General features: G+C 41.3%; 1 long non-coding RNA gene and 1 pseudogene across 1 annotated transcript; both read left to right on the plus strand.

The window, feature by feature from the left end:
• Positions 1-21,679: 21,679 nt before the first annotated feature.
• LOC117073447 lies at positions 21,680-38,487 on the plus strand. Its single transcript, XR_004433238.1, has 3 exons — positions 21,680-21,732; positions 23,902-24,090; positions 37,894-38,487. It is a non-coding gene; the product is annotated as an uncharacterized LOC117073447 (long non-coding RNA).
• Positions 38,488-47,826: 9,339 nt separating this feature from the next.
• LOC117072123 lies at positions 47,827-51,294 on the plus strand (annotated as a pseudogene).
• The last annotated feature ends 20,795 nt before the right edge of the window (positions 51,295-72,089 follow it).

A 72,089-nucleotide genomic window follows, 5' to 3' on the forward strand; every position in this document is an offset into this window, starting at 1 on the left:
TAGAAACAAATGCACATTTCCTACACGGGAGTGAAACGGAGAATCATTGTGGTGATAGTTTAACTGAAATCTACCTTGGATTTTTTTCTCTTCCCTGTTTTATTTGTTTAAAAAATCATAATCCAGCAAATGCATCAAATTAAGGCTGTGGGTACAGTTCTCCTAACAGAAAAGCACACAGTAAGCTGGGACAATGGAACAGAAAGCAGTGGGTATTGTTTTCTTCTTAAGATTTTTATATTCACATTGGATGAGAATGTCTCCTAACCCTCCCCTTGCTGCTGTTTTTGGAATGGGTACCTTACTCATAGCCTCCATACACAGAGGGAGCAGATTCAGGACAGAGACTTTGCATGCTCCCGAGTCCCTGCTAAGCAAGTACTCCCTTCCCTGCTCCTCCAGTTGGGCATGCTAGATTTTCTGTGCACTTGCAGTCATATGGAAACTGTCTTCCTTCTTAGCTGTGCATGTGAAAGTCACCCCAGTGTTTCACCTGCAGTGAGTGTAATTTGGGGTCCCATGACATGATCCTCTTCCTTTTGACTTCTGAAGTTGGGGTCGGGGAAAGGGACTCATTTTGAGCCAAAGGGCATTTTAAGGGTATCATTTCATATATTCACTGTCTCCAGCCAACACTGCACTCTAGACACATGGGTACTTTTATGTCCCATTTATTAAGACATCCTGCAAAAGGGGCTCCTGGCCCCTGTGGGAAGCTTGAAAGGAACAGACCATATCCTGTTTCTTTTCGCTCCTACCTCTGTGGGGAATCCTTATTCTGACCCCAAAGTCTGGTGCCATACCTGTGGGTCCCTGCATCTCCTAGAATTCCCCCTATGCTAGTGTTTAGCCCGTGTAATAACAGTTACCTGTCCACAGGGCTATATCCCCCTCCGGCTTGTAAACTCCATGAAGACTGGCCCCAGGTGTCACTCACTCCTGTCCACAGCAGTGCTTTCCACATGGTAGGTCTTAACAAACATCTGTTTCTTCTACTCTTCATAAAATTCACGTTTCTTCTCACCCCCTGCCATCCCTGATCCCAGCTCACTTTCACCCTGTGTGCGGGGGTGGGGGATCTACATTTGGGCTCCACCCCCACACGCCTGCTGGCCTGTCATCTCAGATCCCTGGTGGTGGGACATCTACCGTGGCTCTGCCCCATCCCCCACTGTCTTCACCCCTGCCACCTTTGGCATGGTTTCACTGTCCCCTCCCTGGAGTTCTCCTTTTCTCCCCTGCCCAGGCTGCCCCCGCTGGAAAGCCCAGCTCAGGCCCCTGGCCCTATGAAACCTCTCCTGAATGAACAATCCATCAGCCTGCCCTGAGCTCATCTGGTCCCCAGTGGCGACTGTGCTCTCCACCACCAGGACACACTGGAGCACTTTCTCTGTCCCTGCGAGTTGGACTCCATTCCACAGTTAGGTCCTGGGTCACAGACAGACATTTCACATCCCCTCCTCAGTATTCTCCAGCAGTGTGTGGCACAGTGCAGGCCCCTAGGAGGCAGCTGGTGGACATCTACCCATGATTTTAAGAGGTCTGTCTTGACCAGGAGTGTCGAGAAGTGACCTGTGTCTCTGAAGTGTTGCTGCTGGTTAGTCCCTCGCAGAAGAAGTGACATGTCCCTCCTGTGTCTGGCTCACGGGGACCGGCGCCTCCCATGTTTGCCCCTGCCGTGCCCTGTGGTTTCCTTTGACACCCTCTGTCACTGTCTATTTTTATGTTGTAAACTTCAGTGGGATTCACCTCTCCAATTTGCTCCCATGTCCTCCTGGTAAAATGTAAACGCGGTGAATCAATGATGAGTAATCAGTAGGCAGAAATGGAGTTTCCTGGTCCCAGTTTCAGATCGTATCTGTCTTTCCCCAGACTCCTAACTTCTTGTTGGGACATCCCTTGGTCTGGCCTTTCCCTCCAGAGAAGCCCCCAGACCCACCCACAGCCTTGATTTACTGATGCCTAATCTTATTTTAGTTTTTCACACCAGTTTTAACAATTCGATTGTATAGATCCGGAAATTTTACCCCAAAATGTTAGATGTTCCATCCCCTCACAGGGGAATGTGGTGGTGGGGGGGGTAAACGTGTTGAAAATCTAGGTATTATGTGTTTTATTTGAGTTAGCTGTGTTTTCACAACAACTCTGAGAGTTAACATTATCATTTCTACTTAATAAAAAAAACACACACACAAAACTAAAGCCCCTAGCTTGCCAAGGCTGTGTAACAAGTGAAATCCGAATCCAGGTCTGTATGATCCCAAAGCTTAAGCTGCTGCCCGTCTTTCTATTCCCAGTTCAAACGTGCCTTGAAATGGGAGCTCACTTGATAGCACTTGGCTTTTAAACGGCTATGTACGTATAAGTTCCTTCACTCAAATATGCTGGGGCTCAGGAGGAGAGGCAGAGAGAAGGAAAAGGTATTGATTGATCGATTTGATTCTAAGCAGAGATTGACAGAGATAAGCTTCTAAGACCTTTCAGGCCCCAGAGTGTGACTGTTGAGCACCTAAGAAGTCCTCACTTGACCCTTGACTTCCTGCCAGAGCCTCGGGAATCCCATTAGTGCAGTGTGCTTGCTGGCTGGGCTGGAACTTGCTGCTCTCCTCTGCAGTGGCAGGCTGACTTCTGCCCCTAGATTGGAACTGCCAAGGGCTGCTATAGAAGGGACAGACTTCCAGTGCTCACCGGGGAGCCAGAGGTATCCTGGGAAGCTGAAAATGCATTTGTCAAGCTCAGGTCTTCATAGCTGAGAAACCCCGTCACTAACCCGCACAGTTTTCTTGACCAAAACTTTAAGTGCTCTGTTTTTCCCATCTGTAAATAATGGTCATACATCTAAATCCTAGGAGGTTGCAGGGACAGTGGCTAGAAAGCCCCCACATTCTCTAGAGGAGTGACAGAGAGGATGAAAGAAGCATGCTCTATAATTAGGCTTTATTACACGCTTTTTAAGGTTAACTGAAAGACTTCCCAGCAGCTTCCCTAGCCACTTCTTCAAATACTGAAAGCTTCCAGAAAGCAGCAGACCGCGGTTCCTCACAATCTGACACAGACCTCAGTTACTATTGAAAAGTGAAAGAGGGCCGGGCACGGTGATTCACACCTATAATCCCAGCACTTTGGGAGGCCGAGGTGGGCAGATCACCTGAGGTCAGGAGGTCAAGACCGGCCTGGCCAACATGGCAAAACCCCATCTCTATTAAAAATACAGAAATTAGCTGGGTGTAGTGGCGCACGCCTAAAACTCCAGCAACTTAGAAGGCTGAGACACGAGAATCGCTTGAACCCAGGAGGCAGAGGTTACAATGAGCCGAGATCATGCCACTGCACTCCAGCCTGGGTGACAGAGTGAGACTCTCTATCTCAAAAAAAAAAAAAAAGAAAAAAAAAAATGAAAGCGCTCTTGTCCGACATTGGTTTCTATCCTCATTTTTATAATCAGACAATTCTGGAAACATGCTATTATGATAGTGTTTAAATACTCCAGAATTCTGTGTGTTCAGTAGCTTCAGGTTGGTTTGATTGTTGTTTTACCCCAGTGCCTCTTCCTTCCCATCTGTGCTTCTCAGCTTGGTTTTTTAGACGTATTTTTCTGTTGTAGGACAGTATTGAAGGGCTTTTTCTGACCATTTCTTTTACTGGCCAACCTCCTCTGGGATTTTAATCTCAATTCTCAAGAATCTTCCCAACATACTCTGTTCCTGTGCTGCTATCATCTTGAGAGCTTCCCAGTCACTGAAGAGCATGTTCAGTAGCCCCTGGCTTAAAGAGCCCACCTGCCAATCACAGATCATTGTCTTGACCATTCAGCTCTAACACGCACATCCAGCCACATCATCCCACTGGCCAGTAAGCGTGGGGAATGCTCTGTGGCCTTAGCTGTGTTCAGGTTCCTCAGTGGAGCCGTAATCATTAACTTAGAAATTGCAATTGGTGGTAACGTGACAGAGCTTTCTTCTTCAGACTGCTGAGTCATGCAGCCTCTTGCTGGGTAAAATGTGTTTTGAGACGTAATCCCCTATAAGGACACCCCCTTGGAGCTACTGTGAAGGTACTCCCAGCTTCCCTAGCAGGTGGCATCAGGGGGACGACTGAAGGATTGACTTGAACAATCCGTTTTCAGAAATGAAGAAGACCTTACGACCCTGGCTTCCTCTCTTCTGATGCAGCTGAAAGATGCATTTCATCTGTAAAGTTAGACCAGGTAGGAGAGAATGTGAGGCGGCTTCCGTTCTTCTCAGTTGCCCTCCACCTGATTCTGAAGCCATCACAGACTGTCCGTGCAGACCGGCGCTCCCCTCTGCAGGCCTTCTGCAGCCTGTACTGCTGCAGAATCAGCTGTGAAAACAGAAGCCTTCTTCCGTCTCCTGTGCGGGATCCTTGCCTGCCTTTCTTCTGTGATTGGATCTATAGGCTTAGACTGTGTTTTATTTCCTAAAACATCTTGCTGAGCAAACCTTGCTGCTCTGCCTCATGTTAGCGGTTTCCCTAGCAACGGCCACACCTCACGTTTTCTCCCGCACAGAGAGCACCAGCATGAGGGGGCATGTGTTGCTCGCTGTACAGGAACTTTCCCAACCTGTGTGCAGGAAGGAGAAGGTGCTTTCTATTTCTCGTTTTTAAAAATGCCTCTGTTGGTGACACTGGTGGAGAAACATGCTTACGAGAAAACAACGGACTTTCTCTTCTGCTGTTACTCTAGGAGATTTCCTAGGAGCTCACACTGTCATTTAAATTCCAGGTGCACATCTTCCGAACAAATGCCTCCTGAGGATTTCTGTGCCTGGAAAATATCTGTTAACAGATTGCTTTTACACCTACGTAAGTAGAGGCTTCTGCTTGTAAGTCACTCCAGGGAGTTTTGTTTTATTTTGTACCTGGCTGATTCCTCAGTACATTTTTTTCTTTTTCTTTTTTGAGGTAGGGTTTTGCTGTGTTGCCCAGGCTGGAGTACAGTGGTGTGATCACGACTCACTGCGGCCTCAACCTCCCAGGCGCAAGTGATCCTCCCACCTCAGCCTCCAAAGTAGCTGGGACCACAGGCGTGCACCACCACGCCTGGCTAATTTTTTAAAATTTTTTTTGTAGAGGCAGAGTCTCCCTGTGTTGCCCTGGTTTCAAACACTTGGGCCAAGTGATTCTCTGCCTCAACCTCTTAAAGTGCTGGGATTACAGGTGTGAGCCACCATGCCTGACAAGCCCGATACATTTTTTTAAATGGTCATTTTGACCATTTGATCTCTACTCTTTTTCTCTCCACCACCCAACTCTACTGTCAGGAAGAGTCCATAACATGAACTCCTGCTTAAAAACAAGGATACAGATCCCATATTCAGGTATTAGAATGGGAAGAGGAGAAGGCAGTTGAAAATATTAAATATATGTATTTCAGTAAATCCAGTTGGAGATGCCATTTCAGCTTTGTAGTCACTCTAGAATGTGTCCATGTACGGCAGAGCATGTGACAGCAGGATCTCTGCACCCTCTCCATTTACCAGCTGTGGTGGATCTCTTAGCCACAGCTCTGTTTATAATGTGCTCATGGAAAACTAATGTGTTACTTTTATTATCATAGCTAACATTTACTGAATATTTACATTGTGCAAACATTGGTTCAGATGGCTTCATCATATTTACCTGATTTAATCCTCACAACCACCTTATGTGCTAGGTCCAGTTATTACCATCTTTTTTTTTTTTTCTTTTTTTTTGAGATGGAGCCTCACTCTGTCACCAGGCATGCAGTGGCACGATTTAGGCTCACTGCTGCAACCTCCGCCTCCCAGGTTCAAGCGATTCTCCTGCCTCAGCCTCCCAAGTAGCTGGGACTACAGGCACATGCCACCATGCCCAGTTGATTTTTGTATTTTCATAGAGATGGGATTTCACCATGTTGGCCAGGATGGTCTCAACCTCTTGACCTCGTGATCCACCCATTTCAGCCTCCCAAAGTGCTGAGATTACAGGCGTGAGCCACCGCACCCGGCCTATTAACCTCATTTTACAGATGAGGAGACTGAGGCACAGAGAGTTAAAGTGATTTGTGCAGGGTTGTGTGAGGAACTGGTGGCAGAGCTTGGCATTCTGGCTCTGGAGTCTGCATTTGGTCATCTCACCATACAGTGTCATAGAAACAGGACACTTGAGAAGATAAACTGCCAGGCTGTATTTTGGAGTCAGTATTTTAACACTGTCATAATCTGAAGCATGATCTATGGGACTCATCACTGTGCTCTTTGACTTGAACTTCGTTAAGGTTAGTGGGAAAACGGGCTTTAGAGAAGGACAGGACTGGCTGAAGGTCACACTGCATGTCAGAAGTGTGGTGGAGGGTCCAGGTCTTCTGACCATTCAGTACAAGCCAAATTGTGCTAATTTCTAATTTTTCTCCCTTTCTCTTGGTGAGTTATTTGGTGCTACTTCTACTCCTCAGGACCAAAGCTGGCTTTCACGGTTTACTCATGTACTTACTGATGAAACTCTGAAACTTGGGAGCCAGTGACTGTTCAGAGGTCCATATGAAGATGCGCTGAAGATGTAAAGGACCGAGCAGTAAAGAGTGCTGGCTGAATCCCTGGGCTGGGAATCAGGCATGTTGGAGTTTGAGTCCTGGTCTGCCACTCCAGCTCTGTGACCAAGAGGAAGTCATGTACCCTTTCTAAGTCTCTAGCCCATCTTCTGAAAGACAAAGATGCTACCACCAACCATGTTAGTGGTTGTGAATGCCAACAAAGTCCAGTGTCTGCCGTGGACTAAGTGTTCCAAAAATGGAAGCTATGACCATTTCACAGAGTACTCTTCCCATCATTTTTCAGTTCATTTTGGCCTTTTCCCTCGAAATCATTCCAGTGTTCTGATCCAGCTGATAAAACACCAAACATTCATATAGTGCTTTAAAAGTGACCCACTGTGTTTATAGACGCATTACATAGACCCTAACAACCACTGCAATATAGAAATTAGCATCTCCATTCTCCAGATCAGGAAACTGAAGCTCGGAGAAGTTAAATGATTTGCCCAGGATCACATAGCTAGTAAGCAGCCCAGCCGGATCCTGTGTTAACTTGTTCATCCACTTGCTATAAGAAAACATCCATTCAAGGCATGTGGGGCAACAAAGAAAGACGTAGAGCTGTGTGGCCGCTCGTCAGGACAGTGCCAGCTGCACCTATAGTCCGGCTGGAATACTCGACTTAGGACTATTGTGTCCCATGTCCCAAACATTTTGAAGCCACATCTTAAAGAAGTGTCCTGCTTAGATGCAGTTCTCCTTGTGAAATCCGCAGGCCCCAAGGGAAGTGACTTTAATCCAGTTTGCTCATGCAAGAACAGACTGGCATTTCACATTCAGGAAAACAATGGGATTTATACTGTTCAGCTTTTACCATGTAAGGAGTTCCTGGTGTCATTTATCAATTTACATCTCAGGCTCCAGCTTCACTATCAGATTTGGAAGAAAAAAGTAGGCCGGGCGCGGTGGCTCAAGCCTGTAATCCCAGCACTTTGGGAGGCCAAGACGGGTGGATCACGAGGTCAGGAGATCGAGACCATCCTGGCTAACACCGTGAAACCTCGTCTCTACTAAAAAATACAAAAAACTAGCCGGGCGAGGTGGCGGGCACCTGTAGTCCCAGCTACTCGGGAGGCTGAGGCAGGAGAATGGCGTAAACCCGGGAGGCGGAGCTTGCAGTGAGCTGAGATCCGGCCACTGCACTCCAGCCTGGGCGATAGAGCGAGACTCCGTCTCAAAAAAAAAAGAAAAAAGTTACAAAGAAAGACAGCTTGCTGAGAAACAGCAGAAGCACGACAGTACAGACTGGGTTTTGAAATGGAGACATAGTCTCATGGCTTGTGGGCTGAGAGACACCGAGAAAGGATTTTGTTCTTGAAAGATGATTGTTTTAATGCTGGAGATGGAGAGTTTTGACAATTTTAAGTGCATGTTCTGTGTGTAAGAGTCATTACGTTTTTTTTTTTTTTTCTTTCAGATGTTGCCATGCCTTAAAATTGCTGATGATTAAAATAGAACATCCTGAGTTACAGAAATTCAGCCCTACCGTATCCTGGCCTAAAAATACAGAACAATCAAATTGATTGTTGGAAATGAGAGGCTAGGGAGGGTTGGAAACATGCTAATGTTTACTGAGTGAAATCTTTCCTTCTCCGTAGAGTTGCCCTTGCAGCTGAAAGTCACTGAAAGACTCAACAAAATAAGCGGATCCCACTTGCTCTCACTCTGTTCTCGTTTGCATGACCTGGAAAGAGAATGAATGAGCCCTTTTAAATTTGTCAACTGGTTTTCTTCCATCTCCTTCCTAGTGAGCCACGGGGTTTTTTGCTATTAACTGGGTAGCCAGTCTCTTCATGCAGACTTGTTTTCAGGAAACTAGCCTCTTGCTTCATGTGAAAACAGGGACCCAACTCAAGATGTCTATCACAGTGTGTTCTGTTGCATCACAGTTGCATCTCCAGCTTCAATACTCAAGTTGGGACTGTTGTGTTCTGATGTCTCGAACATTTCAAAGCTACATCCTTAAAGAAATGTCAGGCTTAGGTAGAATTCTTCTTGTGAAATCCTCAAAGCCCAGGGGAAGTGACCTTAAGCCAGTTTGCTGGCTTTTCATGTCACAGAAAACAATCAACTGCCACTACTCAGCTCTGCCACACCTGGTGTGGTCACTACTTGCCAACTCAGGACCCCACTTTCTCCCCAAGGACATAAAAGCAGTGTGGGAAGATATACCAAATGACCTTGTCACACTGGGCTAATATGAAGAGCCCATAGATGCAAAATAATATACCTCTATTCTTCTGATTTTTTCTTTTTCTTTTTTTTTTTTTTGGAGACAGAGTCTCACTCTGTCGCCCAGGCTGGAAACCAGTGGTGCAATCTTGGCACACTGCAACCTCTGCCACCTGGGTTCAGGTGATTCTCCTGCCTCAGCCTCCCGAGTAGCTGGGATTACAAGCACCTGCCACCACACCCAGCTAATTTTTGTATATTCAGTAGAGACAGGGTTTTACCTTCTTGGCCAGGCTGGTTTTGAACTCCTGACCTCGTGATCCACCTGCCTCAGCCTCCCAAAGTGCTGAGATTACAGGCGTGAGCCACTGCACCCAGCCTTTTATTTTGAGATGGAGTCTGGTTGTATCGCCCAGGCTAGAGTGCAGTGGCATGATCTTGGCTTACTGCAACCTCTGCCTCCCAGGTTCAGGTGATTCTCCTGCCTTGGCCTCCTGAGTAGCTGGGATTGCAGGCATGCGCCACCATGCCCGGCTAATTTTTTTTTGAAACACAGTCTTGCTCTGTCGCCCAGGCTGGAGTGCAATGGCACAATCTCAGCTCACTGCAACCTCTGCCTATTGGGTTCAAGCAACTCTCCTGCCTCAGCCTCAGCCTCACTACAGGCATGTGCCACCAAGCCCGGCTAATTTTTTTGTTGTTGTTTTTTGTATTTTTTGGTAGAGATGGGGTTTCGCCATGTTGGCCAGGCTGGTCTCAAACTTCTGACCTCAAGTGATCTGCCTGCCTTGGCCTCCCAAAATGCTGGGATTACAGGTAGAAGCCACCACGCTCAGCCTTCTGCTGAATTTCTGAGAAGCATACATAAAGACAATGTAAAAAACTTAGCATATTTGTTTGGCCCTGCTAAGGGCATGGTTGAATATATACTGTGTGTGATGTATTTGGTGTATGAGATGTATATGATCTTATCAGACATAAGTAAAAGAAAGAAATTCATCTTCAGGAAAAATTTTCCCCATAACTGAAGTGTCAATCATTTGAAAAACTTCTAGGCAGTAGGCAAACACTGCAACTAGTTATTTATCAAAAATAAGCAGACTTTGGAGTTTTGTGACTGATGAGAATAATCTGGCTGCTGCTTTTGTACTTCAGTCACTGATACTGCGAATTACACTAGCATGTACAGAAGGAGGCCGAGGGTCCCTAAAGGAATCACAGAATTAGTGAAACCATTATTTGAAAGTTGCAGTGATTCTTCTGTCCTGGCACTTTTCCCAGTTTTGGTGCTTAAGTTTACTATCCACTTGAAATGTGTCACTGCCTGTCACTTCACAAAGTATGTGCCTTTCATTGCAGTCAACAAGCCGTTTACATCTTTGATGAAATGATTGCCACACATCTCCATAGCCCTGGTGTTCTATTCCCTTATTCACAGAGATTTTTTTTTAAAACTAGCCTAGCAGCAATAGGTATGTGCTGTGGATGCTTCTCCGTGATAAAGGATGAGTTTGTGCTGGGATCTCCTTTTGAAGAGATAACTGGCCAAGCCCATGAGGAACAAGAATGTTATGTTAATCAGAAGGTAAGCAGCCTGCAGTGCACCTCCTGACTGACTAGCACTGAACCCACTTGGAATCATCAACCACAGGCACATGGTAATTGGATGTTCTTCTAATACACATAGCGAGATTGTAAAATGAGGATGATATATGAGGAAAGTCAGAAGGAGAAACTAAAGTTCAGTTCTTAAATATAAACCAAGGGAACAGACTAAGTGAATGGTACAGCCAGAATTAGAGCCTGTTTTTTACAAGGTGGTATGTCATGATAAGCCAAAGAAAAGGTTGGGTCGTGTTTTGAGGCTAAAAGAGACCAGTCTTAGTGAATCAACCTTGATGCAATCTGGGTTTGAAAAAACTATAAAAAACCTTTTGTTTGGAGAAAGTGGGAGAAGTTGGATGTGGAATGGATATTTGGGGGTACTAAGGAAGTGTTTATTTTCTGAGGTATGGTAAGATTTTGTGGTCATGTAGAAGAGTGTCTTCATTTTATAGAATGACCTCATTATTTAAAGACATTCTGAAGTAGTTAGGAGCAGTGTATGTATGGGTGGTTGTCAATTTACTTTCAAACAATACAGCAAAAAATACACATCTGTATTACATATAGATAACTAAAGCAAAACATGGCAAAAGGAATAGTTATTGAATTTGGATAGTATGAATTTAGGAATTCATTGTATTATTTCAAATTTAATGTATAATTTTTTTTATAACAGTTTATAAAAACCAGTGCACACCCCTTTAGTTAGGTGGCCTGGGTACATGAAGTATCTTCTTGGATGCCTAGAACACAAAAAGGGACGACAACAGGCCACCTAATAAGATGATATCAAGAACTATACTGTGAGGGGGAAAAAGAACTGTTGCAAAAAATAATTTGCCAAGGAGAACTCAGAGTACAAAGCCTTACCTTTGGAGTAAAGGGAAGGAGAGTCTTAAATAAAGCTCACAAAAACCTCTAACAACTCATAGATGCAGTCTAAGGAATTCATTCCAGAAGTGACATTAGCATCTCATTAGTGCCATTATGTGACTTGGCCTCTGAGTTAGTCTATTTTCTTCCCTAGACCCCAAACTCTCAGTAATCCTTTGGATCAAACAAAGTTATCTCCAGGTGAAAATAATAGGTTTAGGAAAGCATTTTTCTTCCACTCCTACCGAGCACTTACTTGCTTTGTCCTATTTGCATGTCCGATGCACGGTTCTCCGGCACCACTGCTGCTCATCCTCCGCCTGCCGGGGTACTTGATCACAGGATGCCTCTGACTTCTCCTGCCTTTACCCAAGCAAAGGATTTTCCTTGTCCTCCCACCCAAGAGTGACGGGGTTGACGTGTGCCCTTGCCTCTAAATGATAAAGCTGAACCTTTGGGCAACTGGCAACTTAAGAATAAGGGGAGTCCCAGGCATGCTCCCCCTTCAGTAACAAATTCAGTGACATCACTGTATGAATAGATGAAATTTGCCAAAGCTCTGTTTAGACCACTAACTCACTCACTCACAACTAGGTTTCAACTTTTCCTTTCTAGGTTGTCTTGGGTTTATGGTAAGAGAACATTATGAAGAAAAAAATAGATCATAAAGCTTCTTCAGGAAGCTGGTTTCATATGGTGGTTTAGATTTAAATAGTGATTGTCTAGCACCATTTGAAATCAGTGTTCTTGGGGGAGACCAGCTGCGCCGCACTGCCAACAGCAAAAGAAATGAATGGGACAGCTCGGAAGTATTTGAAAGCAACAGCAGGACGGCTGTGAGAACCTGCCTCACATGTAGCTGACCCGTTCCTCACCCCTTCCAACAGTGGTGGCATATATCACAAATGGCAGTCAGGTCTTTGCCGTGGCGGATCCAACCAACTGTGATCGAAAGTTTTCCAAAAATAAGTTGTGTCTGTATTGAACGTGAACAGACTGTCTTCTTGTCATTATTCTCTAACAATACAGTATAACAATTATTTGCATAGCATTTGCATTGCATTAAATATAAGTAATCTAGAGACGATTTAAAGTATACGGGAGGATGTGTGTAGGCTGTATGCAAATACTACACCATTTTCTATCAGAGACTTGAGCATCTGTGGATTTTGGTATCCAAGGGACTTTCTGGAACCAATCCCTCAAGGATACCAAGGGATGAATGTAATTGTACAGGATATCGCATTGTTGGAATTTTATACTTCTTTGTGGAATAAACCTATAGCACTTAATGGATAGTGCAGACTCATTCCATCGTGCCTGGGTTAAAGGGCCCAATGTATGCTGGATTTAGTAAGGTGTGGGCCCCCCCAAACATCACGTCCTCCTGTGACCCCTTAGAGGATGACTGATTTCTTTTGGTGTTCAGAGTCAATATCATTTTCTAGCACCATCTGAAATCGGTTATAATGATTGGGGAAGAGCACCATGACGCTGATTGATGACAGGAAATGTATTGGTGACCCTTGGGTCCATGGACAAGAACTAAGAAAACAAATGCAAAGCAATAATGCAAAGGTGATTTTTTTCTTCTTCCAGTTTCTAAGTTGAGTTTCATTGACCTGAATTGCATGTGGTATCATACTAACAAATGGTTCACTATTAGCATATCATGAATGGTTTAATACTTTATAAAAATTCCACAGAATTGGTGGGGGTTTTGTTTCAGTGATGGATACCTAGAAACACTCCTGGGGAAAATGGATGACTGGCTTAGATGATGGGAAAGGAGCAGCGAGGGAGTCAATTCTGTTGTCTACGAGATGCTGCACGAGCTATCTCTCAACTCTCCTCTCTTACCGGGCTGAGGAGTTCCCTCCGTGGTTAAACAGGTCATTTTCTTACATAAGGAAAAATGGTCCAGAGAAACTGGGTTTCTGTGGCTGAGAGAGAACTGTGCTAATATGTGTTGGTTCAGTTTAGAAGGCAAAGCAACGAAAGCAGGTTCTACTTGAACGAGGATCCTAGAGCATACCTTTGATATGGTTTGGATGTTTGTCCCCTCCAATCTCATGTTGAAGTGTGATCCCCAGTATAGGGGGTGGGGCCTGGTGGGGTGTTTGAGTCATGGGGCGGATCCCTCGTGAATGGCTTGGTGCTGTCCTCACTTAACGAGTTCCTGCTCAGTTAGAGGGAGCTGGTTGTTTAAAAAAGCTGGCACCTCCTTCCTCTCACTCTTTCTTCCTCCCTGTCTCGCCATCTGACACGTCTGCTCCCTCTCTGCCTTCCACCATGAATAAAACATCCTGAGGCCTCACCAGGAACCGAGCAGGTGCCAGTGCCATGCTTGTACAGCTGCAGAACTGTGAGCCAAATAAACCTCTTTCCTATATAAATTACCCAGTCTTAGGTATCTCTTTATAGCAGCGTAAAATGGACTAACACAATCTCACTAGAAGTGAAGTCCTAAGACCGAAGACAATACTGAGTTTTTAGGTCCACTCAGAGGCAAAAATGAAAGGTTCTTTAGAGCAGCATGATTTATAGTCCTTTGGGTATAAGCACATGTACCCTAGAACTTAATGTATAATTAAAAAAATAAATAAAAAAATACAATAAAAGGCTCAAGAATGAGCCATCTCAGCCACTCTCCTCCTGGGTCCCCTGAGTGCGGCTCCCAACACTGGTACTGTGCCGACCGCCCACCTGTGGTCCCCGTGTGGCGTCCTGGAGAACTGCAGGGGCACCTGGTGGAATTCAGACCTTGCCCTTCTGTTTTCCTTCTGGCCTGGAAAAGCCACTGGCCTCACAAGAGTTAATATTGTATCTACCCTGCTTAAGCTTTCCCGCCCTCTCACACCACCTCCCTCCTTTTCCCGCCTGCCTGTCACTTGTCTGGAAGAGGCCTTTTCTCCTTGGGGCTAACACATGCAATTTGTAGTCAAAACATTCTGTCTACCACACAAATCCAACGAGAATCAGGATCATTCCACCACATCTTTTTCTATCCTATGGTTATTATTTTCTCAAAACTCTTTGTCTTTTGCTTTCTTACCTATTCGCTGTTTTCCCTGAGTAATCTTATTTACTCCCCTGGTTCCAAATACATCCCTATGTGTTGATTCCCCTCAAACTAGAGCTCTAGCCTGGGGTATTTTTTGAGACCTCTTGCTTTTTATATTTTTAGTGGCTCCTAAGTATAATAGTTTAGCCTGCTCTTCTAAACTTGTCTCAATTTAATCCATTTATGCCTGAGGTTGCAGTTTTTAAAATTTTTGCCCTCAGACCTTGGCGATGACCTTGAGCAGTGGGAGACAGACAACTCCCACAGGTTTAGCGTTCCAATAATGGAACACTAGGCATATAGCCAAAGCCATCCACATTGCCTTCTCCCCAAAGCCAGCTCTCCCTGCTCTGCCCCATGGTGAAAGCTGTGAATATCTATGGTCTGTGACCTCTTCCCTCTCCCTTACCCACATCCACACTCAGCACAACTTGTTGCTATTCTCTCTCAATTATCTCTTTAGAATCCATCCCTTTCTCTGCTCCTCCTAGACAGCTTTCTGTCTCCTAGACACCCCTCACCATTAGTCTAGCTTTGCTGTAGCCACCAGTTAATCTTTGTAAAATACACACATGAGCTGGGTGCGGTGGCTGGTGCCTGTAATCCCAGCTACTCAGGAGGCTGGGGCAGGAGGTTGCTTGAGCCCAAGAGGTTGAGGCTGCAGTGAGCCATGATTGCATCACTGCACTCCAGCCTGGACGACAGACCATGATCCCATCTCTTTAAAAAATAAAAATAAAAATAGTTTAACCACATGACCTTGCTCCTTGTCCCTCACTTTTAGATGAACTCTTATGTCAACCAGGTACCAGACACTTCGTGACCCCACGCCTACCTGTGTCACCATCTTCTGGCTGTGCTTCCTGGGGCCTGCATTCTGTGCTCACCCAGCTGCTTGCTGCTGAGAACACTCAGGTATCTTGGCATTTCTCAGCCTGTGTCTGTGCTGTTTCCTCTGCCCACATCTCCCCTCTCCTCTTCCTCCTTGTCAGCTAGGGACCTCCAGCCCCTAGGGACTGTCAGCTGGGGACCTCCAGCCTGCAGCCCCTGGCTCAGGTGTGAACTTGTCTAGGAAGCCTTCCTCTGCCTTCCGCATCAAGGCTTAGATCCCTGGCAAGGGCTTTCTTCTCTGCCCCGTCAGAGCCCGACGGCGCTTCGCATGTTACACTCTGATGACTGATACCTACTAGGCTTCTCTGCGAGGCTGGAAAATCCTTGCTCCTAGGAGAGATGACAGACAAGAACAAGACATGCTGTGTATACTCCGTTCTTATATACCACACGAGCTATCCTTTATGTAGGTGTCTGTGGCAAATCTTCCTTCTAGGCTGCAGCCTCCACTTTTCATAGTTTCTCTCCATTTTCATTTGCCATGTGCATGAGGAATAAAAACGACTTCCAATGATGACCAAAATAAAATTGAAGAAAATAATACTGCTTCAAAGAACATTTCTAAGACCATAAATATGATTTTGATGTATCTTCCATTATGGATTACCCATGTGGTTTTTTTCTTCTAAATCCATAAATAGGAATTGTTTAATAGGCTAGAGAGCAATGAAAAGCATAATAATTAAGGATTGTTGTCCTCATTTTATAGGAGAGCAAACAAAGACAGAAAAACAGATGTGCCTTAACCAAAAAGGGCAGTCAATTTATGCTAAGCAGACTGAACCCCTTTAAAAGTAATCATTTACAGCAACCAAGGGCCAAGCATGTGATCACCACCCTCCCCTCCCAACAGCTCTGAAGCAGGGGTAGTGTTTCCCCAGCTTATGCATGAGGAAATAGATGCACAGAAAAGTCAAGTAACTTGCCTGCAATGCCACGGCCAGTCAACATGAGGGCTTGAATTACAAATCAGGTGGCGGTGGCGGTGGCGGTGATGATAATAGCAGCTTATCATCATCATTGAGCTCTTATTTTGTGCTAGATACTTGGTAAGTATTTTGCATGAATTAGCTCATTTAGTCTGACTTTCAAAACAGCCCTTTGAGGTCAGTGTTATTATCATCATTCTCATTTTGCCACGAAGAAACAAAAGAATTAAATAATCCAAGATCGTCTAACTGACATTTCCAAGCAGGAGCACAAAACCCGGATCTCTGTGACTCCTGTGCTCTTAAATCAGCACTGCTCTTTTCAGTGTGGGAGATGGCATAAATGAGTGTGTTCACTTGCTTTATTGTGGTCCCCTTGATCCCCACCTACTGGCATTCATGCCCTGTGCCATTCCTTCCCCTGGAGTGTGGACTAGACCTAGTAACTTGCTTCTAATGGATGGAATATGTCAAAAGTGATAGGATGTCACTTCTGAGACTAGGTTACAAATAGACTGTGATTCTGTTGTCTTCTTTCTCAGGCTTGCTCCCTCACGACGTGCTCTCTCTCTCTCTCCCTCTCCTCCCTCTCTTCTCTCCTCTCCTCTCTCTCTCCTCTTACCTCTCTCGTGCACGTACTCTGGAAAGCCAGCTACCGTGTTGGGAACTGCCCAGTGGAGAGGCCTACATTCCACAAGGAAGTGATGTCTTTAGCCAGTACCTCGCCAGGACCTGAGGCCTGCTGAGAGTCACCTGAGTGGCCTTGGTGGGTCTTCTCTCAACGAGCTTGCAGGTGACCGCTGTGCCAGCCAAAATCTTGATGGCAGCCTATGAGTGAGTGACCCTGAGCCAGAGGACCCAGTTAAGCCATGCCCAGGATCCTGACCTGCAGAAACTATGGCATAATAAATGTTTATTGTTTTATGCCACTAACTTTTGGGGTTAGTTATGCAGCAATAGATAGCTAATACAGTTCACAGTATCCTTATCTAGCCTCAAACATTCTGCCTTTAGTATCTAATTTTCTTTTTCTTTTTTTTTTTTTTGAGGCGGAGTCTCGCTCTGTCGCCCGGACTGGAGTGCAGTGGCCAGATCTCAGCTCACTGCAAGCTCCGCCTCCCGGGTTTACGCCATTCTCCTGCCTCAGCCTCCTGAGTAGCTGGGACTACAGGCGCCCGCCACCTCGCCCGGCTCGTTTTTGTATTTTTAGTAGAGATGGGGTTTCACCGTGTTAGCCAGGATGGTCTCGATCTCCTGACCTTGTGATCCGCCCATCTCGGCCTCCCAAAGTGCTGGGATTACAGGCTTGAGCCACCGCGCCCGGCCTAGTATCTAATTTTCTAACTTTTTAGATAACCTTTTTTGGGGGGGATAATTTTAGATTTACAGAAAAAAGGCAAAGACAGCATAGAGAGTTCCTTTATATTTCTCTCCTAGTTTCCTCTGTTGTTCATATGTTATAAAACGATGGTTTTGGGTTTTCTGAGACAGCGTCTCGCTCTGTCACCCAGGCTGGAGTGTAGTGGTGATCATAGCTAACTGCAGCCTGAACTCCTGGTTCAAGGGATCCTAGTACCTCAGCTTCCCAAGTAGCTGGGTTCACAGCATGTACCACCACACGTGGCTAATTAAAATATATAATATATATATAAATGTTTGAACATATTTATGTATACATGTATGTTTAATATATATATCACTAATATATTCTGTTTAATATAAATATATATTTAAATACATATTTTTATATATCTATTTATATATATATAAATAGATATATAAAATAGAGACAGGGTCTATGTTGCCTAGGCTTTTTTTTTCTTTTTTTTTTTTTTGAGATGGAGTCTCACTGTCACTCAGGCTGGAGTGCAGTGGTGCGATCTCGGCTCACTGCAGCCTTTGCCTTCCAGGTTCAAGCAATTCTCCTGCCTCAGCCTCCCAAGTAGCTGGGACTACAGGCATGTGTCACTATGCCTGGCTAATTTTTGTATTTTTAGTAGAGACAGGGTTTCACCATGTTGGCCAGGCTAGTTTTGAACTCCTGACATCAGGTGATCCACCCATGTCGGCCTCCCAAAGTGCTGGGATTACAGGCGTTAGCCATCGCACCCAGCCGCCGAGGCTATTTCTTAATACTAAATCAACATTGGTACATTACTGTTAACTAAATTTCACTCTTTATTCATATCTCTCTAGTTTTTCCATTAATGTCCTTTTTCTATTTCAGGATTGGTGTCATATTTTTAGTAGCCTAATAGATATCGTATTCCAGGTACACCTCTCTGTGTATATGGAAAGACAGAAGAAATATACACATAGATTTGCTAAAATGTGGGAGCTCCCTCTACAGACAATAAAGGAACATTAGCAAAGTCTTTAGTTAGGTGGTCTTGTTTATAACTGGAAACATAATAGTTACGGTAATTTAACTCAAAAACTGCTATTATGTGAAATTACTGGGGGAAAGTGGGACAAACAAAAAAATGGTAAGACCCTAACCAGTCAAAAATGCTTTTTAAAAATCAAATATACCTTACTAAAAAGTAACAATATTTTAATACACTGAAACTTTTAATTTTAACTTATTAGTAAGTATATCAAATATTGCTCCAGATTTACAAATCGTCATTTTCCACTATGATGCCAATACACATTAATTTGTATATAATATGCAAATACTTAATTTTCCTGTAACTATTCAAATGGGAAATATTCAACAAAGAATACTAATTTCCTTCTTAATTCCTGTGCTGTGTGAACCAAGTCCCTTGAACTTTCTGGGTTTGTTTACTTTAGTATCAATTTATATTACCAGAATTTTACAACAAAGTTGTGTAATACAGTCTTTTAATACTTTTAAACACTTTGCAGTACAAAACTCTGTATTAAAAACTTTCTATTTCCTAATTGCTTAAACATTTAGCTGCATTATTTGTAGCTTTTCCAAGTGATGCTTAACGACAATCCATATAAAACTAACATTCTCAGGAAAAGAATAAGTGGTACTGCCTAGAGAAAAAAGTCCCTCCTACTTATCACATCTATCCTGGTTGAATTTTTTTTTTTTTTTTCTTTTTCTGAGACGGAGTCTCGCTCTGTCGCCAGGTTGGAGTGCAGTGGCACAATCTCAGCTCACTGCAACCTCCACCTCCTGGGTTCAAGCGATTCTTCCTGCCTCGGCCTCCCGAGTAGCTGGGACTACAGACGTACGCCACCTCGCCCGGCTAATTTTTGTATTTTTAGTGGAGATGGGGTTTCACCATGTTGGCCAGGATGGTCTTGATCTCTTCACCTCATGATCTGCCCACCTCAGCCTCCCAAAGTGCTGGGATTCCAGGCATGAGCCATTGCACCCGGCCTGAATTTTTTTAATATAACAACGAGAAATATCATTATGAGAAAATAACACATATTTATTTATGAGAAAAAACTAGCTTTGTATAGATCTAAAAAAGCCATTTAGTGAGATAGGGTTTTAAAACTCTTCTTGGTGACCTAACAAAAAACCCAAACAAAAAAGAAAAAAAAAAAAAAAAAACAAGAACAAATTTGAAGCTGATTCACAAGAGTTCAAGTCTTGATGGCCAGGGTTTGCTGCTTAGTTGACTCTGAGTGACTAAGCTCTTCTTTGTAGTCAACTCACCTGTTTCAACAGTTGACGAATAAAAAAAAAAAAAAAAAAAAGGACAATAAAATACGTGCAGAATGAGGGGGTGCCAAAGGAGAGAGAAATGAAATCTAATTGGAAAAAAGTGAAGCCAAACATAGTGTAAGCTCATTCACAAGACATTACTACCCAGAACTCTGAATTTAAGTTTTCTCTTCTCCATTTTCGAAAGTGTCAGATGACAAGAAAGGAAGATGTTTACTAAAGAACAGCAGCACGAATTATTTCTGTATTGTAAATGATAAGATATTCTATTTTGAGATTACTTTATAATTCATTTATGTCTGTTGTGCCTAAAATCTTAGCTATTCAGAATGATGACAGCTCCTCAGATACTATGGAAGTAATACATCATCAAAGGCATACATTTATTCACTCTTCCGTGTTAACTAAAGCAGAATGTATAGCGCAGAGACTTTGTAAACGACTCTTACTTAACTGAAACTACAATGGAATCTGTACTAGCCATACACAATCCACTATACAGTGTTCTTTCCTTTAGTATTGAGGTAAAATTTCACATAACATAAAATTTACCATTTTTACCATTTTAACCATCTTAAAGAATACAATTCAGCGGCCTTAGTACGTTCACAGTGTTGTGTGACCATCACCACTCTCTAACTCTACAACATTTTCATCACCCCAAAAAGAAACCTGTACCCATTAAGTAGACATTCCTCATTTATTCCTCCTCCCAGCTCCTGGCAAAATCTGCTTTCTATAGACTTACATAGTCTGGACATTGCATGTAAATGGAATCATACAATAGGTATGATACATGATACATACATACAATAGGGATGATACATGATACATACATACAATAGGGATGATACGTGATAGAAGGTACCAGCCTCTTCTGACTGGCTTCTTTCACTTAGCATGATGTTTTCAAGGTTCATCCATGTTGTAGTGTGTATCAGTACTTCATTCCTTTTTATGACTGAATAATATTCCATTATTTGGATAGACAACATTTTGTTATTCCACTCACAGGTTCGACTGGCATTTGAGTTGTCTCGTTCTTTAAACTTTGATTTCTGTCAATGTAATATATATCCATAGACTAACAAGTAAGAGGGCACTGAGTCCCAGAGCAAACAGCTGTTCTCTGTCCTACTCTGTTCTCCCGCAGGCAGCTGCTTTCACATCATTTATCTGTTTCTTCTGATAAATGATTCTATCTGTTACTTACATTTTAAAATGCTCATACCTCTATGTCTTCATTTTGACTTTATTTTTTGAATTTTTTTACTATGGGAAATGAGAATTTAGCTTTAACTCCACTACCACCTGTACACATATTACTCCATTCGCCTTCACAATTTAGTTATAACATAGTTTTCTGTTAACTCAAGAATTGGTTTTGATAATTATATAGATACTGTTGATATCATAACTACATAGTTTTAGATTTCCTTTTAAAACTTTTTATAAACTCTGAAATGAAAAATTTCATCATTTAAAATTTAATTCACAATGTATTCCTAACAATGAATTCCTAAACCTTATAGAACTGTAACATTCCCCTCGGCATTTTCAGACCCTGCACACAGTCACTGTGTGTGTGTATGTGTGTGTACACATCCTTCAGTTTTCTGACAAAGGTCATTTTTTTAGGTTTTTAATTTTCCCGTATTTCATTGATCATTTCACTGGTTATGGAATTCCTGACTGGCTCAGACTTTGGTTTTCTAGCCCTCAGTGCTGTGAAGAGGTCTGATACAATGCTGATTTCTGGCCCTTTTGCTCTGGAAGTTTTGAGGAGATTCTGTTTGTCCTTTGTGTCCTTTAAATTTCCTGAGTTTGTGCCATAATAGAGGTCTTTTTCATTTAATATGCCTTTTTTTTTTTTTTTTTTTTTTTTGACAGGGTCTCGCCTCACTCCCTTTGCCCAAGCTGGAGTGCAGTGGTGCGATCACAGCTCACTGCCGCCTCGACTTCCCAGGCTCAGGTGATCCTCCCAGCACAGTCTCCCAAGTGGGTGGGACTACAGGCGTGCACCACCATGTCCAGCTAGTTTTTTATGTTTTTAGTATTTACTTCCATTCTACAGCTGTTAAAACAGAGGCATCAGAAGGAAGAACAGCTTTCCTCGGTCAGTGAGGACTGGAAGAAGCTCTAGGGTTTTCTCTCCTCCATTCCATCTGGGTATAATGGCCACCCATTGCAGTGGGCTTTGCTCTTTTTCCAAGAATGGAGCTTAGAACCCCACAGAAATTGTGTTTTGTTAATAAGCTGATGGAAGAATTTTTGGCGCTGATTTTAAATTCCCATAGTCTGCTTCTAGCGAAGCTCCAACCCGCTCATTTACTCTTTCTCCTCTTTAGGGGCCAAAGAACAAAGTGTAGCCAACTGTTTTGAAGCCACCCTGTTTTGAAAAGGCTTTTTCCACTCAGGTGGCCTTGCGCCGAATGGCCAACCCTGCCCACTGTATGGAAACAATAGATGCTGCCTTAGAAGGGAGCAAGCTGGCACTGCCCTGGTATGTGGGTGCGGCCAGGAAGCTTTGGGCCAAACTGTGCAGACTTGCTGTCTCAGGATTAGCACTTTCTACAGCCACAGCAGAGACGAGGGGCAGGAGGCACACAGCCCTTCCTCCTGGAGATGAAAGGGGTCTGTAGGTGGATGAGGACCTTGTTCACCAAAAGTCACAGGAGGAAGTCAAAGAGGAGGAGGATAGAAAGATAGTGGTGCTTCTATCACCTACAAATTCTGCATCTATGAAAAAAAAAAGTCCACAGAATTATGGCCCTGAACCAATCTGTATCAACCCCGAACATGCTGGATGCCACCCACTGTGGGTTGGGCAGAAGATGGTGCAGGCCTGGCAGAAGTTGGTAACCAATACTGTGCCAGAGGCTTGGTTTGGCAGGAGGTGACAGGACAAAGGTACCAGAAGATGCCAGCTGGGTGCCAGCCTTCTTAGCTGTCAGAACTGGTCTCCGAAAAAAGGACAGCCGTCGGGTATGCTTTTGTAAGAGGCAGTTTTACTCTTGCAGACAGCTGCCTCTCCCTTCCTTCCTGTGACTGAACAGGCCAGAGAGGAAGGTCAAGGTCAGGCAGGAGAACAAGGACAAAGGCATAAAGTGTGGATTGTACATGGACTCCTGTTCTAATCCAGTTCATTTACCGGCTTTCTATGTCAAAAAACAAAAAATTAGAAAGTTGGATGGGAAAGATGCTGGCACAAATGTAAATGTGAACTGAGTTCCAAAGGAAAAGAGTCAACAGATAACAGATTCTTGTGGGCACCGTAGCTGTGAATGACTTTGAAATGGCCTTGGAAAGGGTCCTGATGGGCATAAAAAAAAAAAAAAACCCACTAGCCCCATTTTCCCTATATAGAAGCAAAGGTCAATAGCAGTACCTTGTTGAAATGTCTGGGAAGTGAAAGTGACAGAGAAAAAGAGGATTGTGGACATATGCGTTGGCCTTTTTTATCTGAAGGTGCTATGGCTGGTGAAGATGGGCTGCGTTCTGGGACCCTGGGAGAGCTGCTCCTGAGCTCATGTCTCTGTGCCAGCAGCAGGAGCCCCTCAGTGCTGTAGACTGTGAGGTCTACTGTGAGTCCAAAAGACCAGACACGTGACGCACTCCTCTGCTTTCTGGAGCATAGTATCAGCCCTTAGAAGCAACTGTTCGTCTCTCCTTTAGTAGCTCAGCAAGAATTCAGTTCAGTAAAAATTTATTGAGCACCTACCCTGCTCCAAGTACTCTCTAGGCACTGAGAGGTGGGGGGAGGTTTCCTGTACTGTGCCCAGAACTCTGCTCCTCAGGCTTTTCTCAGCTCAGGATATGGGCTTAAGCAGCTAAACTGATCGCAAGTGCCACCCTTCCATGCTACTAAAAACCCCCGCTGTTCTAGACAAAGTTGATGTCTAGCTCAACATACCACACCTTCTCTCTGAAGTCCTTAAGTTCTGAGACAGGGATCCCAGGAGGGATGCAGGACTCTTGATGTTGAATGAGAGGCAAGACCCTCTGCTCCTGTTGCTTGACCCTCTCCCAGGTCCCCTAGAGGAAAGGCTCATCCTGTGGTGTCTCCCTCCTAAACCAATCCCCGTGCATCCCTCTGTTTGTGCCACGTCCACACACTAATCTCTCTGCCTTGTGTTTGCAGATGCTGGTGGGATGGAGCTGCAGTGTGTGTCTGGGGAGCAGATTAAACACTTTCTGCCCCAGCCTGTCTTATCTTGTCACTGGTTAGCAGTCCTTGGAAGAATAAACAATCCACACAAGCTCCCAGAAAGCAGGAGTTCCATGATTGATGACCAGAGTCTCATAGCACAGAATTCAACTCTAAAAACAGGTTTGTAGTTGACCAGACTCCACCAACTCAGATATGTCCACCCCTAGCTTGAAATGGAAGGTGAGGGGAAGGTCGAGTTCACAGCTCAGTACTCCGAGGACTGTCTCTGGTCAGGTTCCAGATCAGAATAGACCACTGTCCTGTCACTATCAGTCTAACACATGGGATCTCTGGTAACACACATAGTGCATTCTGCTTTGCATCACTCATATGCACATTTTTCTCACCAAGTAGACTATAAACTTCTTGATTCAGGGTCCATATTGCCAGCATATGCCTAGTATAATATAGGTACTCTCTGTGTTGAATCAAATTGGTATGGAAAGTACTATTCCCTGCAGATTGTGGGATTCTGGAGGATTAACCTATGACAGAGCTTTATATAAACACACATTTGCTGAATGTCAGCAATGAAGCAGCCCACTGCTGCTGACTCCAGGGAAGTCAGGAACACCCACACTGAGCAGAAGCCCTTGTGGTTATCTTAGGAACAATGACATACCTCTTATCATTCCCCATAAATGGGAAAAATATTGTGCTTGGCCTGCCTTGAGTTTACTTTGGGGCCAGGTTGTTTTCTGACAGTTCAAAGAACCACTCATATGTAGATGGCGTTCAGGAACCGGGAGCATCCGAATCTATACATTTTAGCCAGAAATTTCCCCTATATTTTATACCTCAAAAGGAGTTCAAGGGAGCAGATAAGGTTGGTAGAAGTACAGAAGAGAGGAGGGGTGCTGCACTTCCCCATATCACTTCTAGCACATCTCACAACTAGGAGTTTGAATCTATTACCTTTGTAGGAGTTCAGTTTTCAAGTTCAGAGGATTCAGCACCATGGTCAGAGCCAACGACATAACAAATGTGAACCTAAAGGAAACCCTCTCTGTAGGAGGAAAATGAAGGGAGTCTTGCAGAGAAGTATTCTCTGTCTTCCCCTACTCTGAAAACCTCTAAGCCAATGCTTAGGTTAGCCAGAGGAAAAAACCATACAACTCCCAACTCCATGTTATGATAGGCCCCTTCTGTCTTCAAGTGTTGCCTGAACTAGGAACTATAGGTCTCAATCTGAACTTATCCCAGTGTCTTTCTCACTTTGGCAGTAAGTTATGTCTTCTCTTTTTTGTGTGATTTTTTTAGAGACAGAGCCTTGTTCTGGTGCCCAAATTGGAGTGCAGCAGCACAATCACAGCTCACTGTAGCCTTGACCTCCCAGCCTCAAGTGATCCTCCCACCTCAGTCTCCCAAGTAGTTGGGACTACAGGTGTGCACCACCACACCTGAAGAATTATTTTTTAAACATTTGGAGAGATGGAGTCTTACTATGTTGCCCAGGCTGGTCTCAACTCCTGGGCTCAAGCAATCCTCCTGCCTTGGCCTTCCAAAGTGCTGGGATTACAGGCATGAGCCACCATGCCTGCCCCCTCCTTTTTTTGTATTTTTAATTGATGTATCACAGTTGTATATATTTGTGGGGTATGTGTGATATTCTGACATATGTATACAATGTGTAATGATCAAATCAGGTTAATTGGGATATCTGTCATCTTAAACACTTATCTTTTTGTGTTGGGAACATTACAGTTCTTCTAGCTATTTTGATACAATAAATTATTAACTATAATTTTCTTACTGTACTGTTGAATACTAGAACTTCTTCCTTCTAATTTTATTTTTGTACCCATTAACCAACTTCTCTTCATTCCTCCTGCCCCCGCTTCCTGCCTCTCCTCTGATAAACACCATTCTACTGTCCACTTCCAGGAGATCCACTTTTTAAACTCACACACATAAATGAAAATATGTGACACTGGTGCCCAATAACATGTAGTTCCATCCATGTTGCTACAAATGACAGGATTTCATTATGTTTGTGGGGAAATAATATTTCATTGTGAATATATACCACATTTTCTTTATCCATTCATCTATTGACGGACACAGGTTGATTCCATAATCTTGGCTATTGTGAAGAATTCTACAGTAAACATTGGAGTACAGATACCTCTTCGATATATTGACTTCTTTTGGATATATACCCAGCAGTGAGACTGCTGGATCATATGGTAGTTTTCAGTTTTTTGAGAAGTCTCCATACTGTTTTCATAGTGGTTATTGTACCTTACATTCCCACCAACACTATAATAGGGTTCCTGTTTCTCTGCATCCTTGCCAGCATTTGTTATTTTTTTCTCTTTTTGATAATAGATATTCTAACTGAAGTGAGTTGATATCTCATTGTGGTTTTGATTTGCATTTCTCTGATGATTAGTGATGTTGAGCATTTCTAATCTACCTGTGGCCATTTGTATGTCTTCTTTCGAGAAATGTTTACCTAGGTCTTTTGAACATTAAAAAAATCAGATTATTTGTTATTTTGCTATTGAATTGTTTACATTTCTTACATATTCTATTTATTAATTCATTGTTAGATGAATAGTTTGCAGATATGTTCTTCCATTCTGAAGGCTGTCTCTACACTTTGTTGCTTCCTTTGCTGTCCAGAAGCTTCTTAGCTTGATGTAATCTCAGTTTTCTATTTTTCTATTTTTGCTTTGACTTCCTATGCTTTTGAGGTCCTACCCCAAAAAATATTTGCCCAAATCAATGTCCTGTAGCATTTCTTCAGTGTTTTCTTCTAGCAGATTCATAGTTTTAGAATTCAAGACTTACATTGAAGTCTTGAATTCGTTTTTGGTTGATACTTGTATATGATGAAAGATGGGGATCTCATTTTATTTTTCTGCATACAGATACACAGTTTTCCCAGCACCATTTATTAAGGAGACTTTTCCCCCCAATATGTGTTCTTGGTTCCTTTGTTGAAAATGAGTTGGCTTTAAGTACACAGACTTATTTCTGAGTTCTTCATTCTGTTTCATTGGTCTACATGTGTCTGTTTTTATACCAGCACTATGCTTTTTTCGCCACTATAGCTCTGTAGTATAATTTGTTTGTTTGTTTGTTTGTTTTTTGAGACAGGGTCACTCTCTGATGCCCAGGCTAGAGTGCAGTGATGCAATCTCAACTCACTGCAACCTCCGCCTCCTGGGTTCAAGTGATTCTCCTGCCTCAGCCTCCCGAGTAGCTGGGATTACAGGGGCCCACCACCACACCCAGCTAGTTTTTGTATTTTTAATAGAGACAGGGTTTTGCCATGTTTGCCAGACTGGTCTCAAACTCCTGGCTTGAAGCAATCTACCCACCTAGGCCTCCCCAAAGTGCTGGGAATACAGGAGTGAGCCACTGTGTCTGACCTGTCAGGTCATGTGATGCCTCCAGCTTTGTTCTTTTTGCTCAGGATTGCTTTGGATATTTGGGGTCTTTTGTGGTTTCATATAAATTTTAGGATTTTTTTTCTATTTCTGTGAAGAATTGTCATTGGTATTTTTATAGGAATTGCATCAAATCTGTATATTGCTTTGGGTAGTATTGTCATTTTAACAATATTAATTCTTCTGAAAAGTGAGCATGGGATGTCTTTCCCTTTCTTTTTATCCTCCTCAATTTCTTTAATGGATGTTTTGTAGTTTTCCTTGTCGAAGCCTTCTATCTCCTAAATTTATTCCTAGGCATTTTATTTGTAGATGTTGTAAGATTACTTTATTGGTTTCTTTTGCAGATTGTTGGCAGCTGGTATACAGAAATTTTACTGATTTTTATATGTTGATTTTATATCCTACAACTTTGCTGAATTTGTCACCTCTAATAGGTTTTTTTGGTGGACTCTTTAGGTTTTTCTAAATATAAGATCAAGTTGTTTGAAAACAAGGGTAATTCAACTTCTTCCTCTCCAATCTGCATGCCCTTTATTTCCTTCTCTTGACTAATTGCTTTGGCTAGTACTGTGTTGAATAAAAGCAGTGAAAGTGGGCATCCTTGTCTTATTCTAGTTCTTAGTGCAAAGGCTTTCCCCCTTTTCCCATTTAATATTAGCTGTAGGATTCTCATATGTGGCAGCCCTTATCACACTGAGGTATTTCCTTTCCTTCCTCTCCTTCCTCTCTCTCTTTCCCTTTCTTTCTCTCTCTCTCTCTTTCTTCTTTTTCTGTCTCTCTTTTATTTTTTAACATGGAGTCTTGCTCTGCTACCCAGGCTGGGAGTGCAGTGGTGTGATCTCGGCTCACTGCAACCTCCACCTCCCAAGTTCAAGCAGTTCTCCTGCCTCAGCCACCCAGGTATCTGGGACTACAGATGTGCACCACCATCCCTCGCTCTTTTTTTGTGTTGTTTTAATAGAGACAAGTTGTATTAGGGTTCTCTTTTACTGTATTAGTTCATTTTCACACTGCTGATAAAGACATACCCAAAACTGACAACAAAAAGAGATTTAATTGGACTTACAGTTCCACGTGGCTGGGGAGGCCTCAGAATCGTGGCAGTAGGCAACAGGCACTTCTTACATGGCAGCGGCAAGAGAAAACTGGGGAAGAAGCAAAAACAGAAACCCCTGATAAACCCATCAGATCTCATGAGACTTATTCACTATCATAAGAATAGCATGGGAAAGACCAGGCCCCATGATTCAGTTACCTCCCACTGGGTCCCTTCCACAACACATGAGAATTCTGGGAGATACAATTCAAGTTGAGATTTGGGTGAGGACACAGCCAAACCACATCATTCTGCCTCTGGCTCCTCCAAATCTCATGTCCTCACATTTCAAAACCAATCATGCCTTCCCAACAGTCCCCCAAAGTCTTAACTCATTTCAGCATTAACCCAAAAGTCCACAGTCCAAAGTCTCGTCTAAAACAAGGCTAGTCCCACCTGCCTGTGAGCCTGTAAAATCAAAAACAAGCTAGTTACTTCCTAGATACAATGTAGGTGCAGGTATTGGGTAAATACAGCCATTCCAATTGGGAGAAACTGGCCAAAACAATGGATTACAGGTCCCATGCAAGTCCAAAATGCAGTGGGGCAGTCAAATTTTAAAGCTTCAAAATGATCTCCTTTAACTCCAGGTCTCACATCCAGGTCACACTGATGTAACAGGTGGGTTTCCATGGTCTTGGGCAGCTCCACCCCTGTGGATTTGCAGGGTACAACCTCCCTCCTGGCTGCTTTCATGGGCTGACATTGAGTGTCTGCAGCTTTTCCAGGTGCATGGTGCAAGCTGTTGGTGGATCTACTATTCTGAGATCTGGAGTACAGTGGCCCTCTTCTCATAGCTCCAATAGGCAGTGCCCTAGTAGGGATTCTATGTGGGGGCTCTGACCCCACATTTCCCTTCCACACCATCCTAGCAAAGGTTCTCCATGAGGGCCCCACCCCTGCAGCAAACTTTTGCGTGGGCATCCAGCCATTTCCATTCATCTTCTGAAATCTAGGCCAAGGTTCCCAAACCTCCATTCTGTGTACCCACAAGCTCAACACCATGCAGAAGCTACCAAGGCTTGGGGTTTCAACCCTCTGAAGCCACAGCCTGTGCACTTTGTTGGCCCCTTTCAGCCATGGCTGGAGTGGCTGGGACACAGGGCACCAGCATGGGTACCCCTCTGGGTCTGGCCCACAAAACCACTTTTTCCTTCTGGGCCTCCAGGCCTGTGATGGGAACGGCTGCTGTGAAGGTCTCTGATATGGCCTGGAGAGACACTTTACCCCTGGTCTTGGGGATTAATACGAGGCTCCTTGCTATTTATGCAAATTTCTGCAGCCAGCTTGAATTTCTCCTTAAAAAATTGTTTTTTCTTTTCTACTACATCATCAGGCTGCAAATTTTCTGAATTTTTATGCTCTGTTTCCCTTTTAAGATGGAATGCTTTTTAACAGCACCCAAGTCACATTTTTGAATGCTTTGCTGCTTAGAAATTTCTTCCACCAGATACCCTAAATCATCTCTCTCAAGTTCAAAATTTCCACAAATCTCTAGGACCAGGGGCAAAATGTCTCTTTGCTAAAAGATAACAAGAGTCACCTTTGCTCCAGTTCCCAAAAAGTTCCTCACCTCCATCTGAGACCACCTTTGCCTGCACCTTATTGTTTATATCACTATCAGCATTTTTGTCAAAGCTTCTAGGAGGCTCCAAACTTTTCCACATTTTCTTGTCTTATTCTGAGTTCTCCAAACTGTTCTAACCTCTGCCTGTTACCCAGTTCCAAAGTCGCTTCCACATTTTCAGGTATCTTTTCAGCAACGCCCTGCTCTACTGGTATTTACTGTATTAGTTCATTTTCATGCTGCTGACAAAGACATACCCAAAACTGGGAACAAACAGAGGTTTAACTGCACTTACAGTTCCACATGGCTGGGGAGGCCTCAGAATCATGGCAGGAGGTGAAAGGCACTTCTTACATGGTGGTGGCAAGAGAAAAATAAGAAGGAAGCAAAAGCGGAAACCCCTAATAAACCCATCAGATCTCACGAGACTTACTCACTATCATCAGAATAGGACAGGAAAGACGGCCCCTATGACACAGTTACCTCTTACCGGGTCTCTCTCACAACATGTGGGAATTCTGGGAGATACAACTCAAGTTGAGATTTGGGTGGGTTACACAGCCAAACCATATCACAGGGTTTCACCACATTGGCCAGGGTGGTCTTGAACTCCTGACTTCAAGTGATCCACCTGTCTCACCCTCCCAAAATGCTGGGATTACAGGCCTGAGCCACTGTGCCTGGCCTGAGGTATGTTCTTTTTATACCAAGTTTGTTGAGGACTTTTTTTCAAGAAGGGACACTGAATTTAACTGAATGTTTTTTCAACATTCATTGAAATAATCACATGGTTTTTGTCCTTCATTCTGTTGATGTGATGTATCATGTTTATTGATTTGCATACGTTGAACCATCCTTGCATCCCTGGGATGAATCCACTTGATCATGGTGAAAGATCTTTTTAATGTTTTTGAATTCTGTTTGCTAGTATTTTGTGGAGGATTTTTACATGTATGTTCATCAGGGATATTGGCCCACAGTTGGTTTTTTCTTTTCTTTTTTGTTTTTGGTAGTGTGTTTGTCTGGTTTTGGTATCAGGATAATGCTGGCCTGGTAGAATGAGTTTCTCTCCTCTTCACTTATTTGAAATAATTTGAGTAGAATTGGTAATAGGTCTTCCTTAAGTGTTTGCTAGAATTCAGAAGTGAATCTGGCAGGTCCCAAGTTTTGAGTGGAGACTTTTTATTGTAGCTTTGATCTCATGACTTGTTATTGGTCTGTTTAGGTTTTCTATTTCTTCATGGTTCAATCATGGTAGAGTATGTGTTCAGGAGTTTATCCATTTCTTCTAGATATTTCAGTTTGTTTGTGTATAGTTGTTCATGATAGTCTAACGATTCTTTGTATTTCTGTGGTATTTGTTGTAATGTTTCCTTTTTTGTCTCTGATTTTATTTGTTTGGGTCTTCTTTATTTTTATCTTAGTCTAGCTAAAGGTTTATCAATTTTGTTTATCTTTTCAAGAAACCAACTTTTTGTTTTGTTGATCTTTTTAAATTTTTTTTTAGTCTCATTTCATTTATTTCTGCTCTGATCTTTATTATTTCTTTCCTTTTACTAAATTTGGGTTTAGTTTGTTCTTGCTTTTCTAGTTGCTTGATGTGCATAGTTAGGTTATTTTGAGTCTCTTTTTAAAAATATGGATGTTTACTGCTATAACATTTCATGTTAGTACTACTTTTTCTGTATCCTATAGATTCTTATATGTTTTGTTTCCATTTTTATTTTTTTCAAGAAATTTCTAAATTTCCTTCTTAGTTTCTTCACTGACCAATTGGTTGTCTAGAAGCATGCTGTTTAATTTCCATGTATTTGTACAGTTTTTAACATTCTTCATTTTATTTATTGTGGTCAGAAAAGATACGTGATATAATTTCCACTTTTTTGTATTTGTTGAGACTTGTTTCATGGTCCAACATATAGTCTGTCCTGGAGAATGTTCCATGTGCTGATGAAGAATGTGTATTCTGTAGAAGTTGGGTGAAATATTCTGTAAATATCTGTTAGGTCCATTTGGTGTACAGTTTCACTCTGATGTTTCTTTGTTAATTTTCTGCCTAGATGATCTTTCCATTGTCAAAAGTAGGATGTTGAAATCCCCTCTTACTGGTGCACTACAGTTTATCTCTCCTTTTAGCTCTATTAATATTTGCTTTGCATATTTGGGTGTTCTGGTGTTGGGTGCATATATATTTACTCTTGTTATATCCTCTAGCTGAATTGACCTCAATCATTATATAATAACCTTATTTATCTCTTTTCACAGTTTTTAAAGTCTATTTTAGCTTATATAGTTACTCCTGTTCTTTTACGGTTTCCATTGCATGGGATCATGGGATATCATCTTTCTATCCCTTCACTTTCAGTCTATGTGTGTCTTTAGAGGTGAAGTGAGTTTCTTTTTTTTTTTTTTTGAGACGGAGTCTGGCTCTGTCGCCCAGGCTGGAGTGCAGTGGCGCGATCTTGGCTCACTGCAAGCTCCTCCTCCTGGGTTCATGCTATTCTCCTGCCTCAGCCTCCCGAGTAGCTGGGACTACAGGCGCCTGCCACCTCGCCCGGGTACTTTTTTGTTTTTTTTTTTTTTTTTTAGTAGAGACGGGGTTTCACCGTGTTAGCCAGGATGGTCTCGATCTCCTGACCTCGTGATCCGCCCGTCTTGGCCTCCGAAAGTGCTGGGATTACAGGCTTGAGCCACCATGCCTGGCCTGAAGTAACTTTCTTGTAGACAGCATATTGTTGGGTCTTGTTTTTTAATCCATGCAGCTACTCTTTGTTTTTTTAATTGGAGAATTTAGTCCATTTACATTCAGTGTTACCATTGATAGATAAGGCCTCACTGCTGCCATTTTGTTACTTGTTTACTAGTTGTATGTAACTCCTCTCTTCCTTTCTTTGTCCTTCTTTGTGGTTAAGTGATTTTTCTCTAGTAGTATGTTTTAATTTGTTACTTTTTATTTTTAGTCTATCTGTTATAGGTTTTAGCTTTGTAGTTACCATTAAGCTTACAAAACACATTCTATAGTTATAACAGGTATTTAAAACTGATACCAACTTAATTTTGATCATCAAAAAGCAAAGACAAAAACAAAAGACCCAAACAGATTAACTCCCTTCTTCCTCCACATTTACAATTTTTGATGTCACCAATTACTCTTTTTTATTGCCTGTCTCTTAACAAGTTATTTTCATTATTATTTTAATAGTTTTGGCTTTTAGTCTTCCGACCAAAGATATAAGTGATTTAATTATCACAATTACAATATTACTATAATAATTACATTAGAGTCCTTTTCTTTCAGTTTGAAGAATTTCCTTTAGCATTTTTTGTGGGACAGTTCTGGTTGCTATAAATATAATAGTCTGTCTGGGACAGTCTTTGTCTCTCCATTTCTGAAGAATTTTTCTTGATACAGTATTCTTGGTTGGTGATTTTTTTCCTACAACACTCTCAATATTATCGTCTCCCTCCTGGCCTGAAAAGTTTCTGCTAAGAAGTCTGATGCCAGGAGTACTGGATCTCCCTTACACGTTATTTGCCTCTTTTCTCTTGCTGCTTTTAGAATCCTCTCTTTGTCTTTCATTTTTGCAAGTTCAATGTAATATGTCTTGGGATATTCTTATTTGGGTTGAATCTGATTGGTGATCTTTGCTCTTCTAGCTTGGGTATTTGTATCTTTCTCCAGGGTTGGAAAGCTTTCTGTTATTACTTTGAATAAGCTTTCTACCCCTTTGTCTTTCTAAGCTCCCTCTTTAATTCCAATAGTGAATATTTTATTTTTTGATGTTGTCTCATAGATACTGTAAGCTTTGTTCATTCTTTGTATTCCTTTTTCTTTTTTCTTCTCTGAGTATATTAAAATAATCTCTCACTGATTAATTCTGCTATTGATGCTCTATATTGCATTTTTCATTTCATTCATTGTATTTTTCAGCTCCAGGATTTTTTGTTTGGTTTTTAAAATTTTTTCAATGTCTCTATTAAATTTTTCTGATACATTTCTGAATTGATTTTCTGTTTTCTGGAATTTCATTGAGTCTCCTTAAAGCAGCTATTTTGAATTATTTGAGAGATCACACATCTCTATCACTGTAGCATTGGTCTCTGGCATCTTGTTTAACTCATTTGTGAGGTCATATTTCCCTGAATATTTCTGATGCTTGTAGAAGTACAACAGTGTCTGCATATTTAGGAATTAGGTATTTTAGTCTTTGCATTCTGGCTTTGTTTGTGCCTGTCCTTCAGAGGGTCTTCTGGATTCTAACCTGACTGACTGTTGTGTTCCCTGAGCCTGTGATCACTGCAGCCATCTCAGCACTAGAGGACACTCCAAGCCCAGGCTAGCCATGAGTTTCATGAGGACTCTGAGGTTGACATGGCTTTCCAGCCCAGATGGACTTAGGGAAGACCCCAGGCAGATACTGGACTGAGGGACCCGAGTCCAGAAAACTGTCCTTGTGGCCCAGACAAGTGTGTCTCCTACCAGATCTCTGCAATTCTCAACTGCAGCAAGAGGAGATGGAGTTGAGACTGGACCACTTCAGGAACTGCTGTGAGAAGTAGCTGGTGGGCCTATCTCATTGTCTCAGATGAACATGTATCACCCAGCTGGCATGAGTTGGGTAGTTCCTAGACTGCAGCAGTAGGGGCTACAGCTGAGACTGGGCCCTGTGGAATCTGCTATGAGAGACTGGAGAGCCCAGTCTCAGCTCAGAGGAGTTTATATCACCCAGCAAGTGTCTCACAAATAAGAGTTTCTTGTCTACAGTAGGAGGGGCTGGAGCTGAGTCTGGGTCTCCTTGGGATCTGCTAAAGGATGGAAGCTAAAGAGCCCATCTTGTTGGGCCAGACAAGTACACATCTCCCAGCAGGTCTCAGCACAAATAGGATAGTTCCCTGGTTGCTGCAGAGGGCAGGGTGCAGCTGAGACTGAGTCTACTTAGGATGTGCTATGAGATAGAGGTTGGCAAACGTGTTGGGGACAGTCAGACTTTTGGGTTGTGGGATATGGGCAAGTCTCCTTCTGGGTCCTTACATGAGCACCTCTGAACTGAGACATCAGCTGAGAAAGGCTGGAGCAGAGCCACAGGGCCACTTCCAGGTTCACTGCTGACACTGATGTCAGTGGGCAAATGAGTCTTTCTGCCAAGGCACTAGTATGCACAATTCCTTCTAGACTCCTTGGCAGATAGTTTTGGTTGCAAGCTCAAGGCCAAATAGGGCTGTAGCCAACAGCAGATCCCAAGGGGTCCCAGTCTCAGTTCTTGCCCCTCTTTCTGTAGTTGGGGAATGATCCTATCCATGCAGAAAGTTTCTTGGCCATTTCCAGGCATGAACCTGGAAGCAAGCTCACCAGATCAGCTGACCTGGGTGTTGGTCTGTACTTTCAAAACAACCCTCCTAGGTCTTGGGCCCTCTCAGGGTTTCACAAACTCCTACCTGAATCCTGAGGCTCCCACTGACGGACTTTTGACTGTAGATGTGTACAAAAATTCTTGTACCCATATTGTAGTTGGGGGATATGAGCAGGTTGCTTTCTATTTTGCCATCTTGGTGATGACACTCAGTAAATGCTTTCTTCATATTGATTTTCTGGTCCTGTTAATCTGTGAAATGGAGAGAGCCATTGTATCTCTTAGCTGTGTTAATCCAAATAGCTTAGTGATCATCCAAAACAAGGTAAGAGTCTGACTTCAAGGGCCCTGGAGGAAGATCCCTGGACCCAGAATCATTCCTCTGCCCCCACCTCTCGATGGCCCTTCTAAGAGAAAAGATACACTTATGGAGGTACAGAGTGATTCAGAAAGTAGGCGACACAGTGGAAGGGAGCTAACATCTGCTAAGCCTCCCATGTGTCAGGTATGAAATTCTAACTATCATTTCACCGGCACAGCAACTTGATGAAGGTGAAAGTGTCTAGCTCCCTTCCATTAGTACATGTACACAAACGTAAAGGCAGCGCACAGTTGTTGAGGTGTGCACTGTTTCCACAATGTTGAGGAAGACCATTCTTGTTAATAATCAAGTACTTGCCTTATGTGACAAAATATATGCTTTCCTAAATAAGTATATGAAGTTAAGTCACAGATCAAATCCTACTAATCTGCAGTTTACATTTAAGCACTCAGTAATTCCAGGCATGGTGCTAGGCACTTTACCTAATCTCACTCAATGTTCACAACAAACTCTGCAAAACACATAAAGTATTATCCCCATTTTTCAGGTTAAGATATGGAGATTTGCCAAGGCTGAGTAATGCAGTCAAGAGTTGCACAACTACTAAGTGACAGGGTCAGGATTTGAACTCATCTCTGCCTGACTTCCAAGGATCTCTGTGTTCTCAGACATAAGGAAAATCACAATGGAGAAAATACTTCAGTTATATATTGTAAGGAAAATATTATTTCTAATAAATGGAGTCAAAATTACTGAAGTTGAACATCCCATCAAAGTTTCTCTGTTACCCTACAAGGTAGAGAGCAGTGGGAAAAAGAGGGACAGTAGATTTAAGTTTTGTTCCTTGATTTGCTGCCATGCTGCTTCAGGATATAGAGTTACATTGTCTTCTTTTTAAAAACTCCTGTGGAATAGATCAGACTTGGATATGGAACTTAAACGATAGTTCAAGTGTTTTTTTCCTCTCATTTCAGGCTTAGAATCTAGCAAAGTTAGAAGGGAAATCCTTCCACTAGGCATGTAAAATGTAAAACAAGCCCCTGATAGTAGATGACTCTTTGCTTCTCTGACCTATACTAGAATAATGTATAAAATGGAAACTGCAGTAAATGAATATAACCAAATGACACAGACACACACCTGCACACCCACTGTCTTTGTGTCCGAATGCTGATACACTGCAAGTACAGTACAGTGACAGGGTATTCCTAGGAAGTTGATCAATGATTCTCTTCCACAATTCAGGTTTTATTACAGGTGGTATTCGTTAGCTAACTGCAATTAGTCAAGTACCTTGGTGTGCCTTCTTCAAGAACTCCTTTAAATGCTCCTCTTTTATTCTACTTTCAAGTTCCAAAAGCAGCTGCTTCTTTTATAGAAAAGCCTAATTGCTCTGGAATCTAATGCATGTCCTACTTCCATATCCAATTCTCCTCCTTCCTGTTTAATGGACAGCATTCTCATGACTCACCTTTGATTTGTGGGCTGGAAGGCACCACACCTTTTTTCGGTCCTGCCTGCACATATTGTTAAGTGTCATCAACTCTGGAAAAAAGCATTCATGAGTTATGTCAATAATACGAGACATTAAAAGAGACTTGTCCTACAAACAAAACAGTAAATGACAAATGCAAGTTGTTTTAGTCCCATGTGCATCTCTACTGCACCCTAGAGCCTATAATGATTCTGTTTTCTTCATGTTCATGGCACAAGGAATGCCTGAAAACTCAACATTAGATAACATGTGCCTCATTAGTATTTGTCCATTCTAACATTTTAAATTATTTTTGAATTGGCAAAAAGGAACAAAGAGAAGTGAAATTTAGATATCTAATAGATAGTGTAAAATAACAAAACAGCAGCCTATAAAGCAATGGAATGTGGCGACTGTGTGTTCTGTGGTGGTTGTTCTTGGTTTGGATGGTATATATCTCTGAATAATTTCCCAGTATTCACTCAATTTGATGCTACTATGAAAAACCACATTCCAAATAACTCTTGTGGCAGATAATTCCCATCTTCCCGTTTCCCATCCTAACAGAATACAATTTTGTTCAGAGGATGAGAGAAAATATGTCCCATTAAATACTTGCCTAATACATCGGGTGGCCTGTGACACAGGTCTGGTTAGTGATGCTGACAAAAGGCTTCTAGGTATTTACATGAACGCTGTTGTGTTTCTACTCAAGCACTGCTCCTTCTGCCTTGAGTGCTGATGTGAAGCCTAAAGCTGCGGCAGCCATCTTGCAACCCTGAGATGAGGAGCATGAGAATTACAGCCTACAGCTAAGGGTAGCAGAGAAGGATGGCAGGAGCCTGGGTCCAGGATGGCACCACTGCCTCCTTTACTAGCTTCTGACTTCTTATTGCTTGAAATAAACACCCATCACACTTGTTTAAGTCACGGTTACTGTGGTTCTTTGTTGCTTGCAGGTAAAGGCTGTAATAACCAATATAGTCTTATACACACCTTAGCTTCCATTTCTAAATTCCCAAATTAAAGCTATACATTTCTCTTAAATTCAGAGAGAAGCTATGTAACCATGTTGTCCTTGTCTGGGGTCTGGCATTGATACTCCACAACAGCCTCTTGTATTCATTACAATCAACTAGAGCCAGATGAATACTGGCATTAAATGGGGGAAAATGAAATTATAAACGTATAGGTAATCATGAATAGTTACTGAGTCTCACGGTGAGGGACAACTATGTTAAAAAATCAATGGAATTGGCCAGGCTTAGTGGCTCATGCCTGTAATCCCAGCACTTTGGGAGGCCGAGGAGATGGAGACCATCCTGGCTAACACGGTAAAACCCTGTCTCTACTAAAAATACAAAAAAGTAACTGGGCGTGGTGGCGGGTGCCTGTAGTCTCAGCTACTCAGGAGGCTGAGGCGGGAGAATGGCATGAATCTGTGAGGTGGAGCCTGCAGTGAGCCGAGATCGCGCCACTGCACTCCAGCCTGGGCAACAGAGTGAGAGATTGTCTCAAAAATAAAATAAAATAAAATAAAAAATAAATAAATAAATAAATGGAATTATAATAAATAAATAATTGGAATTATAACCTTTAGATGGGCAAAAGCAAGTCTGACAAGATGAAGTATTGCAAGGTTGTGGGGAAATAGGATCTCTCACATACTGCTTGTGACGTGGGTGAACTGGGCAACTACTTCAGAGAACGGTGTTTCCACATCTAATAAACATACCTTCTGCGCACAAGGGCTATGCAGAAGAATGTTTACTGTAGCACCATTTTGTAACAGTGAAGGCCTAGACATAGTCTAGACATCCATCAATAGGGTGATGGATAAAAACACTGTGATACAGTCTTAAGGATATAAAAAAAAGAAAAACTCAGATCTCAACATCAATAGGGACGGATTTAGTGGCACACTGAAGCTAGCTCATGAGAACTAAATGCTAACATTTCAGTTTTGTGAGCTGGTTGATGTTACATCTATAGCTTGGTATAAGCTATGTTAGGAGTATTTACAACATGGAAATTAGCAAAAGCCACAAATCATCCCCTCTCCACAGGAGCTGATTGTTAAACATCTACTAGCACATCACTGGATAGACTTCAAAAAAAAAAAAAACTATTTATTTTAAAAGGCATGTTTCAGGGGAGAGGAAAATGGAGAGTTGTTTAATTGATATAAAATTTCAGTGATGCAAAATGAATTAGTTGAAGAGATCTATTTAGCATCGTATTAATACACAGTCAACAGTGCTGTAGTATACACTTTAAAATTTATTAAAGATGACAGTTTGTGTTAAATGTTTTCACCATCCATGCACATATCCCAAAATAAAGGGACACAAGGAAACTTTGGAGCTTACAGTTATGTCTGTTAACTTGACTGTGGTGATGCCTTCATGGATGTAAGCGTATGTCCAAACTCATCTGACTACGCATTAAATATGTGCAGTTTATTGTAGGCATATGTCCAAACTCATCCGACTATGCATTAAATATGTGCAGTTTATTGTGTGCCAGTTATATATCTCAAGAAAGCTCTTCTTAGAAAAAAGGCAAGTTGCAGGATGAAAACAGTACGATAGCACATACTTAAAGTTTAAAGAACATGTTGAGACATGTAATGTATTTGTAATATTTGTAATACTAGTAAGATATAGTCTAGAAGGATGGATACCAAGTTGTGATAATGATTATCTCTGGAGAGGGGGCCACATAATAGGTGGGGTAATGGCGAAAAGGGGGCTTAGGTTTTTTAATCTGTTATGTTCTATTTACTTAAAAATATCTGAAGCCTAAACAAAGCATTAATGTTGTTCATTTCTGGGTGATAAATATAAAAATGCCTACTCTCCTCTTTGTCGATTTCTATTATTTAAATTTCCAAATAAAAGAGGCAAAATGAAATGAGAGTCAAAGAAAATGTGCTTATCACTTTTCATTGCCTGTTGATGAGAGTCTGCAGGAATCCCACTGCTGGTAGAGATATAAAATGATGCAGCCACTGTAAAAACGAGTTTTGCAGTTCCTCAAAAATTAAACACAGAATTACCATATGACCCAGCCATTCCATTCTTAGTTATATACCCAAGAGATTGAAGAACATACGTTCAGACACAATGTTTGAACACACACCTGTGTTGTACACAGTTGTTCACAGTATTATTTGTAGCATTGTTTATAATAGTAAAAAGGTGGGAACAACCCAAATGTCCATCAAGTGCTGGGGAATGCATAAAGAAAACGTGGTTCACACCTACTAGGTTGGGAAGGATGAAAACATAATAAGCACTGAGGATGTGGAAATATTGGAACCCTGGTACATCACTGTTGGAAATGTACATAGTACAGCCACTCTGGAAAATACTTTGACAGGTCCTCAAAACATTAAACATAAAGCAACCATATGACCCAGAAATTTCACTCCTTAGTGTAACTTAAGAGAAACATGGCCAGGTGCAGTGGCTCAAGCCTGTAATCCCGGCACTTTGGGAGGCCAAGACGGGCAGATCACGAGGTCAGGAGATCGAGACCATCCTGGCTAACACAGTGAAACCCCATCTCTACTAAAAAATACAAAAAAAAAAAAAAAAAAAAAACTAGCCAGGCGAGGTGGCAGGCGCCTGTAGTCCCAGCTACTCGGGAGGCTGAGGCAGGAGAATGGCATAAACCCGGGAGGCAGAGCTTGCTGTGAGCTGAGATCCAGCCACTGCACTCCAGCCTGGGTGACAGAGCGAGACTCCATCTTGAAAAAAAAAAAAAAAGAAAAAAAAGAAAAACACGCATAGTCAAAAAAACTCTGTACACGTGCCCCTTGACTTATGATGGGGTTACATCCTGATGATAAACCCACTGTAAGTTGAAAATATCACAAGTTGAAAATGCATTTAATACACCTAACCTACCAAACATCATAGCATAACCTAATGTAACTTAAACATGCTCAGAATACTTATATTAGTCTACTGTTGGGCAAAATCGTCTAACACAAGCTTGTCCAACCCATGGCCTGTGGGCCGCTAAAGCCCAGGAACAGCTTTGAATGCAGCTCAACACAAACTTGTCAACTTTGTTAAAACATTATGAGACTTTTTGGTGATTTATTTTTAGCTCATCAGCTATCATTAGTGTTAGTGTAATTTATATGTGGCCCAAGACAATTCTTCTTCCAATGTGGCCCAGGGAAGCCAAAAGATTGGACACCCCTGGTCTAAGACAAAGCCTATTTTATAATAAAGTATTGAATATCTCATGTAATGTATTGACTATTGTACTGAAAGTAAAAAGCAGAATGGTCATATGGGTATTTGAAGTATGGTTTCTACTGAATACACATCATTTTTGCACCACTATAAAGTTGAAAAATCGTAAGTTAAGCCATCATATGTCAGGGACTGTCTGTACATGAATATTCAAACAGCATTATTCTTTACAGCCAGAATGTGAAAGCAATCTGAATGTGCATCAATTGAATGAATAAATGAAATGTGGTGTAATGTTCGAATGCATTATACAACCGTCGTTAGGGCTGAATAATGTACAACAGAATATTATTCAGCCACTAAAGGAATGAAGGACTGACTGACTGATGCTACAACATTGGTGGACTTTGAAAACCTTATTCCAAGTGAAAGAAGCCAGTAACAAAAGACCACATGTTGTATTAATTAATTTATATGAAATGTCCAGAATAGGCAAATTGAGACAGCCAAAAAGCAGATTAATGGTTGTCAGAGGCTGGGAGGACAGGGGATGGGGAGTGACCACTTAACTGGTACAGAATTTCCTGTTCTGGAATTAGGCAGTGATGGTAGTTACACAATATTGTGAATGTACCAAAAGTCATGAATTGTATGATTTTAAATGGCTAAAATGATGAATTTTATGTTATATAAATTTTACCTCAATAAAAAAAGTAATTTAACTATGACATATTAAATGATACTGATTCCAGAGAGACTGCATTGTAAGAAAAGATGTGTCTCAGGGTTGATAAAATGTGATGTATTTGATGACAGAAATCTGGAGCTTCTGGCCAGGCACGGTGGCTCATGCCTGTAATCCCAACACTTTGGGAGGTCAAGGTGGGTGGATCACTTGAGGTCAGGAGTTCGAGACCAACCTGGCCAACATGGTGAAACCCTGTCTCTACTAAAAATACAAAAATTAGGGTGTGGTGGTGGGTGCCTGTAATCCCAGCTACTTGGGAGGCTGAGGCAGGAGAATCACTTGAACCCAGGAGGTGGAGGTTGCAATGAGCCAAGATCATGCCACTGCACTCCAACCTGGGCAACAGAGAGAGACTTAATCTCAGAAAAAAAAAAAAAAAAAAAGAAATTTGAAGCTTCTGTACAAATAGCATTGTATCAATTAGGAAATGAGTTGCTGCATTTAACAGAAAAACCCATATCAACAGTGATTTAAACAAGTTAGAAGTTTCTGTTTCACAGAAGTCCTGCTGTGGATAATCTGGGGCCCATGAACTCTCTCCATGGTTTGTACAGGGACCAGATTCCTATATGTCCCATATTCAGTATTTGGCTTCCATCCTCAGTGTTACTTTGTGGTCCAAGATGGCTGCAGAAGTACGAGCCATCATTTCCTATTCCAGGCATGCAGCAGGAAGAGGGAAAGGACAAAAATGCCTTCCTCTCGGCTAAGTCAGTCTCTCTGAGCAGAATAAAGACAAGGTTAAATAAATACATACATCCAGAAAGTGGGGAAAGCTCTGTGAAAGCAGGATCCCCGTCTGTTTCATCAGTGCATTCCCAGGACTTAGCACAAGGAAGAGCACACTGAAGGTGCTAAAAAAAAGTGTGAAATGAATGGATACCTTTGTGGATATGGATAAATGCATCATACAACCATTTACATATTTTCAAAAATAATCAACAGGGAAATGTTATATGTGAAAGCAGAATATTACACTATATTTAATGTAATCTCAATTTTATTGAAAAAGTATATGTATGCCTAGAAAAAGAGATTAGAAAGATACTAATGGATCAAGTGATTTTTCAAATATATAGTGAAATTGCTCTGATATTTTATTTCTTCATACTTTTATACATTTTTCAAAATTCTGCAACGAGCCAGAGTATTACTTTTTCTAATCAGAAAACAAATCAATAATCTTACAATTCATCTAGAAGAGGACTAATCAGTCTAAGTATTAAAAGCAGGTAGCTAAGCAAATTAACACAGAAACAGAAAACACAATATAGCACGTTCTTACTTGTAAGTGGCAGCTAAACCCTGGGTACACATGGACATAAAGATGGGAACGAAAGACACTGGGGACTCCAAAAGGAGGGAGGGAGGGAGGGGGGCAAGGGCTAAAAAACCTTCCTGTTTGGTACTATGTTCACTGTCTGGTTGACCGGATCTACAGAAGCCAAAACCTCAGCATCACACAAGATACCCTTGTAACAAGCCTGCCCATGCACCCCCGAATCTAAAATAAATAAACAGGTAGCAAGCCCTGCTGTGGTGGTTCATGCCTATAATCCCAGCACTTTTAGAGGCTGAGGCAGGAGGACTGCATGAGGCCAGGAGTTTGAGACCAGGTTAGGCAACATAGTAAGACCTGTCTCCACAAAGAAAAAATTTTAAAAGCCAGAAAGAATGTTCCCACCCACCTCCAAAAGGTGCTCTCCTCAGCCCCCTTCCCCCACAAAATAAGATGGCTTGGTGTGGTGGCATGTACCTGTAGCCCTAGCTACTCAGAGGCTGAGGCGGGAGGATCCCTTCAGCCCAGGAGTTGGAGGCTGCAGTGAGCCATGATCGCACCACTACACTCCAGCCTGGGTGACAAAGCAAAACCCTGTGGCAAATAATAATAATAATAATAATAAAATATACATTTAAAAACAACAGGTAGTGAACCTCTACACCAAAGAGAGTAGCCAACAGCCCCATCCAGCAACTTCGCTTTATTATTTTTGGAGAAGGAGGATGCTGATATCTATCTACGGTGACACCATGTGGAGTCATACCTATCCCTGCATTTCAAGGTGGCAAATTGTTTGTCTACTTAATAGTGCAACTTTTTTTTCAGCCTAATAGTTGAGCACATATACTCATCCTTTAAATGTGAAGACAGTTTTAAGGCACACAGGGAAAGTTATCCATTTATCAACGCAAACTGATCTTCAGCTTTCAGATCAACATAACTTGCAAGTGATTGCACTGAACTCGGCACTTCTCAGCACAATGCATACCCACTGCCACCTTGGAATTGTCTGTTTTCCCACTGTCATAAGCTAAATTGTGTCCCTCACCACCAACATTTCAAACATTGACATTTTAAACCTCAGTATCTCGGAATGTGAGCGTCCTTGGAGATGGAGTCTTTAAGTAGGAAGTAAATTAAAGTGAGATCATGAGGGTGAGCCCTTATCCAACACGATCAGCATCCTCTAAAAAGAGATCAGGACACAGACACGCACAGAGGGAAGACCAGCTGAAAACACACAGAGAAGACGGCCGTCTACAAGCCAAGGAGAGAGCCTCAGAGCGCAGCCCTGGCCACACCTTCCTCTCCGAATCTCTGTGCTTGAAGCCGCCGAGCCTGTGGTACTTTGTTATGGCAGCCTGAGCAAACGAATCCACTCATCCGTCCTGTTAATTAGATGTTTGGTGACAGTGAGGGTGAATTTGACGTGTCAACTTAGCTAGGCTCTGATGCTCAGTTGTTTGGTTAAACACCAGTCTCGATGTTGCTACGAAGATATATTTTAGGTGTGATTAATATTTAAATATTTAAATCAGTAGACTTTGAGTAGAACAGATTTCCCTTTGTAATGTAGATGAGTCTCATCCAGTCGGTTAAAGGTCTTAAAATGACTGAGGTCCCTGAAGACGACGGAATTCTGCCTTCAGACTCGACTACGATATCAGCTCCTCCCAGAATTTCTAGCCTGTTAGCCAGCCCCAACCTACAAACCCCCCAATCAAGAGCCAGTTCCTTAAAATAAATCTCTCTCTGTATATGTATGTATATATTCCTATATATACACACACACATATGTGTATATATATTTATACACACACCTATCTGCATACATGCATGTATACATATAGGTGTATCCATATACACATGTATACATATATGTGTGTATAAATATATATACATATAATTATGTATTATGTATGTCTGATTCTGTTTCTCTGGAGAACCTCAACATGTGACTAAGGACTGATGTTTCATTTACTTAATTCTGTGCTCTTGCTTGTTTTATTTAAAATATGTTAAAATATTTTAATACATTTTAAAAGTATGACAAATAAATATTTCCAATCATATTTCTCATACTTTTCAAATGTAAAATACATTTACTTATTTCCAGATTTGTGGATGGAAGAACTGATCAAATACTTGCATCCACGCAAATTAATTCATTGGCATGCTGTTCTCTCTCATGTCTTAACGATGACCTCGAGCACTGCGAGAGGATGTTACCAGATGAGAGCTGGGGACAAGGCAGAGAGATCATCCACAGGCCTTATGGTTACACCCATAGTGTGCTGGCAGCCAGTGAATTCCACGAGAATGAACCATCAGGGTTATAATTTTCAGCTTTGTTGCGAGCATCCTGCCTTTGTCTTTTGATCCTGCCTAATCTTGTTCTCCCCTGCACATTTGCTGCCTCATTTCTTCCTTCAGAAATGGCAAGTTTTCTTTCTGCTAAGTACATAAACAGCTTCTAATCCAGCAAACAGTTAGCTGAAGATGCAGAGGGTTTGGCCAGGAGGAGAAACAGAGATGTGACAAACAGAAGAGAGCAACGGGGGAGCCTGGGGAACGCCCATGCATGCGGAGTTCCTGGAGGGCAGGGCAAGCAGGGCCAGGGAGGATGAGGAATGTGCCCCACTCGCACCTGTGACCAGGGACACAGACGTGTGAGCCTCGCTGACAGAAGACAGCTGTGGGACCTGAGGGATCAAGAGCTTCACACAGCTAAAAGAACGACACATACCTGCCAATTTCTAATTTTGAAGAGGCTTCCCATGAAAGTGAGGGAATTTAGAGAGAAATAAAGGGCAGGGTGGCCCTGGGGAAGACTCACATGCCTGGGATGGCGCCAACGAGGGGCTGGGCTTTGAAACAGTGAGAGATATGAGGCGGGGCCAGGCGCAGTGGTGCACGTCTGTAATCCCAGCACTTTGGGAAGCTGAAGCAGGAAAATCACTTGAGCCCAGGAGTTCAAGACCAGCCTTGGCAATAAAATGAGATCCCATCTCTACAAAAAAATTTTTAAAATTAGGCATGGTGGTACCCACCCGTAGTCCCAGCTACTTGGGAGGATGAGGTGGGAAGATCACTTAAGCTCCAGAACTTAAGACTGCAGTGAGCTATGACCGCACCACTGCACTCCAGCCTGGGTGACAGAGCCAAACCCTGTCTCTTAAAAACAGGAAAAAAAAAAAAAGGATATGAGGCAGCCCAGCAGCCCGCATGACAAAAGACACCAAAACCATTTGGGAAGTCTTACTCACCATAACACACCAAGAGGCAGTATTGTCCAACAGAACTTTCTGGAGTGATGGAAATATATCTGTACTACCCAGTATGATAGCCTCCAGGCATATGTCACTACTGAGCACTCAAAACATTGCTAGTGCCACTGAGCAACTGGCTTTTTCCGTTTTACTTAATTTTAATTAGAATTTAAATGGCCACCTGTGGCTGGTGGCTGCCATATTGAACAGCACAGCATCAGGTCTTTGTAACACACTGACTGAAACACACTGATTGATGTGTCTCCCAGCGTAGTTTGGGGAAGGAGTGCCACAAATAAATGAGCGCACGATCCTCTTGCTACGGAATGCTCCACATCTGAATTATTAGCAATCTCAAGGTTGGGTGGAGCCCGTGAGAATGAAGACACCTCCTTTTTTTTTAGGGTCTTTAGGAGACCCCAGTCTGGTCATCAGTTATAATCTGAGAAACAAAAGCTAAAACTTCCCACCGTTGGTCCGTTTCCAAATGTGGGGCTGTTGTTTTTAGGTACTTCAATTTTTAGTAGATTTAGAAGAAAATCCCTCCAGCTGTAAGGGAGCTTTATAAATAGGAATAAAATAACATTTGTCATATTTGCCTTGGGAGCTTTGGGCTCAGCCACGGACTCAGAAGCTCTGGGCAACACCACTGTATCCCCTCCCCTCACCTGTTCCATCTATACAGCTGAGAAAGAAAGGCTTTCTCTGGGTTTCTTTAAGGAAAAAGATTAGAACCACTATAAAGCATTTTAACAAATGCAAAGTACCCTTCTATATAAATTATAACATGTTTTTACTTACTTGATTTCTTCTTTTGGGGGGAAATGAAGCATTGCTTTTGAGTATGATATGGAAGACGTTTAATAGCACAATTACAGCCAAGTCTTCAAAATAGAGTAAGAGGCCACAGCCACCTGTGTGTCCAACTGAGCACACGTGCACCAGCGGGGCCCGAGCACCAGCGGGGCCTGAGCAGAGGGAGCACTCGGCTTTTGTGGGGGAAATGGAGGGAGAGCCATGGGTTAGGGATAGGGAAAGCTGTGGGGCACATTATGCCCTGGAAGGAGAAAGCACAAAACCAGAGGCTCTGAGGGACAGAGAGGAACGAGGGCAGAGCATAAGGCAGAGCAAGCCAGCAGCCATGGAGGCTGAAGAGACGATGGAATGCCTACAGAAGTTCCGTGAATGTCAAAACATGATCCTTGACCAACTGAATGAACATGAGGGCAGGACTGCTTTACTGACATCACCCTGATTGTAGACGGACACCATCTGAAGGCTCACAAGGCTGTTGTGGCTGCTTGCAGTAAGTTCCACAAATTATTATTATTATTATTATTTTGAGATGGAGTCACACTTTGTTGCCCAGGCTGGAGTGCAGTGACCCAATCCTGGTTCACTGCAACCTCTGCCTCCCAGGTTCAAGTGATTCTCCTGCCTCTGCCTCCCACATAGCTGGGACTACAGGCACCCACCACCATACCTGACTAATTTTTGTATTTTTAGTGGAGACGGGGTTTTGCCAAGTTGGCAAGGCTGGTCTCGAACTCCTGACCTCAGGTGATCTGCCCACCTCGGCCTCCCAAAGTGTTTACAGGGATTACTGTAATCCTTTCCAAAGGGATTATAGGCATGAGCCACCTGGCCCCGCCGCCTTCTACAAATTCTTTCTGGAGTTTACCCAAGAACCTTTGGTGGAGATAGAAGGTGTTAGTAAAACGGCCTTTTGCAATTTAATTGAGTTCACATGTACAGCAAAATTAATGATACAAGGAGGAGCAGCAGCCAGTGATGTATGGAAAGCAGCAGAACGTCTACAAATGCTAGAAGCCATCAAAGCCCTTGAAGTCAGAAACAAAGAAAACTTCAGGCTGGGTGCAGAGGCCCACACCTGTAATCCCAGCACTTTGGGAGGCCGAGGCAGGCAGATCACCTGAGGTCAGGAATTCAGGACTGGCCTGGCCAACATGGTGAGACCCCGTCTCTACTAAAAAATACAAAATTTAGGCCAGGCACGGTGACTCACGCCTGTAATCCCAGCACTTTGGGAGGCCGAGGTGGGTGGATCACGAGGTCAGGAGATCGAGACCATCCTGGCTAACACCGTGAAACCCCGTCTCTACTAAAATTACAAAAAAAATTAGCCAGGCGTGGTGGCGGGCGCCTGTAGTCCCAGCTACTCTGGAGGCTGAGGCAGGAGAATGGCATGAACCCGGGAGGAGGAGCTTGCAGTGAGCCGAGATCGCGCCACTGCACTCCAGCCTGGGTGACAGAGTGAGACTCCATCTCAAAAAAAAAAAAAAAAAAGAGAGACATTTTCAAAATCTGTTTCCTAAATCTCATTGTCACCTGTCCTCTAATCTGATGCCTTGTGAGTCCCTGGTTATGTGACCAAACCATTAGGCTCTACCTATAAATCAGTATGAATCCTCTCCTCATGTATTATTCATAAATCAGCAAGGAATCTTATGCCAGATGATCTCACCTTCAACAAACAGTAGACAATAAGACAACGGGCCATAATGCTTCAAGTCCTACCCCATGGGAGTATTTTCCTACTCCATTTTCTTTCATGATTATCTCTGATAGGGGTTACAATGCCACTACGTTCTGTTTCTGGCCATTATGAAGAGCCATTATGTTGCCTTTTCCAAGACTACCCTGGTCTGCCACACCCGCATCCTGGGCCTATAAAAACCCCCAGACCCTAGCAGGCACAGACACAAGCAATGAGATGTGGAGAGGAACACAGCGGCAGAAGTGCACGCAGGCGGCTGGACATGGAGCGGAGCAGGGGAGCGGAAGAGCACAGGAACAGGCACCCGCAGAGCTGGCAGGCCATCAACCCAACCGGCAGAACGCGGATGCCCTGGGGAATATGGCAGGGGCGGTAGGAGAACAGTGTGACCGCTGAGCGGCCTGACTCTAAGGGAAAAACCACCTTCCCACTCTATCCCCCTTTTGGCTCCCCATGCATCGGCTGAGATGTACTTCCACCATTCAATAAAACCTTGCACTCATACTCCAAGCCCACATGTGATCCGTACACTAGGGCAAGAACCTTGGGCTACAGAAAGCCTTCTGTCTTTGTGATAAGGCAGAGGGTCTAATTGAGCTGATTGACACAAGCCGCCTACAGACAGCAAAATTAAAAGAGCACCTGTAACACACGCCCACTGGGGCTTCAGGAGCTGGAAACATTTACTCCGAGACACTGCCGTGGGGTTGGAGCCCACGACCACAACCTGCCCCGCTAGGTGTTTGCGCCGCAGGTACCGAAGAAGCTAGCCACGCCCCCATCACACACCCTGTGCGGGGGATAAGGGAGCTTTTCCTGTTTCAGTACCACCAAGGTGACAGAAAAGGGCAGATTAAAGAAGACGTCAGCTGTGCATCTGACCCCACAAGCAAACAGGAACACGTGAAATCACACTTCACTGAGAGTTTCAACTGTGAAATATGCAGTAAAAGGTATCTTCAGGAGAGCGCATGGAAACAGCACTTGAATTGTGACCCACCTTGAAGAACGTGGAGGCAGTAAGAAGCAAAGAACGGGGGGAAAAGTTCATGTATGTCAGTACTGTGAGAAACAGTTTGACCATTTCGGACATTTTAAAGAACATCTTTGAAAACATACAGGTGAAAAACCTTTTGAATATCCAAATTGTCATGAACATTTGCTAGAAACAGCCCCTCAAATGTCACCTCACTGCATGCCAAACGAGTAGGGGCAAAAACATAAAGAAAGAAGCTCTATGAACGCCAGGTCTGCAACAGCGTGTTTAACAGCTGGGACCAGTTCAAACATCACTTGGTAATACATACTAGAGATAAACCCAACCATTACACTTTATGCGACTTGTGGTTTATGCAAGGAAATAAATTAAGGGGGCATCTCAGTGATACAATATTTCAGAGCATCTAGTAATGGAAAAAGTTCTTTCAGTAGAAACATGTGTACAAGCTGAACCTGTGACATCAATGATATTACAGAACAAGCTGGGAAGGTGCATGTGCTCCTACTGTTTCAGGTCCAGGTGGATTCAGCACAAGTGACCGCGGAACACATCCACCCAAATCCATGCCAGGACAGCCAGGTGCCCGATACACACAAGTGAGCTTCCAGACCAGGCCCACGAGGGTTGAATTCAGTGTGCTGAATTCAGCCTGAAGAGGGTACTGGAGTACACGGAGAGGAGCTGCATGTGGAATGGGTAAATCAGATGCCAGTGGAAGTACAAAGCGAACTTCCAGAAGCAGGCTTGGTCCACATGACCCCAGAAATCATGACCCAAGAGGAGACAGAGCCTTGCCAAGCAGATGCTGATGAGGCTGCCAGGGAAGATCATGAAGATGCTGAGGATTAGAGACCATGCCCACAGCACATTCTGAAGCTGAAAAGGCAGAGAATGAGGATAGAACAGTTATGCCGGTTTTAGAATGAAATTACACATGAATATATTTTTAAATATACTTGTCGGGTTTTTGAACTGATTATGGGCAGTATGACTGTCCTTAAGCTAACAGACAAGTGGACCAAAGTTAAGCTATTTCCTGTTGCTTCTGTTTCCGTTGAAACAGATCGATTCCCCTCCCCCAACTTAATGCCACAGCAGAGGGATCTTTTCCATAACTGAAGGGATCTTTTCCATAACTTAAATGGGTTATATTCTTATCACATAGAGGGGTACGAATGTAACTGTTTTCATTGTGGTAAAAGTTCTCCCTATTCTCTTTCCCAGGTCATGTTCTTCCTCAAATTTTTTCCATATTGTGAAATCAAACTTAAATTATTAGAATAAAAGTTTATGTATTCTAATGTATGGTAGAAAATCGAATATATAGGAAATACAAGGCTGCATGATGAAAAGTACATTGTAACTGTATGGCTGAATTTTGGCTTCTGGCTTTCTTTAGTCTGAATAAGTGTTCTTGTCTAGCCTGGTAGTCACCAAAGCATCTCTGCAACAGGAAGAGTTGTGATGGGGAAATTTCTAGAATATTAAAACACACATACACACACATACCCATGTGCCTTTTCAAAACCGACTAAACTCCTATAAAGCATCTCTGGTTCTTTCAAAGTTTGTATTGTAAGGAGCAATGTAGACAATGCTATGATACTTTGTATTTTTGCTTATAATGACAACCAACAGTTCTTTTCACTTAAGTTAGGTTGAGAAATTTTGTTTAGTGGCAGCTGAAGGGCAATTTTCAATTGGGAAAATTCATTGACATCTGTGGTAAACTTTATTTGGATGAAAGTTGCACTAGTATTTTACCACCAGATGGAAAAAAAGATGAGCATCATTTAAAAATTAATGTATTTAAAATAAAGTACAGAGAAAAACATGTCTATAATTATCAGGCTTTGTTTTGAATGGAATCTTTTCCCCCAATCCTTAAAGACCTTGTGCTATAACTTTTAAAGCCATACAAATAAAAGTGCTAAACTGTGGACTTAAAAGTAGATGTATAAATATTTTTAATCAGTATTACTTAGAAAATAAAATCTAACAAACACATTTTTAAAAATAGAGTAAGAAACTTCACAAAATGATCTCAAGGTAAGAAACATACAAGTGGTTTCACATGTCAGTTTTTAAGAGATTTGTTACAGACTGAAAGGGGAGTGAGTGGTTGCAGTAGACACTGTGACCAGCTTTCAAATCATGAACGTGCCTTGAGTCATTTCTGAGAAATCGGTAAACAAATTCTTTCACTTTTACTGCTGGATTATGTTGCTCAAACCCATCTGCTTTGTACCCATTTGAAGGCTCCATCACACATTATTTTGGAAATGGTCATCCTGAGTCAGACTGAGTAATCCCAGTTAATGAGTTTGGTTTCCCTCTCATCTGGTTTTTACTCAATCCTCTGTATCTATCCCATTTTTTTTTCTTTCCTCAGAGATGCCAGACCACATCATCCTAAACACTAATGAGCAAGAAGGAAATTTCCATGTTAGTGGAGGGACCCCACTAAGGTTAGGGTGCCATACAATGTATTGTCCAAACCAAGACGTGTTAGAGAATGAACGGGGACCATTTTAATAATTCTGCTGGGGCAGTAAGTATAAACTGAATACCCTAACTAAAGAAATAAACAAAAAACATATGTAAAGGTGGTCAACTTCATTAGTTATCAAAGCAAAAACAAAATGAGACTATCGTACACCCACCACATTGGCAAAAATTAAAAAGTACAACAGGCCGGGCGCGGTGGCTCAAGCCTGTAATCCCAGCATTTTGGGAGGCCTAGGAGGGCAGATCACGAAGTCAGGAGATTGAGACCATCCTGGCTAACACGGTGAAACCCCGTTTCTACTAAAAAATACAAAAAACTAGCCGGGCGTGGTGGCAGGCACCTGTAGTCCCAGCTACTCTGGAGGCTGAGGCAGGAGAATGGTGTGAACCCGGGAGGCGGAGCTTGCAGTGAGCTGAGATCGCACCACTGTACTCCAGCCTGGGCGACAGAGCAAGACTCCGTCTCAAATAAATAGATAAATTAATTAATTAATTAATTAATACAACAATACCAAGCATTGGTAAATATATGGAGCAGCTGGAACTCATAGTGTTGGGAGCACATTTTAAATCAATTCTGAAAACAATTTCACATGATCTAGCAGAGACGAACATGCATGCATCTTACAATTCAGCAACTTCACTCCCATGAGACAGGTACTAGAATATTTACAGAAGCATTGTTTCCAAAAACCTAAAACTGAAAACAATACAAATATACCTTAACATTAAAATTGATACATGTATTATTTATCAAAAATAACTGACTGATTACTTGATTGAGTGGGTCTCACTATATTGCCTAGGCTGGTCTTGAACTCCTGGGCTCAAGCAACCGTCCTGCCTCAGCCTCCTGAGTAGCTGGGATTACAGGTGCATGCCTGGCAAAATAGATACATTAAAAAATAGCTACATTCATCAATATAGATAAACCTTATAAACACTGCATTTACTGAAAGAAACAAATTAAAATACTGCCATTTATATAAGTTCAAAATAGCTCAAACTAACAATACATGCTTTGGTGGTAAAACTGTAACTAAAAGCATTGTTCTCATTAACCCCAAAGTTAGGATGGTGGTGAGCTCCTTGAGAGAGGGAAGGGCACATAAAGGAGAGGCTTCTAAGATCTTAGAATTATTTTATTTATTAACCTGGATGATGGTTACATAGAATTTATTATCTCTCAAAGTAGAAAAACATTGTTTAAACAGAATGATGTAAGATGTGTGAAGACGGGCCCAGAGCAGTGGTTCACGCCTGGAATCCCAACACTTTGGGAAGCCAAGGTGGGCGGATCACTTGAGCCCAGGAGATCAAGACCAGCCTGGCCACCATGGCAAAACTCTGTCTCTACAGAAAATACAAAAATTAGCTGGGTGTGGTGGCATGCGCCTGTAGTCCCAACTACTTGGGAGGCTGAGACACAAGAATTGCTTGAAGCTAGGAGGTCCAGGCCGCAGTGAACCAAGATCACACCACTGCACTCCAGTCTGGGTGACAGAGCGAGACCCTTTCTCAAAAGCAAAATTTGTTTTTAAGCGTAAAATGTGTGATAGCCATTAGAGCTGGTTATCTTCTGGGCATCGATATGATTATTTCTCATGGCTCTTTGTGGCTGGGTAGGGCCATATAATCAGTCTGGCCAATAACTTGTGATCAGAGGTGATGTGTGTTAGCCGGGCACGGTGGCTCACGCCTATAATCCCAGCACTTTGGGAGGCCAAGGCAGGTGGATCATTTGAGGCTAAGAGTTGGAGACCAGCCTGGCCAACAAGGTGAAACCCCCTCTCTATTAAAAATACAAAAATTAGCCAGGCATGATGGCGGGTGCCTATAATCCCAGTTACACAGGAGGCAGAGGCAGGAGAATCGCTTGAGCCCAGGAGGAGGTTATAGTGAGCCGAGATCACGCCACTGCACTCCAGCCTGGGCAACAGAGCAAGGCTCTGTCTCAAAAAAGGAAGGAAGGAAAGAAGGAAGGAAGGGAGGCAGGAAGGGAGGGAGGAGGGGGAGGGTCCTTTCCAGGCCAAGTATTTGGTTGCCTTTGCAGTGCCTCCAGAGCCTTCTTTTCCCCTGACATGGTGACTGGCACTATGGCTCCCTCAGCCCATAGTGACGACAGCATGGATTGGGGTCCTCAGCCAATCTGCAACGCACAGTGAGCAAGAAGGAAATCTTTGTTGTTTTAAGCCACTGCAATCTGTTACCACAGCGTTACCCTGCCTTTCCTGATGATAAAGAGAACGTCAGGAAGAGGTGGGTTCAGGGAAGGCAGGCAACATTTAAGATGAGACCTGGTTACTGGAAAAAAAGAGTTAATCCTGCAAACAGCTGAAGAAAGAGCATTTCCAACAGAAGAAACTGCTGAATACTAAGACCTTGCAGTGGGAATGAATTTTGAGGAACAAAAAAGTGCCAGTGAAAAGAGTGGTAAGAAAAGCCAAGAGAACAATAAAAAATGCGATCAGAAAGGTTGGCAGGGACCACAGCATGTACACACTGCAGACTGTGATCAAGAATTTGGTGTTTACTCCTAGGCAGCCACTGGTGGGTTCAGTTCGGAAGATGATGTGATACAGATCACGTTTTAAAGGGGGTTAATTCTTGTGCCGTGTGGAGGATGTGCTGGGGAGGCCAAGCATGGAACCATGGAGCCCACTTAGAAAGCAGGTACTGGTGAGAAATGATGGTGCCTTGAACTTCAGTGGTAGCAGGCAAAAAAGAAGTAAAATTTGGGGAATGTGTTTTGCACGTGCATCTGGCAGAAGGCAATTGAGGGATCACAGATGACTCTTGTGTTTTTCTTTTTCCTTTTTTTTTTTTAGACGAAGTCTCGCTCTGTCACCCAGGCTGGAGTGCAGTGGCATGATCTCAGCTCACTGCAACCTCCGCCTCCTGGGTTCAAGCGATTCTCTTGCCTCAGCTTCCCAAGTAGCTGGGACTATAGGCACCTGACACCACACCTGGCTAATTTTTTGTATTTTTAGTAGACATGGGGTTTCACCGTGTTAGCCAGGACGGTCTTGATCTCCTGACCTCATGATCTGCCCAAACTGCTGAGATTATAGGCATGAGCCACTGCAGCCGGCCAACACTTATGTTTTTCAGTTGAGCAGTTATTTGATGGGGTTGTTTACTGAAATGGGGGCAAATGAGAACAGGCTTGAAGAGAGGGAATGAAGTTAATTTTTACTGTCTTAGCTTTCATATCCATTAGACATCCATGTGCATATGTTAAATGAACTACTAGACAAATAACCCCATTTCTCAAGGGAATGTCCAGAACTGAAAATGTCTACATTTGGGAGTCACTAGCATGTAAGTGATATTTAAGTCAAGGGACTAGATTAGATAATCTAGAGAGGGAATCAATCTATCTGTCAATCTATCAATCTATCTATCTATCTATCTATCTATCAATCTATCTATCTATCTATATATCTATCTATCTATCTATCTATCTTGAGATGGAGTTTCGCTCTGTCACCCAGGCTGGAGTGCAATGGCGCGATCTTGGCTCCCTGCAACTGCTGGCTCCCAGGTTCAAATGATTCTCCTGCCTCAGCCTCCCAAGTAGCTGTGATTACAGGCACCTGCCACCATGCCTGGCTAAATTTTGTATTTTTAGTAGAGACGGGGTTTCGCCATGTTGCCCAGGCTGGTCTTGAAATCCTGACCTCAGGCAATCGGCCCACCTCGGCCTCCCAAAGTGTTGGGACTACAGGCATGAACCACCACTCTGGGTCTAGAGAGGGAATTTAAATAGAGAAAAAAAAAAAGATGTGGAAATAGGTGAAAAATACTGACAAACCTGTGGTCACCAGAGCCAAAGGAAAAACGTATTTTGAGTGCTTTTGAGAGGTCAAGTGAGACATGAGTATTGACAGTATTTTAACATGGAGGCTATCGGTAGCCTTGACAAGAAAAGTTTTAATGGAGTTAGGGAGGGGAAAGCCAGATTAAGGACGCTGAAGAGAGAATGGAAGAGAATGAAGAAAGAGAGAGAATTTCCGTAAGTTTCACTCTGATAGGGAACCAAGAGTGAGACAGAGCCTGGGCGGAGTCCTGTGGGAAGGGCGGATTTCTCTTCTCCTAAGATGGGAGGTACTGGCGTGTGTTTATTTGCGGATGCTGTTGAGTAGGAGGAGTGAACTGAAGACAAAGGAGATTAATAGGTTAATTCACAAGGGAAGAAATGGGTCCGATCCAGAGGAGAGATCCTTCAACCAAGGAGGGTAAATGCAGGCAGATAGATGTTGGTCTTACTGATGAAACTACAAAGAATTGCTCTTTAATTGTGGCTATTTTTACTGAGTTATGAACAACCTAAATGGAATAATATTTGATGAATATTAAATAAAAACTGAATAAAGACCTGAAACTGCATATTGAAAGGATTCCCATGAAACAAATAATGGAAGGTCCTATATATTTCTTGGTGAATATTAAATGTTAAGAGCAAAGAATAAATTCTATCAGCATGTAAACAGAAAATAAAGTTAACAAACAAAGGAAAAAGTCAGGCTGCATTTTGGTCCAGCCATAATGGAATAGTTTATATCAAGATTATAAATCTCCTACAGAAAACAACTGTAAAATATATGCCATATACATTAAAAAGCTGTTTTAAATTATTTGGAGAGCGTGTAACTAAGACAGGATTTGAGGAACTGTGATACCTGAGACTAATGAGGCCAACCTCATGTTTACTGCCTTCTTCCTTCAAGGCACTTGCTATTTCACAGCAAAGCAAGGGAACAGAGGCCCAGTAGAAACAGCAGATGGAATTTAGGAAATATGTTTCATAATTCAAAGATGATACGATTATATAAGCAGAAAATTAAAAAGAATCGCCAGATGGACCATTAGAAGTAATGAATTAGCGAGGACATGGGACACAACATTTATATTAAAAAGTCAATAATATTTTTTAAAGTGAGGCTCAAAGGACTTTGTTGAAGGCTACACTCTAAAATACTAAGGCATTAAATGCATATTTTAAATTTGCCCATTAAGTTTTGGGGTGGTTGAGAAATGAAGTAAAAAATATTTCCAAATAACATGCAGAAGTTGTCTTTAAGCTTAAAATCTCATATTTTAGCTACACCCACACAGATGGTGTAGAAAACAGCTGAATTTCAGTGTATCTGAATGGTCCAGATTATGTTCCTTCCAAAAGAGATAGTTTTACGTACGATCATTTTTCATACGAAGCATATAAAAAGTCACCCAGAAACTACCACGTATTTACCACACAGACAATGTCCATCTTTATCTGTAATTCAAAACCATGTAATTCTTATGCAACAGAATGCAGTGTGTGAGAAGTATGTCAAGAGAAGAGTAAAAAAAAAACCAGGAGCCGGGCACGGTGTCTCACGCCTGTAATCCCAGCACTTTGGGAGGCCGAGGCAGGCAGATCACAAGGTCAGGAGATTGAGGCCATCCTGGTTAACAAGGTGAAACCCCATCTCTACTAAAAATACAAAAATTTAGCCGGGCATGGTGGCAGGCACCTGTAGTCCCAGCTACTCAGGAGGCTGAGGCAGGAGAATGATGTGAACCCGGGAGGCGGAACTTGCAGTGAGCCGAGATGGCGTCACTGCACTCCAGGCTGAGTGAGTGCAGACTCCGTCTCAAAAAAAAAAAGAAAAAAGAAAAGAAAAAATCAGAATACATTCATTAAAAAAAAAAAAAAAAAAAAAACTCAGTTGAGTGCGGTGGCTCACGCCTGTAATCCCAGCACTTTAGCCAGGTGTTGTGGCCCAGCTACTTCGGGGACTGAGGCAGGATAATCACTTGAATCCAGGAAGCAGAGATTGCAGTCAGCCGAGATTGCGCCACTGTACTCCAGGCTGGGCGACAGAGTGAGACTCCGTCTCAAAATAAATAAATTAATTAATTAAATAAATTTTAAAAATTTTAGGTCAATGCTATTTTTATACACTAACAACAACAAAATTAGACCATGGAATTTGTAAAAACCAGGTTGGCCTTACACTCTGTCCCAATATGTGATGTTGGAAAATAACAGAACATTGCCTAACAAGTTTTTTTCCTTTAAAATTATACTATTTATTTGATAATGATATATAAACTCAGAGCATTTTATCAAGTTACTTCCTGCTCCCTCATGAACAGAATTAATTCTGGTTAATTTGGTCAGCCCAAATATAGTTCTAACAAGTTTGGAGGGGAAATGTTTGTCATCTGTGTAAGGTTGTGCTGGTTTTCGTGGTGAAATTATGGTGTTCCTTCATTGTGGCTATTTTCCAGTAAAAATTATGATGTTGTACTTCAGCTACCTGTAAGAAGAATCACCATAAAGAATTCATGAATGATAAAAACACTTTGAAAAGACTGGTGGTAAGTATCAAATGATTCAAAAACAAGTAATTTTAAGATACCTTTAAGTGTACTTATAAAACATACCTGTTAGGCATGTGTACAAAATATAACTTTTAGAGTAACAAATGGACAAAAATAACAGGCAGGGCATAACAAAGTTGGAGAGTGGAATTCTATTTTGTCAAATATAATTCTGTGTTTCATTCATTAGGTGTTAGATAATTATTAACTTAAGTTTATTTGTAGCTTTTTATTGAAATATCATATGTACATATAAAGTGTACAGCTCACTGAATTTTCACAAAATGAATACACACACTTGAAAAAACCGCAGAGATCAAGAAACAAAAAACATGATTCACATCTGAGAAGGATAAATATATTTTGGAAAATTAAAAGTGCCACTAGAACAAAATTAAAAAGCAAAACTACTCCACCAAAACTGTAACATTAATGAAACTGCAGTTCTCTTCAGTCAACAGCAGAGGGTGCCCTTGAACTGTGAAATATAGTCAGCCAAGTAAAATCTTTACCCTTGCCTGATATTGCTGGTGCCAGAAAAAGATGGGACATTTCCAGACGAATGGTAAAGGGCAGAGAACATCCAAATGAAGTCTCTGTACAAAGGGAATGTAAAATAAAAAGCAAACACTTCAAATGACAAAAATTCCCTTTCACAAAATGAAGCAGAAAGAAACTGATGCACACTACCAACCTGAATATAACATTTTTTACCATTTGCAGATCTGAAAGAAACACCTAGAATCATACATTCAAAAACTCAGAACAAGAACAGACAAAAGAGAAAAAAAAAACGGCAAACAAACAAAACCCCAGGAAGAAATAAAATAAGAGTCTTGCAGTAATAGTGAAGAACTGCTTTGGGCCAATTCTCTTGCAAATAACGACCGTAATTCCACTCCAAATATAAAAAGGAACTACTTGACGGCCCTGGAGAACAACCAAAAGGAAGCAGAAAGGGAGAGAGGATTGGCACTTGGCAGAAGATAAGAAGAGCACTGTGTAAACTTTCCATGTTAATGGTTTTTAGCCTGAGGACAGGCAGCCCAGTTCTCCTTGAAGAGTTTACTACATCTTGGGTAGAGACCCACAGACTTAGAAGCTTAAAGAATCAAAAGACAGGGTTTGAGGCAACCATAATGGATACAAAGATGGAGGTAGTTATGTGTTGAATGGTGTCCCCCCAACATTCATATGCTGAAGTCCCAACCCCCAACATCTCAGGATGTGACCTTACTTGGAAATAAGGTCATGCAGATATAGTTAGTTAACATGAGACCATACTGGGCTACAGTGGTCCCTAATCCAATACGACTAATGTCCTTTGGGGAAACTTGGACACAGACATGCACACAGGGAGAATGACATGTGAGGACTGGAAGGTAACTGCAAGAACACATGTTCAAATGTTTCTAAACATCAAAACAAAATGTTTAAAGAGCAATGAAAACAGACTACATAGAGAAAGAGACATATTAAGTAAAACAAAACACAGTAAATACAACATTAAAACAGCTATTGAACCAAACATGTCACTCATTTCAATACATGTAAATAGAAACTCATGTATTAAAAGGAAAAGACCTGCAGGTTGACCCACAAAGCAAAACCCAACTCTATGCTGCAGTTAGGATATACACCTAAATCAAAGTGATTCAGAATGGCCAGTAAAAGTCAAGAGGTGTAAAAGTATAGGGCAGACAAACAAAATAGTAAGAAAACAGAGATTGTGCTAACGATACCAGAAAATGTTGAATTTGAACAAAAAGTGAGACAAAATATTTGATAATGCCAAGAGCCATAATTCATAAAGATCACATATCAGTTATGAATATATATGACACAAATAACACTGCAAATACCTTTATCAGAAAGTGAGGGATATACAGGGAAAAATATACAAAACTACACTAAAATTAGGAGACCTATATTTCAGTCCAACATAAGACATAGGTCAAGTGGACAAATAACCAGGTGCTTTTGCTTTTCTGCCTCAGGGGCTTCTGAAATCCACTGAAACTTGCTATTATGTATTGAATGTCTATGTCCCCCAAGATTCATATGTTGAAGCCTTAACCCCCAGTGTGATGGTATTTACAGAAGGAACCTTTGAGAAGTAATTAGGTTTAGATGAGGTCACGAGGGTGGACCTTTCATGATCAAATTAGCGCCCTTATGAGAAGAGACACTAAAGAGCTTGCTTGCTCTCTCTCTGGAGTGTGAGGACACATTAGCTCTCAGCAGGCAAAAGAAAGAGTCAACAATTTTGTAGTTATATTTATAGAGATTATGTAGACTGAAGAACAGAGAGAAAAAAGAATGAAGAAAAATAAACAGAGCCTCACAGAAATGTGAGACATCATTAATCACATCAACATATGCATAATGAGAAGGAGAGGACAGAAAGGAGGAGAAATAATGGCTGAAAATGTCCCAAGTTTGGTGAAAAACATTAATGAATACATCCAAGAAGCTCAGTAAACTTTAAGTAAAATAAACACAAATGTTGGAGACCTAGATTGACAGCAACAAGATGGAGGGACAGGGTTCCAGCACTTGTTTCCTCACAGAAACATCAATTTGTAATAACTATCCATGCATAAAAATAACTTCACAACAGTCAGGAATTCAGATGAAGGATTAGAGTACCTGGGTGGAGCACAGATCTAAAAGATACACTGAACAGGGCAGGACAGTTTTACATTACCCATGACACCCTTTCCCAAGCACAGGCAGTGCAGTATAGAAAGAGATACCCTCTATGTGGAGGAAAAACAGTGAAATGAGCACCCATATTTGCTGTAGACCCTAGCACCAGGACCATCCCAGTGACCCCTGGTGGCAGACCAGTCCCTATGGCCCCAGCTCCAGGCCTACCCTCCTGCTAGGCTGGAGGCCAGGACCCTGCACTACAGGTGAGCACTTTCCCTAGTGCCAGACCAACCCCCATGACCCCACACTCCAGATCAACCTCACTGGACCCAGGCTTCAGACCCACTCTGTACCTGCTGACACCCACAGTCTCAGGCTCAAGGCCTACCTCAATGCCAGGCTGGGCCCCAGTGGAACCAGGTCTCAAGCCAGCCTCCACATAGGCAACAGGCCTGCCCTTGCAGACCCAGGATCCAGGCCTGCACACATAGACCCTGGATCCAGATCTCCTCCTGCAAACTCAGGCACCAGGCCTGCTCATGCAGATCTGATACTTAGGTGTGCCTCAGTGGACTGAGGTACCAGGCTCACCCACCCACTGGCCCAGGCATCGTGAAAGCTCTCCTAAGGGCTCCAGCAGCAAGCCCACATACAGCCCCCACTATATGACCTGCCCAGAATCTCTCGGCGGGCTGAATGTTAAAGTGCTTTACCTGCTGAAGCCAGTCTGTAAAGATTCAAAGAGATGCCTACTTCTTCAAATGTGCAAACACTAACTCAGGCCACAAGAATCACAAATAATCAGGGAAACACACCACCACCAAAGGGACAAAATTAAGCATCAGTAATGACCCTAAAGAAATGGAGCTCTACAATCAGAATAATTAGGGTATCCAATGGAGGTTGGGAAGGGTAGTGGGAAAGATGGGGATAAGCAGGGAATGGTTTATAAATCATTTTATGGGTATAAAACTACAGTTAAATAGAAGGAATAAGATCTAGTGTTTGATAGCACAGTAGGGTGACAATAGTTAACAATAATTTACTGTATGTTTCAAAATAACTAAAAGAGTAGAATTGGAATGTTCCTTAAAGAAATGATAAATGCTTGAGGTAATGGATACCCTAATTATTCTGACTTAATCATTCTACATTGTATGCTTGTATCAAAATATCACATGTACCCCATAAATATGCACAACTAGTGTGTATACATAATAATTTAAAATAAAAAAAAACTTTAAAGAAATAATGACAGAAAACTCCCAAATCTGGAGAGGTATATGAACATCAAGATCCATGAAGCTCAAAGAACCTCAAATAGATTAAATTTAAAGAGATCTTCACCAAGACAAATTATAGTTAAATTGCCAAGTGAAAAACAAAGAAAACGTGGAAAGCAAGAGAAAAACAACTCATCACATACAAAGGAGCCACCATAAGATTAACAGCAGACTTCTCAACAGAAGCCTTGCAGGTCAAAAGAGAGTGGGATAATATACTCAAAGTGCTAAAACGGGGGGAAAAAAACCCCTTCAACCAAAAAGACTACACCCAGCAAAGCTGTCCTTCACAAATGAAGGAGAGATTAAGACTTTGCCAGACAAACAAAAGCTGGGGTTGTTCATCAACCTAGACCTGCAGTGTAAGAAATACTAAATGTAGCTCTTCAAGTTGAGATGAAAGGATGCTAAAATAACAATGTGAGAACATACAAAAGTATAAAACTCACTGTAAAAGTAAGAATATAGTCAAATTCAGAATACTCTAATACTGTAATGGTGGTACGTAAGTCACTTTTAACTCTAGTATACACATTTAGAAACAAAAGTATTACAAATAACTATAGTTTCAATAAAATATTAATGAATACATAATGAATACACAATATATAAAAGATGTAAATTGTGACATCAGTAACATAAAATGGGGGGAAGGAAATTTTAAAGTGTGGAGTTCTTGAATATGGTTGAACTTAAGTCATTATCAGATTAAAATACACTGATACAACTATAAAATACCTTATATAAGCCTCAAAGGAACCACAGGGAAAATACCTGCAGTAGATACACAAAAGACAAAGACAAAGTAATTAAATGATATCCTGTGCCACTACAAAAAATTATCAAATTATTAAGGAAGACAATAAGAGAGAAATAAAGGAATGAAGGAACTACAAAATAGCAAATAACAAAATAGCAATAGTAAGTCCTTATCTATCAATGATTACTTTAAATATAAATGGACTCCAATAAAAAATATAATGGCTTCCTGGATTTAAAAACAAAAGCAAAAGAGACCCAACAATATGCTGCCTACAAGAGACTCACTTTAGCTTTAAGGATACATACAGATTGAAAGTAAAGGAATGGAAAAACATATTCCATGTAAAGTGGTAACCAAATAAGAGTGGCAGTGGTGGCTATACCTATTAATAGAGAAGATAGATTTTAAGTCAAAAATTGTCATGCAAGACAAAGTCACTACATAATGATAAACAGAAACATTCATCAAAAGGATATAATAATTATAAATATATTTGCACCCAACATTGGAACACTTAAATATATAAAATAAATATAAACAGAATTACAGGGAGAAACAGATAGCAATACAATAATAGGGTACTTCAATATCCCACTTTCAACAACGGATAGATCGACCAGACAAAAAACCAATAATGAAACAGTATACTTGAATAACAAGTATAAACCAAATGGGCATGATAGACATATACAGAATATCTATTCAATGGCAGCAGAATACATATTCTTTTCAAGCTCACAAGGAACATACTCCAGGATAGATCATATTGTAGGCCACAAAACAAGTCTTCACAAATTTAGGAAGACTGAAATCATATCAAGCATCTTTTCCAATCACAATGATGTGAAGCTAGAAACCAATAACAAAAGAAAAATTAAATTCTACAAATATGTGGAAATTAAATAACACACTCCTGAACAATGGGTCAAATAATATATCAAAAAGGAAATTTTTAAAATCTTGAAACAAATTAAAATGAAAATACAACATACTATAATGTAGGGGATGTAACAAAAGCGGTTTTAAGAAGAGAGTTTATAGTGATAGCACCTACATGAATTAAAAACACGTCAAATAACCTAACTTTACAGTGCAAAGAACTAGAAAAAGAAGAGCAAACTAAGCCCACAGTTAGCAGAAAGAAAGAAATAATAAAACTCAAAGGAGAAATAAATGAAATAGACACTAGAAAATGACAAAAAAATCAAAGAAATAGTTTTTTAAAAAACAATATACAAAATTGATAAACTTTAGCTAAATTAACCAAGAAAAAAGAAAAATTCAAAGTTATAAATAAAAGAGAAGACATTACAATTGATATCACAGAAAAACAAAGAATCATAAGAGATGACTATAAACAATTAAATGTCAAAGAATTAGATAACCTAGAAAAAAATAAACTACTATGAATATATAACCTATCAACCACGAATCATGAAGAAAAAATCTGAAAAGACAAATAATGAATAAAGATACTGAATAACTAATGAAATGTCTCACATCAAAAAAAAAAAAAAAAAGCCTAGGACCTGATGGCTTCATGACTCAATTCTACCAAACATTAAAAAAAAAATTAACCAATTCTTTTAAAACTCTTCTCAAAAATGGAAACAAGGCCAGTATTACCCTGATACCAAAGTCATACAAGGACACTAACAGAAGAGAAAACTGCAGGCCAACATCCCTAATGAACATAAATGCAAAAATCCTCAACAAAATACTAGCGAATAGAATCCAACAGCACATTAAAAAGATTATACACCATGATCAAGTGTGTTTTATCCCTGGAATGCAAGGATGGTTCAACATAGGCAAATCAATAAACATGATACACCACATTAACAGAATGAAAGGCAAAGATCATATGATCATCTCAATAGATGCAGAAAAAAAGCCTTTGACAAAATTCAATACCCTTTAATAATAAAAATTCTCAACAAATTAGGTATAGAAGGACTATATCTCAACACAATAAAGGCCACATAAGACAAGCCCATTGTTAATATCATATTCACTGGTGAAAACTTCTCCTCTAAAATAAAAAATAGGACAAGGATGCTCATTCTTGCCACTTCTATTTAACACAGTACTGGAGGTCCCAGCCACAGCAATCAGGTAAGAAAAAGAAAAGGCATCCAAATTGAAAAGGAAGAATTAAAATTGTCTCTCTGCAGATGACATGATGTTATATGTAGAAAACCCTAAAAACTCCACCAAAAAACAGAATAAATGAATTTAGCAAAGTTGTAGAATACAAATTAAATATACAAAAATAAGTATCATTTCTGCATAGAAACAAACTATCCAAAAGAGAAATTCAGAAAACAATCCCCATTTACAATAGATCAAAATAAAATACTTCGGAATGAATTTAACCAAGGATGTGAAAGATTGGTACATTAAACACTCTAAACATTGATGTAAACCACTGAGTAAAACATTGATGAAAGCAATTTGTGAAGACACAAATAAATGAAAAGATATTCATGAATTGGAAGAAATAATAATGTTACAATGTCTATACTATCTAAAACAATCTACAGATTCAATGCTATCAAAGTTTTACAGCATTTTTTAAAGAAACAGAAAAAAAATCCTAATATTCACATGAAACCAAAAAACACCCTGAACAGTCAAAGCAATCTTGAGCAAGAACAAAACTGGAGGCATCCATCCTCAATGCAAACTGGAGGTAATCATTTCACAATACGTTTTTATTTGTACAAACATCAAATTGTATACTGCAAACATGTATAATTTTTATTTGCCAATTATGCTATAGGTGGAAATAAAAGATAAGAGTAAATTAATCCTTTATTTTCCCCCACAGCAGAATTTTAAATAAAAGATAATTAATTTATGTATTTACTGAAGAAAACCACAAATACTGAGATCTGAAGATAAAGAGAACCATTTGAAAGTGACAAGAAAAAAATAACTGATTACTTACCAAAGAACCCCAATAAGATTAATATCTGACTAATCAGAAACAAAGGAGGCAGTAGGTGGCATATAACATGAGTTAAAACAGGAAAATCGGATTGAAGGGTGAGACAGATCATTCAACAATAATATATGGAAACCTCAGTGCCCCACTTTCAATAATGGATAGGACAACTAGGCAGAAAATTTTTTACAAAAGGAGAAGATGATTTGAACAGCAGTACAAACCATCTGGACCTAGTAGACATTTATAGAACATCCCACCTAATAACAATAGAATAAAAGGTGGAAACTACTGCTTCCAGAGTAACAAGAGAAAAAAAAAAAACAGACAAAACAAACAAACAAACAAAAACCTCACACTTATCCCCAAAGCCATCGAGAAGTAGATACAAATGAGCATAATAAACTAAACAGCAGGGTACAGCAAGCCCTTTACATATGAGTAAAGAGCTGTGGACATTTTTATATATAGGGGCCAATGTCTACTCTGGGCATAGGTGAGTAGAGGAATGGCCTAGCTATAGAGAAAATTTTCATATAATGTAAAAAAATCCACTGAATACTTAATAATAGTGTGGGCTGGCAAGAGGAACTGGAATTTGGAAGAGCTCCAATGCAAACATAAATTATCTAGTCCAACAATTCCCTCTCCACTCTAAGAATCTGCTGCAAAAGTGACAAAGGGGTATCCTGAAGTATCAGTGGAGATGAGGCTGGAAACTAGAGAAAGTTTGTGCAGTCTTGAGTGTTCTGATTCTAAAGTCTAGTTGTAGTTGAATCCAAAGGTCATCTAAGCCAACTGATGTGGCAACTAATCTCCTTCCAGTTAAATTCTGACCGTATCAAAGGGATGAACCAGTTAGTGTCAACAATGCAGGAAGTTGGGGTTGGGCTTTAAAAAAAAAAAGTAAGATTTATTTTACTCCGTTTAAAAGCACAGAAAAACTTAACTTAGTTAATACTGTAGCCCAATTCCAGTCTTCACATCCTAGTCAGCACTGGACAAACAACCCATCATCCCATAAACCTGAATGGAAGGATTTGAAAGTTCAATGAAAACAAAACACAAAATATTATTCAGCAGTATCCACTATCATTTATACACAATTTTTGCCTTACAGTTGAGACATGGGAACATGCGAAAAAAAAAAGTGATACATAAGAGAAAGAAATCATCAATAGGAGACCCACAAGATGACCTAGACAGAGAAATTAGCAGACTTATGACTTTAAAACAACCACTATAAATACAGTTAGGAATTTACAAGGAAAGAAAAAAGGAATAGGTGAAGACATGGGAAATGTGATACATGAAATGAAAAATTCATTGTGTACCCTTAACATCATATTAGGCACCACAGAAAAAAAAAGATCAGTGAAATTTGAACACAGGTCATAAAATTCTTGCAAACTGAACCACAAAAAGACATAGCATCTGTTTTGTCATGTCTGGCTGAGGCAAAGGTGGAAAAGGACTGGGTAAGGAAGGAACTAAGTGTCACTACAAGGTCCTACACATGACAGCCTGCAAGGCATCTATCTGCAAGCCTCCTACCTGGCATCTTGTTTGGTGTGGTGGTGTCAAGAGCATTTCTGGCCTCATCTATGAGGAGATCTGGGGGGGGCGGGGGTCGAAGGTGTTTCTGGAGAATGTGATCCAGGATGACGTCACACCAAGCATGCCAAGTAGAAGATGCAACAGCCATGGATATAGTCTATGTGCTTAAGTGGCAGGGGTGCACCCTTTATCGCTTTGGTGGCTAAGAATCAAGGTTGAGATTTTGAAAATAATTTTGAATTTTGCTGAAAATCAGATACGCTAAAAAAAAAAAAGAAAAAACTTCTCAGTACCCAAGTGTCTCATATTTAATTCTCTCTACAATTCTTATGTGGAATCAGAAATTTTTATTGATGCCCTTACTATATTTGAGATCATCTATCACAATCTCAGAGCAGAAGTGTTCAACTATAGACAATTCAACAAAGGTTCCATTTTTAAGCATATGCGTTACATTTGGAGTGTGTGTTAAGAAAATTAGAGCCTTAGCAAATCACCATGACCTCTTGGTGAAAGTGAAAGTTATAAAACTAGTGAACAAATTCTAATTGGTTACGTGCTCTCAAAAGATTTCAAGAAATTTCTTGGTTTTGCAGCTGGAGGCATTGAAAATTGAAAGTTACTGCTTTTCCACTTACTCATATAATAAAGAGATCCTTTCAGCTGCTAGTTTTGAATAATGTATCACCCAGAGTGATGTTATCTGTGACAGTCACCTGCTTCAAGCTGAATATCAAATAAATAGTCCTCTTGTGCTGAAAACACATTTGTGATTTTAATCATGCTGCTTGGATTGAAATATTTTTTACCGGTTCCTCTGTGAATTGACAGTGAACCTGTCTATTATAAATGATTTACTCTTGTGTTATTTGTTTTGACTTCAATTTATCCACCAAAAGTTTCATTTGTGTATCATCAAAAAAGTTGTATGCTTCAACTGAAAAAAAGAGAAAGACTGAAATAAAAACGTATAAAGAATCGCTGATCTGTGGGACAATTTGAAGTGACCTAATATATATAATTGAAGTCCCTGAAGAATAGTAGAGAGAGAATGGAGAAGAAAAAATACTTTAAAAAATAATGACCAACATCTTCCCAATTTGAAGGTGAACAAACCCGAAGCACCACTAAGCTAAGGAAACCCTAAGCAAGATGAACAAAAAGTAAACTATGCTGAGGCACATACATAATTGTCAAACTGCAGAGAACCAAAAATAAAGAGAAAATCTCAAAAACGGCTGGGGGAAGGGGTAAGGGAGAGAGGGATATATCACAGTACATACAAGAATAAGAACTATGGCTGACATCTTACTAGAAACAATGGAAGCAGGCTGGGCACAGTGGCTCATATCTGTAATGCCAACACTTTGGGAGGCTGAGGTGGGTGAATCACTTCAGGTCAGGAGTTCAAGACTAGTCTGGTCAACATGGCAAAACCCTGTCTCTGCTAAATATAAAAAATTTAGCTGGCCATGATAGCATGTGCCTGTAATCCCAGCTACTCAGGAGGCTGAGGCACGAGAATCACTTAAACCTGGGAGGTGGAGTTTGCAGTGAGCCAAGATTGTGCCACTGCACTCCAGCATGGGTGACAGAACTGGAAAAAAAAAAAAAAAAAAAAAACAGAAAGAAAAGAAAACAATTGAAGCCAAAAAGCAATGGGAAATCTTTAAAATGCTGAAGAAAAAAAAGTCAACTAGAATTTTAGAAAACATATCCCTTCAAGAAGAAAATAAAAATAAAAATATTTACAAATAAGTAAAATTTGACAGAATTTGTTGCCAGTAGACCTGCACTACAAGAAATGTAAAAGGAAGTACTTCAGGATAAAGGAAATGCAATACCAATTAGTAACAGATCTATAGGAAGAAATTAAGAGTACCAAAAATAGGCCGGGTGCGGTGGCTCAAGCCTGTAATCCCAGCACTTTGGGAGGCCGAGACGGGTGGATCACGAGGTCAGGAGATCGAGACCATCCTGGCTAACACGGTGAAACCCCGTCTCTACTAAAAAAAATACAAAAAAAATTAGCCGGGCGAGATGGCGGGCGCCTGTAGTCCCAGCTACTCGGGAGGCTGAGGCGAGAGAATGGCGTAAACCCGGGAGGCGGAGCTTGCAGTGAGCTGAGATCCGGCCACTGCACTCCAGCCTGGGCGACAGAGCGAGACTCCGTCTCAACAAAAAAAAAAAAAAGAGTACCAAAAATAGTAAATATGTTGTTTAAAATGTAACTTGTTTTCTTAACTTCTTTAAAGGAAAACTGACTGAAGTAAAAATAACAATACATTGTGTGGCTTACAAGAAATGTGAAAGTTTATATACAGATATGTCGTACTTAGTAATAGCAAAAAAAAAAGAAAAAAAAAAAACCGGATGGAAGTTGTTAGAAATATAACATTATGGCTGGGTGTGGTGGCTCACGCCTGTAATCCTAGCACTTTGGGAGGTTGAGGTGGTTGGATCACCTGAAGTGAGGAGTTCGAGACCAGCCTGACCAATATGGTGAAACCCCATCTCTACTAAAAATACAAAAATTAGCCAGGCATGGTGGCATGCGCACCTGTAGTCCTAGTTACTCAGGAGGCTGAGATGGGGGAATTGCTTAAACCCAGGAGGCGGAGGTTGCAGCAAGCCGAGATCACGCCACTGCACTCCAGCCTGGGTGACAGAGCGAGACTCCATCTCAAAAAAAAAAAAAGAAAAAAGAAATATAACATTCTAATGTTCTTGAATTATAGGTTAAGAGATACTATATTAACTCACAGGAGACTATCATGAGTTGGGTATCTGTACCATAACCCTAGAGTAACCACTTAAAAGAAGGGGCGTAGCTAAAAAATCAAAAAGAGGGATAAAGTAGAATACTAAAAAAACTGATTAATCTGAAATAAAGCAGGAAGAAAGAACAAAGGGAAAAAGAGCAGCTGGGACAGACAAAAGAAGACAGTAAGATGATAGGCTGAAACTCAACCATGTCAATAAGAAGCTTTCTGACTAAAAGCAAAGATTGTCAGACTGGATAGAAAATAAGACCCGACTATATTCTGCTCACAAAGATGAACTTTGAATATAAAGACACAGATACACTGAAAGTAAGAGGTACAAAAATATGTAAATACTAATCATAAAAAAGCTAGAGTGATTATATTAATATCAGACAAAATAAACTCAAAACCAGGAGTAAGGCCAGGCACGGTGCCTCACACTTGTAATCCCAGAACTTTGGGAGGCTGAGGCAGGTGGATCACCTAATGTCAGGAATTTGAGACCAGACTGGCCAACATGGTGAAACCCTGTCTCTACTAAAAAAAAAAAAAAAAATACAAAAAGTAGTCAGGCGTGGTGGAACCCACCTGTAACTCCAGCTACTCAGCCGGCTGAGGCAGGAGAATCACTTGAACTCAGGAAGAGGAAACCTCTGCAGTGAGCCAGTATCACGCCACTGCACTCCAGCCTGGGTGCCAAGAGCAAAACTCTGTCCCAACAAAACAAAACAAAACAAAACAAAACAAGGAGTATTACCAGTGATAAAGAGGGACATTTATTAATGAAAAAAATAGTCATTTCATCAAGAAGATATAACAATTCTAAATGTGTATGCATCTAGAAACAGAACTTCAAAAATATGTAGCAAAAACCAAGAGTTGAAAAGAAGAATTAGACAATTCCACAGTTATAGTTAGTGATTTCAACACTCTATTTGATATAACAAGTAGACAAAAATCCATTAAGATATAAAAGATTTGAGTAATACTATTAACCAACTTGACCTAACTTATGTTTATTAAATACTACAACTAACAA

Source organism: Trachypithecus francoisi, unplaced genomic scaffold, assembly GCF_009764315.1.
Source record: "Trachypithecus francoisi isolate TF-2019V2 unplaced genomic scaffold, Tfra_2.0 Lachesis_group4, whole genome shotgun sequence".
NCBI classification, from domain to species: Eukaryota; Metazoa; Chordata; class Mammalia; order Primates; family Cercopithecidae; genus Trachypithecus; species Trachypithecus francoisi.